General features: G+C 32.4%; 1 long non-coding RNA gene and 1 other non-coding gene across 3 annotated transcripts; both read left to right on the top strand.

Annotated features, from left to right (window-relative positions):
• Positions 1-17,105: 17,105 nt before the first annotated feature.
• Positions 17,106-26,157, top strand: LOC18043662. 2 transcript variants are annotated; one of them, XR_002906074.1, is made up of 5 exons: positions 17,106-17,174; positions 17,293-17,397; positions 25,503-25,676; positions 25,752-25,856; positions 26,126-26,157. It is a non-coding gene; the product is annotated as an uncharacterized LOC18043662 (long non-coding RNA). The 2 variants fall into 2 exon arrangements; XR_002906075.1 differs by lacking the exon at positions 26,126-26,157 and adding an exon at positions 25,939-25,967.
• Positions 26,158-34,946: 8,789 nt separating this feature from the next.
• LOC112099432 lies at positions 34,947-35,055 on the top strand. Its single transcript, XR_002906234.1, has one exon. It is a non-coding gene; the product is annotated as a small nucleolar RNA R71 (small nucleolar RNA).
• Positions 35,056-72,089: the final 37,034 nt, after the last annotated feature.

Here is a 72,089-nt window from a genome sequence, read left to right as displayed (position 1 = left end):
AGAAATCAAAAGGGAAAAGGAGAACAAAATCAGAATTCACGGGAAAGCAAGTCTGCACCAGTGAAGATAAACTAGCAGAACTATTGTGGATTCAATTTTCATCGTTCTTTACTTGTTCATTTACTTTCTCTTTGATTGAAACGATGTATTTCATGGCTGATATTTTGCTGTTTGTTTTTCTTTTTCAAAATATAAACTAAATTTGATTGTAGTTGAATGACAAATAATCTAAATGAGTTTTTGACTGTTCTTATGAGTTGCTGTACGATTGCTGTAGCATTTTACTCTAATAGCTATTATTATAATCATTATTTCGGTTGACTACCTATTTAATGGTTCAAGTTAAGATAGAGTCGCAAAAGGGTCTGTCTTAGAAGAAATTATTAGAGTAATACTTGATCTTAATTTAAGTTTCCTGGACTGAGATTACTTGAGTCCCAAAAGGCCTATATTTGAGTTAAGATTTGTGAAGAATTAGACATAGGAATTCACCTTGTAGGGTAGAAAGAGTGTATGCTCATAATGTCATACCGTAGGTAGGTTAACAACTGGTCATTGTTAGGGTGCTTAAGGGTATGAGAAATCTGACAAGCGACAACTGAGGATGCAAAATAATTCTGCCCAGTGCTGTAGGAATTGTTGTAGCAACTGGTGTTAATTTAGACAAAACAGTCAGTCCATGAAGAGAGTTTGATCACTCAGCTACCTCATTCCCATTAAATTCTTTTTACGCAATTCATTTAATTTGTTTTATTACTGCATTGATTTGTTTTATTTTTGTTTTTCTTTTATTGTTTATTTCGGTGGTAATTCACTTTTAATTAGAATCTTTTTGGAACAAAGGAAGTTTACACTATCGTGATTGCTGTAGCCTTTCTAGTAACATTAATCCATGTAGAGACGATCTCAAATATTCATCACTTTATTATTTGTTATGTCCACTTTCACATTGACATCAATAGCAATTGAGTTAAAAAAAAAACCAATAGGTAGCAATCAAAATTATAGAATCCATACCAAATCCAAATAGATTATACTACAGCTATCCTAATGATCATGGATGTGGTTTCTTTAGATGGTGGGAACCAACTAAAGAGGAGGCTGCACAAATTCGAGCAAGATCACATCAGTTTGAAGAACAAGCAAATCCACACATGTTCGAAGAAGCTATTCACAAAAGCCATAGTTTTAATGACAAATTAGATATCAACACCTTTCATCATAGATTTACCAACATTGAAACTATACTTCATCAACTAAAAAAATAACAATTCACTGCCATATCGTTGCTACTTGTAGTGTTGTTTATAATACATTGTAATGTAAGTTATAACATTGTAGAATAATTGATTGTAACAAAAAATGCTAGCCATATATTAACCATAATGTCTTATCTGATTTGAGTAGTCTAATGTAAATTACATTTTGATTCTCAAACTAACATTGGTAGCAGCCTATACATTCTAATCAGAACTTATATAGTTACATAGAAATGAATCTAAAAAAATAAAATGAATTGTTGGTTTAATTCCTAGTACTTGTAAATGAATCTTATGCCCAACAACTTAAAAAATAACACGAACCCTGCATAACTTATATACTAATTGTCATAAAATGCACACTACTGTAATTGGCAAGTTTAGAGTCAAAGCACAAACTGAAACTGCAGCTCCAATTTCATGTCATAAGTAGAGCAAGTCAACCTATAGGCTTGTTGATCTTCATGCCAGTCATGTGGTTCAAATGGCATTGTGGAAGGTGTCAAAAAATGGTTATACTACCTCCACAACTCAGTAGTAAATCAACTACTACCAATGCATCAAGCAAACATGCACAATCACTACATTCCAATTAACATTATTTAAATATCATATCAAGTCCCAATAATATATGTAAAATATCATGCAGTATGTATTTAATACTTGTGTATACTAAGTACATATGATGTGCATTCAAATTAATTTTTGGGCTAGGAAACATATAACTTACCCTCCATGGTAGGAAAATCGATGCCTTCCCTTTGTCCAATTTCTTCCTGTCTTTATGCTCATCTCTTCGATAGTCTCCCCTCAAGTCAACCCACGCAGCATCATTGCTTCCTTCCATCCTTTTCCTTTTAACCAAATTCTTTGAACTTGATGGCTTTGTTTGAATAGCAGCTTTATGCTTCTTGGCATTACACAGATTGTTTGTTCTTATGTTTTCAACTTCTACAATCACTTGGATGTTGTCACTTGCATGTCTTGGAGCAACAATTAATGCACAACTGGGTGATTCCTTATGAATAGAACTATCCATACCTCTTTTCTCTAATGTTGCAACTGTGTCTTTTAGTATGACATTAAACATCTTTCAATTGTATTTCACTTAATATTTATTAAGTATTTAACTACTCTAATAATTAATTATTTAATTACCTTAATAAGTAAGATAAATTAATTAATTTAGCAATTAACTTAATTCGGCAACAATAGAATAATAAAATTATATTAAAGTATTACCGACCTTGTTCTTTTCCTTCGCGACTTGTCAGATAGCTTCTCAGACGACGCTAAGACAAATCACAAACAAGCAAAATAATTATTAGTATTATATAGCCGTCTTCTCTTGTAAGGAGCATAAATTAAAGTCTTAAAACTTCTTTCAAAAGCTAGCCAACTGACGTGGTATAATCTTGTCCTCTTATTTGAATTTTCAGGGTTAACAAGGCAGCCTCTTCTATTGTGACTAAACTCTTTGCAACCTTTGCATTGCATCATGTATCTTTTACTTTTTGGTGGTACTTCATTAGCTTCCCTTCTTCTGTTAATCCTAGGTCTTTTAGGAGGCTTTCTCATTAAAGGAGGTAAAATTTCATCAACATTAGGATTTAGCCATGAATTCTTATCTGGAATTGGGTGAATCATTCTTGAATAACCTCTAATGTAAGTGTCCTTCTTTAACCATGAGCTGAGAAAATGAGCTTGGTCTTTACGATTATGGACTATACAAGGCATGACATGGATACAAGGAATCCTACATACCTGCCAATGTCCACAATCACAAACATGATGTTTAAGGTTAACAATATAAGTTTTATTGTTGTAATCCACTTTATACAACTATTCACTAGCTCTTACAATAGGATTTGCACTTCAAATTTGCAAATACTTTTGAAATACTATCTAAGCAACCCACAATGGAGGGGGTGAATTAGGTTTTTAAAAAATATGTAATGCTTGAACAAAACTTAATCCGAATCTTAAACGAATTTAAAACAATAATAAATAAATCAACTATAATGTAAAGAGATAAGCGAAGAGATATTCAAACACAGAGATTTTTACATGGTTCGGCCAACCTTACCTATGTTCACGCCTCTAAGCTCACCGGGTTTGATGATTCTACTAGTCAAGCCTCCAAGCCTTCAAGAACGCTTACAATTACACTAAGAGATTATCCCCAATCTCTTAACCCAAGTCTATCCCAACACTTAAAATCACTCAAAACAAATATTACAAATGTGTTTTTCTCACACACAAAATATATGATTATAAATCAATGCTCAATGTGTGAATAAATGAAAAATAATGAATTTAAGGCTCAATGAATGTTGTATTCTCGATCACAAGCTCAATGATGATGTTTTTATCAACCTTTGTTTGAATTTGATTGAGCTTATTTATAGTTAGAGCTAAAAACTAGGCATTATTGAATTTCTGTACACTGTCGGGTCGCTGTTTTGACTTTGGTAAGTTACCGTTGCGCCGAAATTCAAATTGTCGAATCACCATTTGCAGGAAGTCGGATTATTGTTATCGTTCTAGAAACTAGTTTAGAGATTTCGGTTATTTGTTTAACATAAACGGTTTACCGTTTGCAAGATGATTGTCCTTTGGAATGTTATCAGTGGACTGTTATTAATAAACGGTATACCATTATCTAAGCTTTACTCTCTGGAATGCAGTCGGATTACTGTTATCCATAAACGGTTTACCGTTATATGAGATTTGCTCTCTAGAATGCATTTAGTTTACTGTTATCCATAAACGGTTGTCTGTTATCTTTGATTTGCTCTTTGGAATGAAATCAGTTTACTGTTATCGATAAATGGTTGTCCGTTATCTTTGATTTTCTCTCTGGAATGAAATCGGTTTACTGTTATTCGTTAACGGTTTGCCAATAATTTACTTTCTGTAATGCTTTTGGTGTGCCGTTTAGCCATAAATGGTTAATGCAATCGGTTTACCATTTTCTTTAAACGATTTGCCGTTTTCTAGAAATTCACTCTCTGGAATGTAATTGGTTTGCCATTTTTTGTAAACGGTTTGTCGTTTATTTCCAGCAAGTTTTGCTTTGCTTTGAATAATATACGGCTTAAAAAATTGATCCAATTAACAACTAATTTTAAAACTTATCAATTGAAAATTTGTTTATTATCATCAAAATCATTATTATAAAAACAAAAGAGTTAACAACTTCATCATCTTGTCATAAATTCTTCTTAAAATCTCACACCCCTGGCCATTGCTTTCTCTCTTCTATTAATCAGCCTCTTATAAGTTTTTTTCTAATCCACTCTAGCATTGTCAGTATTGGCATCTTCTTTTAAACCTCAACCCATGCATTAAATGATTCAGCTACCTTGTTAGTACAATAATCATACTTGCAATTATTATTAAAAACATGTTTGGACCAGAACTTAGCTGGTAGTTTCCTTATTGTCTCATGTATGCCATCATATGTCTTTCTTAGCTCTTCTATAGCTCTATCAAATGCTCTTTGATTTGAAGCCCTTGTTGATACCCAAAAGTGTGGTTTGAAGCTAAAGAGTGGATGCTTTGCTTTTAGATTGGCTAGAATGTGCCTAGCACAATACCTCACATGTGCATTAGGGAACTCTAATGCCAAAGCATTCTGAATACCTTTTTACCTATCATATATAAAGGTGAACTGCCAGTTATCTCTTAAAAAAGTGTTCAAGTGCCCAAGAAACCATGTCCATGTGCTAGTGCTTTCAACAATACATTTGCAAAAAACAACTGGGAAAATTCCATCATTCACATCAATGGCCACAACTGATAGCAGCACACCCTTGAAGGGGTTCTTTAAATGGCATCCATCAATATTAAAAAAGGTCTACAATCTTGGTTGAAGCATTCTCTTAGTGCAGGGAAGGATACAACAAATCTGTCAAGTGAGTTTTGAGCTATTCTGTATGATATCTGACCATACTAACAAGTGCTAAAGCCTATGGCATCTTGTTAAGTATCATCTGTTCATAACTCCTCATTAGCCTATAACTTGACTCATGATTAGTACCCTGGCACTTTAAAACTTTTTTTTTTGCTCTGTATATCTTATGCTTATTCACTTTCACACCATACCTTTTTCTGAGTTTACTTATAAACCATTCAACCTAAGTGTCTAATTGTTCTATAATTGGTAATGTAACTTTACAACTATGAACTCCGCTGTACATTCAGGGTTTTTTAGATCTCTTTGACATGTGTGGACATTGTGAAGTCTCCTAATAAGAAATTGTGGTCCAAATCTTATCTTACATATAAAAACAAAGGGCATTGAAAGAATGCACAACCAACAGTAATTCTGGATCTCTCAAAGTTGTGCTTGTACATTTTGAGCCTATTTTCAATTGCATAAGTTCTTAAAGCCCAAGTTAACTATCTAAAGTTTCTGAAATAATGCCCAATTTTAATTACAACAGGGTCTTCACTAGGAACATACATGTTTTCTCTCATTATTACATCTATTTTTGACAAAACCTCATCAGTCTCATCATCATAATCTTCACCAAATTCATTATCATCACTATCACAATCAGATAGCATATAATCTATGTCACTCATTAGAATAAACATAACCCTCATTAGCTTGATCAATAGGAGGGACAAGGGCATTAATAACACTTGGAGCACCTTGTGGATGATGTGGATCTTTTTCTTTGGATTTAGTTAAGCCATAATCACTGTCATCAAAGTCATATATGAAAGTTGTTGGTTTAGTTCTTTTGGATTTCTTCCCATTATCATCAGAACTTTGAAAGGGGTTAGATGTTTGGAGAACCTATGAGTTAGGGTTCTGTATTGGCTGGGTTGAGAAGGCATTTGGGGTATTAAGTGTCAGTTTATGTAGGTACTGAAATACTAACTAGGCAACCCAATAGGGGGGTGAATTGGAATTTTAAAATTTAAGTTAAGCAAGCCACACAATAATTTAATCTAATGCCTTAATGAAATAAAAAACATTAAATTCAATAAAGCGCAATAATAAGAGAGTAAGGGAAGAGAAAACAAACACAATAATTATTACGTGGTTCAGCAATCCTCACCTGTGTCCACACTTCCAAGCTCACCCGGCTTGAGAATTTCACTATCCAAGCCTCCGAAGGCTTCAAGTTCTTTACAATTGACTTCAAATGTGTCAATGGACCTTTACAATCAAGAGATTATATTCTCAATCTCTTCATCCCAAGTGTTTCTCATATTTGTCCACTCACAATTTGATGAGAAATGAAAATTACAACGAACAATTCTCTTTTAGAGTGTATATACAATTGATAGCTCAATGAAGATTTAATCTATGATGATTTGCAAAATTGAAGCTCAATATATGTTGTGTGCACTTGTTTATGCTTGCCAAGATTACCAAAAATGAATTGGATTTGAGTTTATATAATTTGAGCCCAAAAACTAGCCATTATGAGTTTTCTGATGTAACCAGCTTGCCATTTTTGGAATCTGGTTAGCCGCTTTTATATTATCGTTACAGTAAATATTTAAATTTTAGAACATTCGGTATGCTGCTTTCGGAATCCGGTTAACCGCTTTCATTCCAGCAAGCTACTGCCCGAAATATGATTTACCGTTTGTCAAATCCGGTTAGCTGCTTGCTACAGTGACTGCTACAGTGAACTATTTTCTAAAATTATATTTTCTAAACTTTTCACAAAAGTCCAATTTTAGAATTTCTATATAATGCTTGTTATTCCCAAAACTTTTTGAAATTATGATATTTTCCAAAACTCTATGAACCTTTTCAAATAAGTCACTCTCCAGAATTCAAAGCAATACTTGATGATTTCAAAGTTTTCAAAACTCTTTCAAAAAGCAACCAATTTTATAAAATCATTTTTCCTTTAAATATAAAACCTTTATAATGTAAAAATAATTATTTATTTAAAATGTATAAAAAATAATTTGAGCTTTTAAAAGGTTAATCATTCTTAATTTTGTTTGTTATCATCAAAATCAACATTATGGATACATAAATATTAACAGGTACGCTATCTGTTGTTGCTGCTAAAGCTGAGGAGAGATTGAAGAATGTTAAGCAATTTTTTTCCTTTATGGGGTTTAATCAGAACCATCTAAAGCTGTTTTATCAACATTACTATCACTAATTGTATCAAAAGTGTATGTTTTATTGCTATGATTTGGTGACACTGTTTGTTGGTCTATTGATGATCTAAAATGGGTGTCCATAAAATCTTCAAACAAATCAGAGTTGGACCGAAATTCAGTATTAAGCTTTAATGTAGAAGGATATGGTAACTGGTATAGTTTGGCACTTATACTGGTAGGAGGGGCATCTGGGACAAGGTTATTCTGGTCAGTCATGATTGGAATATTGGTTTTAGGGGCTTCATAAATGATTACTTTAGAAGTTTGGAATAACGCTCTTTTAGTTGTTCACTTCGCAAGTGAAGGTATCTCATCAAACTAAAGTTGCATATAATAGTACTTGTTGTGGTGTTCATGTAACTGAACAATAAGATCATGATAATCCACAATCTGAACTTTCTTCCTTTCCCAAGATAGAAAAACACTTAGATTAAACTTCTCATCAGGAGTCATCCTTCTTGCATACACTCTTATTAGAACTTTTATGATAATACAGACTCTACTCAACTTGTCAAGATCAATGACACCAAGATAATGTGTTGTGTCTTTGAATGTGATATAAAAGGTTGTATTATTGTCATCATCCATTTTTGCCCGTACAAAGAATATTTTGTGCTTAATTAACTAATACTTAGAGTTGGTGTCATGTAATATAGATATTGTATTCCATAAAATGAAGGTGCATAAATTAACTTAAATCCCATTCTAACATTGTTGTCAAACAGTGAAACCATAAACCCAAAACATCCCCAATTGCACATACATAATGCAATAACATGCAATTAATAAATTTTAAAGTAAAATGTATGAGCAAAAGCAAGCATTCAAAGAATTCTACACTGACTATTATGAATAAAAATAAAATCTTCATCCAACAAAATTCAATCTTTAAAAAAATTAAATAAAAATTTACCATGGAGTACTATGATAGGAATCGAATGAGAAGCTGAGAAGAAAAACAAGACCAAGATGGTGAGGAAATAAATGGGTAGTGAGTGAAAATAGAACTACCATGAGTGTTTAAAAAAAAAAATTGAAGTCCCAACCATCATTGCATTTCAACAATAATGCAACATAAGTTAAACATCCACACAAAGTCAGTCATAAGTCCAGTACACATGCCAATAAAAAAAAATACAACAAATCCAACTACCTATTTGACATGCAAGTAACAGAGCAGATGCTTTATATTTATTATTACTATTATTATTGTTGTTATTTTGACACTATCATACACCCGTTGAAAAGAAATTTACATCGTGTGGGTAGAGATAGCCAACGGGTTAGGCCAGCAAAGAAGGTGCATGTGGGCTTGTGCTTGTGCGGTGTTGTGCCCACCATGTGCTTCTTGCTATATTGTACTGTGCTGGTTTTTTTTTTTTTTTTGGCTCAGGCTTGGCCCGACACGTGCCATGCCCACACATGCGTTGTCGTGCTGTGCCTAAGAACAAATCATGACAAGATTTTTTTTAAGAGGGATGCCAAGCCGTTGACATGTTTTTTTCAAGTCTATGTACTTTTTTTTTATTCATGTGCCTTTAGTCAGATTTAATAGAATCTGAAGTTCAAAACTCAAGTTTGTCTTCAATAATAATAAACTAATAATAGTAAGAGAATGTAATGCTAACTACTAAGTTAGAACTTATGGTAATATAATTCTTTTTTAATACTTACAACAACAACAATAACACTAATAAATATTTTTTAAGAGTTGACTTAATTGTTAACTCGAACTTACATAGAGTCATAAGTCATCGTCTATAATAATATTAATGCATACATATTATAAAATCATGATATTTATAATTTTATTTATTACAATCATAATATTATCTATTCATTTAATAAATTATGAGCATAAAACAATTAGAGTATTTTATTTGAAACTAAAAATGAAATGAATTTAAAAACTTACGCTAATAAAATATATTAAAAGATTCAATTTTAAGTTATTTTGTAAAATAAAAAATTTAAATTTATTTTCATTAAAAAGTGAAATGTGCTTATTGCGGAACCTTTCACATGCCATGCTTTAATCTATTTCTAATTGTGTTGTGCTTTTAGGGCCCACTTGCCTAAAATTCTCAACTCAGCCCAGCTTGTGTGCATATTCTGCCATGCCATGTCGTGCCATGTGCCCTACCAAAATGTATTCATGCTATGCTGTGCTGTACATACACGTGCCGTGTTCATGCTGTGCCACATGCCACTCTGCCCATTGGCCAGCTCTACATGTGATTATTTATTTCGTTTAAGGATTTCTCTACGATGCTATATGTATTTTTAGAGCATTGATAATGGGGTTATTGTGAACCCTTGATCTAAATTTTTTAATCTCAATCACCATTTAGTATAATGGATAAATAAATAATTAATTAAAATATAGCAAGTAACTTACAAGTTGTCGGTAAATATTGATTTTTAATTTTAAATTAGCATATAAGTGTTATATTATTCTATATCATGCATAGCACTTAAGATGCTGATCTTGTTGAAGTGTTCAAGTCATTCCAAAAGAGCTCAACATATATATACTTGCTTTAGACTTGACATATGAGCTTTAAATGGAATACCACAAAAGTAGATTCATTTCAATACTGAGAAATTTTATTTCCCTAAATAGAAGAAGAGATTGGAAACTTAGAAACTAAAAAAAATTAATGAGTAATCCATATAAAAACTTTACATTGAATATGAAGTTGAATTGAAGGAAAAAAAAAATTAAAGTAACAAGATACAAATTTCAATTAATAAAGTTCATGTTCTCGCAATTCAATGTTGGCTCTAATTAATAATTCACAGATGTTAGTTTTTAATTACTATGGCGGCATGGATAGTTGCAAGAGGATAAAGAAATATGTTTTTAGGTTTTATCAATGACTACGCATTTGAGACAAAAAGAGGATAAAAAAGTGTTATGCTATTAAAAATTAAATGATGCATTTATAATGTACCACAACATAAATGTAAAACGTAACCAATATATATATATAATGATATTTTTGAATAGTCAATTGTATCTTTCTTTTACAAAATGCTACTGGTAACAAAAAACTGCTAACTATGAGCATCTGAAAGAATGGTGCATTATGATTCATACCAGTTAATGTGGCTACTAACGTACCCTAAGTGCAGTATTACCCAGCAAAATAAGGCAACATAAATGATAAAAAATTAAAACTCCTTTAATAAGTGGGCAACATCATTAATTCATGTAAGGTAATAACTAAATATATAATAGCATCAAAGCCCGATTTGGTATGAATATAGTACAACAAGAACATCAAATCAATAATTCCTTATCTGGCGTGACCATCTAGTAGCACATTTAAAAGCCTACATGTCAAGCACTCAAGGCAATAAACTAACAATAAGATGAGCTAGAAGGACAAGTTAACCGTTCTTGTAAATGGTTTTCCTCGGTTAACATTATACACCCAGCTGGATTTGGAAGGAGACTGTTATGTTATAAACATAATCCAGTTTGACAATACAACTGAAATTTACAAGAATTTGTTGAAAAAATTCAAAATTAGAATTCAAATACATGCATTCAAATTTGGCTAATGTATCAATTGACCAACTTGCATACACATGCATGCATTCAACATTGGAGCAAATTTGAAGACAAATTGCTAAAGGTAGGCACCTAATTTTGTTGACAAATTTGTTGGGGTTGGTGCAGTAGTGCACCCCGTTTTTCCTTATAAATAGAAGGCAATTCCTTATTTGTTTGTGCATCCAAAAATTGTGAGATTTCCAAGTGAGTTTTGGTAAAGAAATTTTTTGAGAGTTTTTCCACTTTTGTAAAGTCTCATTATTAGTAAAATTATCTTACAGTTTTCGCCCGTGGATGTAGGCTTTACGCCGAACCACGTAAAAATTATCGTGTCCTACTTTCTTTACATTTTTTTACACCACATTTATATTCTCCAAAAGTTACAATCGCTGTAATATGAGTAATTGCTCAATCTCGTGCTTCCGCAACAATTGGTATCAAAGCCGAATGTTTGTGCTTGGGGCATACGACATTGTTCACGTATACGGAGTTGTTTATAGATATGGTATTGTTCACGTATATGATACTATTCATTAATACAGTGGAGACAACCCTTTATACTTGGAGGACAGTCTATTGCAAGTAGTGTATATTTTTGTATGTCTAGGAAAGTTTTGTCAACAAGGCGATAAGAGCCTAAGGAGTTTGGATTTTAAGTGGAACCGTTATGACCTCTCCATTCTCCTCGGAACTTTGTTAGTTCATTTATTCACGCGAAATAAACATTATAGAGACTATTTTCCAAGTGTAAATAGTTGTTGAAGGCACTGATCATTTGAATTAAGAAGGATGGTAGAGGCATCCTCGTCACCTTCATCAGTGAAGACTGCTGTGACTAATGCAAAGTTTGAAGTGGAGAAATTCGATGGTACCAATAATTTTGGTATATGGCAATGTGAGGTGTTGGATATCTTATGTTAAGAAGAGTTGGATGTTGCTCTTGAAGAAACATTTGACAAAATGGATGACAAAGAGTGAATAAAGATTAATAGACAAACATATGGTACAATTCACTTATGTCTGGCTAAAGATCAGAAGTATTCTATCATGAGGGAGACATCAACAAAGAAATTGTGGGAGGCACTGGAAGAAAAGTATATGAAGAAAAGCCTTGAAAATAGGCTTTATATGAAGAAGAAACTCTATCGATTCACATATATACCTAGAATGTCAATAAATGATCATGTGAACTCATTCAACAAGATATTGACGGATTTGCTAAATTTGGATGAGAAATTTGAAGATAAAGATACGATACTGTTGTTGTTAAATTCCTTTCCTGATGAATATGATCATCTCACTACTACTTTGCTTCATGGGAAGGATAATATCACATTTGATGTTGTATGCAGTGCGTTGCACAACTCTGAGACCAGAAAGAAAGACAGAAAGGATCACAGAGATGAGTGGATTTTGGATTCGATCTGTACTTATCATATGTGTCCCAACAGAGGCTGGTTTTTTTGCTTCAAAAAGTTAAAAGGTGGAATTATTTTTATGGGCAATGACAATACATGTAAAACCATGGGAATAGGTACAATCCAATTAAAAAATCTTGATAGCTCAATCAAAGTCTTGATGGATGTTTGCTATGTACCAAGCTTGAAGAAAAATGTCATTTCATTACGAGTCCTAGAATCTAAATGGCTCACAATCACTTTAAGAGATGGATTGTTGAAGGTAGTAGCTGGGGCGCTCATAATGATGAAAGACACAAGAAGAAATAACTTGTACTATTTCCAAGGAAGTACAGTTATTGGATCAGTATCAATAGTTTCTTGAAAAAATGTAGATTCAGAAGCAACCAAATTATGACATATGCGTTTAGGACATGTTAGTGAAAAAAATTTGCAGACTCTGATGAAGCAATGCTTATTGAAAGGTACAAATTCTTGCAAATTACAATTTTGTAAACATTATGTTCTGGGCAAGCAGACAAGGGTAAAGTTTGATTCAGCAATTCACGATACAAAAGGGGATTATAGACTATGTTCACAGTGATATGTGGGGACTTACCAAAACGACTTCTTTGAGAGGTATGCACTATTTTGTTCCTTTTGTTGATGATTATTTTAAAAAAGTGTGGGTGTATTTGATGAAGAACAAGAATGAAGTTTTGGGCATATTTCTGAAGTAGAAGAAAATTGTCGAGACTCAGACTAGTCGAAAGGTCAAAAGACTTGGGTAAGACAATGGTGGTGAATACAAGAATGATTAATTTTTACAAATATGTCAATATGAAGGTATTGTGCGACATTTCACTGTTTGAGATACACAACAACAGAACGGGGTGGCAGAACGCATGAACCGGATTATACTAGAGAAAGTTCGATGTATGTTGTCCAATGCTGGATTGAGCAAGGAGTTTTGGTCTGAGGTAGTTGTTTATGTGTGCCATCTGATCAACCATTTGTCATCAACTGCAATTGAGGGAAAAACTCTTATGGAAATATGAATTGGTAATCCTGCTACTGATTATAATTCTTTACATGTTTTTGTTCCACTGCTTATTATCATATAAAGGAATCTAAGTTAGACTCAAGAGCAAAGAAAATATTGTTCATGGGTATAACTGCTGAAGTAAAATGATATCGTCTATAGTATCCTATTACGAAGAAGACTATTTTCAGCAGAGATGTGATTTTTGATGAATCAGCCATGTTGAAACAAAAAAATTCTCAAAAGGATGACAAGATCGGTAGAACTTTGCCGCAGATGGAGTTTGAAAAGGTAAAAAATGATCCAGCTGGTGTTGATGAGATAGATAATGATTCTCCACCGACCGATGATGAAGAAGAGGTTCTGACCTAAGAACCTTCAGAGTAATAAGATTCAATTGCTTATAGAAGCCCACAAAGGGATATTCATAGACATGCTCACTTTGTTGATATGGTGGCCTATGCACTTCCAATTGTAAATAATGATATTCCTTCACTTACAGAGAAACAATATGTAGCCCTGAAAGTAAGCAGTGAAAGTTAGTAACAGATGAAGAAATGCTGCCTCTTTATAAAAATGGAACTTGAGAGTTAGTTACACTGCCTAAGGGTAAAAAAGTAATTAGGTGCAAATGGGTATATGCAAAAAAAGAAGGATTTTCTTATGAGAATGAAATTCGATACAAGACTAGATTAGTAGCAAAGGGTTATGCTTAGAATGAAGGAATAGACTACAATGAGGTATTTTCTCCAGTTTTGAAATACTCGTTTATTCAAAATTTTGCTAGCCATGGTTGCGCAATTTGATTTTGAACTAGTTCAGCTTGATGTAAAAACTACATTTTTACATAGTGATGTGGAAGAGGAAATCTACATGACTTAACCAGATGGATTCAAGGTTGCTGGAAAAGAAAATTGAGTTTGCAAATTGAGAAAGTCGTTTTATGGATTGAAACAATCTCTGAGGCAGTGGTATAAGCGATTTAATCGATTTATGAAAGGGCAAAGGTACACAAGAAATAAATTTGATCATTGTGTGTATTTTCGCAAGTTACAAGAGCGATCCTTCATATATTTGCTCTTGTATGTTGATGATATGCTAATAGCATCCACGAACAAAGATGAGATTGAGAAGTTAAAGATTCAACTCAATCAAGAATTTGAGATGAAAGATCTAGGTGAAGGTAAAAAGATTCTTGGCATGGAGATATGCAGAGATAGAGCTCGTGGCAAAGTCAGCTTGTCTCAGAAGCAATATATGAAGAATGTACTATAATAGTTTGGCATGACTAACCAGACAAAAAATGTGAGTACCCTGTTGGCTTATCATTTCAAGCTTTCTGCACAACTATATCCTTCAACAGACGCAGAACGAGAATACATGTTACAAGTTCTATACTCAAATGCAGTGGGTAGCTTGATGTATGCAATGGTGTGTATAAGGCCTGACATTTCACATACAATTGGTATAGTGAGAAGGTATATACATAATCCTGGTAAAGGACATTGGCAAGCTATGAAATGGATTCTACGGTACATTCAGAAGACCATGAAGTTGGTTTACTGTTTGAGATAGACGATACACTTAGTCAATGTGTGATCGGGTATGTCGATTTTGATTATGCTAGTGATTTGGACAAACGAAGGTCAACCACTAGATATATATTTACTTTTGCTAGAGGGCCAATCAATTGGAAGTCTACACTACAGTCTATAGTCGCACTAATGACCACCGAAGCCAAGTACATTGCAATTACAGAGGCTGTTAAAGAAACTATTTGGTTTCAAGGCTTGCTTGAAAACTTGGGATTCGTACAGGAGCAGATTAATGTGTATTGTGTCAGTCAAAGTGCTATTCACTTAACAAAGAACTAAGTTTATCATGCACGTACAAAGTATATTGATGTACGATTGCACTTTATGCGGGAAATTGTTGATGAGGGGGAAGATTTTTCTTCAGAAAATCAGGACTGCGGAGAATCCCGTAGATATATTGACCAAGGTGGAGACAACGATCAAGTTTGAGCATTGTCTAAACTTGATCAACATCTTACAAATTTGAAAGCAGTCAGAGAAGACAGAGACTTGAGGACGGGTTGTTGATAGTCAACTTAGATTTGGACAAAATCTTCGTCGAGATGGAGAATTATTGAAAAATTAAAAATTAGTATTCAAATACATGCATTCAAATTTAACTAATGCATTAATTGACCAACATGCATACACATGAATGCATTCAACATTGGAGAGGCAAATTTGAAAACAAATTGCTAAAGTAGGCACCTAATTTTTGTTGGGGTTGGTGCAATAGTACACCCGATTTTTCCCTATAAATTGAAGGCAATTTCTCATTTGTTTGTGTATCCAAAAATTGTGAGATTTTGAAGTGAGTTTTGGTAGAGAATTTCCTTAGGTGCTAAGGAAATTTGCACTATAAGAAAAGTGGCAATAAATGACAACGACTTTATGACAAAAATCATTTCATCATGTAACTATGATGGAGTCATGATAGAATTTTGATCTATCAAACTATTAATAATGTACTTGTGATTAGGGATGGCAAAATCCGGGTCTGGGTCCGAGTTTAGCCTTCCCGATTCCGGACCTGGATGCTATTTTCTTTCTCTCGGACCCGGATTAAAACTTGGTTTTTTTCCATCCGGGTCCGGTCCGGGTTCAACTTGGAAAAATTTGGGTTCCCAGATTCTGGGTTTTGAACTCGGATCAATAAATCAATTTCAACAATTCTAACCTAAGACAGCTGCCACTACTACAAAAATTTAAATTAATGACCCATAAGTTATGACGGTTCTTAAAAATAACCGTCATTAAAACTTTTTTATGACCATTATTATGTAAACCGTCATAATATTTAATACTTATAATGACGGTTTTTTTTAAAAACCGTCATTAAATATAAAATTAAAATATAATATTAATTTTAATGATGGTTCATTATAAAAACCGTCATTAAAAATATTAGTACTGACAATGACGGTTTTATTCGAAAACCGTCATTAAATGTAAAATTAAAATTTTTAATGACGGTTCGTTATAAAAACCGTCATTAAAAATATTAGTACTGACAATGACGGTTTTATCTAAAACCGTCATTAAATGTAAAATTAAAATTTTTAATGACTGTTATTTATAAAAACCGTCATTAAAAATATTTTATACTTACAATGACGGTTTTATTCGAAAACCGTCATTAAATGTAAAATTAAAATATAATGTTAGTTTTAATGACGGTTCGTTGTAAAAACCGTCATTAAAAATATTTTATAGTTACAATGACGGTTTTATTTGAAAACCGTCATTAAATGTTAATATTATTTTTAATGACGGTTTGTTATAAAAACCATCATTAAAAATACATACTTACAATGACGGTTTTTAAACTTAACTGTCATTATATATCCACTAAAATATAATCCCAGTATTAATGTTGGTTATTTTAGGAACCGTGGTTAAAGAGGAAATTATTAATCTTCATTCATGACCGTTTATTTTATAAACGGTCATGAATAATACAAAAAAAAAAAAGCAAAGCCGATTTCTAGACTTGGCATTTTATTTCATCACTTCAAAATATCTCTCCCAAATACCCAAATACCCAAATTCCTTCACTCGCTCATTTCTCTCCAGAATAGCCAAGATTAATTGTTGCCCACTTCCTAACCATCGCAACCTTGGGATTATTGTGCCGTCTCAGCAGCCACCGGGTTGAATCCCATTTTTAATGCTCCAATCCATCCTCAGTTCACTACCTAGGTCAGATTACTGGAAGGAATTTGAAATTTCTTATTTATGAGCCAAATCATTCTTGCTCTCTATCTCTCTCTGTATTTTCATTTTATTACTTATAAATCTCATTAATTGGACTGGGCAGGTTTTATGGTTTTGTAACCTAGCATTGGATGACTCTAAACATGGCTACTTCTCTCAGAGATTTTTGGTGTGCTTGATATCAGTATTGAGTTCAATCATCTGCAAGGTTTGTTTCAGTTCTTATAGTTTGTTTTAACACTTTTTCGTTGCCATGTAATTCTATGGTGTGGATTTTATGAAATTCATGTTTAATTCAAAAAACTCTGTTTCGTTAAGTATTTAGTTCTATGACTGGCAATAATAGGTAGAAAACCTTAAAAGGGCCATAACATCAATCTTTTTTGTTGTTTTTTAACTTTGTTTTGATGTAATAAAAGTATTCCTTCCTCCCAAACTCAATTGAGAGGATTTAATTATTCTTTTCTTATACTGAAGTTTTTAGAAGCTGTGATTGCCACTGATTTATAAAGAAAACAATAATTGGGAAATTATTCTGCGGTTGTCATGCTGCTATATGCTGTTAAAAATAGCACATGGAAAATCCAAGCATTGATTTTAGCAACTGGACAGCATCCATAAAATTTTCTCAGTGTGTCATGCTGCTATTTGTTGTAAAAAACAGTATTGAAAAGTTTTAGGTGCTATTTTAACACAATTACAGCAGCATGACGGCACCTAAAAATTTTTCTGGGTGCTGTCTTGCTGGTATTTGCTGTTAAAAACAGCACCTGGAAGTTCAAAATGCTGTTTTTATCAGATGGACAGCACCTAAAAAATTTTTTGGGTGCTGTCTTGCTGGTATTTGTTGTTAAAAACAGCATCTGAAAGTTCCAAATGCTGTTTTTATCATCTGGACAGCACCTAAATATTTTTCTGGGTGCTGTCTTGTTGGTATTTGCTGTTAAAAACAGCACCTGAAAGTTCAAAATGCTGTTTTTATCAGCTGACAGCACCTAAAAATTTTTCTGGGTGCTGTCTTGCTGGTATTTACTGTTAAAAACAGCACCTGAAAGTTCCAAATGCTGTTTTTATCAGCTGGACAACACCTAAATATTTTTCTGGGTGCTGTCTTGCTGGTATTTGCTGTTAAAAACAGCATCTGGAAGTTCTAAATGCTGTTTTTATCAGCTGGACAGCACCTAAATATTTTTTTGGGTGTTGTCTTGTTGGTATTTGCTGTTAAAAACAACACTTGGAAGTTCCAAATGCTGTTTTTATCAGCTGGATAGCACCAAAAAATTTTTAGGTTCTGTCATGCTGCTGTCCAGTTGCTTTTAACGCATTTTTAGCAGCTACGTAGCACTTATAAAATATTCTAGGTGCTGTAATTTGTTGTTTGCTGTCAAAAACAGCACCTGAAAATTTCAGTTGCTGTTTTTATTAGCTAGACAACACTCACAAATTTTTCGGGTGCTGTCATGCAGCTGTTTAAGGCTAAAAACAGCACTTGAAAAGTTTTTTAGGTGCATTCAAGCTGCTGTTTGTTGTAAAAACTGCAATGGAACTTTCAGTTACTGGTTTTATCAGTTAAACAACACCTAAATTACTTTGGGTGCTGTCCTACTGCTGTTTGCTGTTAAAATAAGCACCTAAAACTTTCAAGTGGTGTTTTTATTAGTTGGACAGCACTTAAATAAATTTGTAGGTGCTGTCATGATGTGTTTGATGTTAATTAAAAACAGCACTTGAAAGTTACAGGTGCTGTTTTAACACAATTACAGTAGCTATACAGCACCAAAATAATTACAGTGCTACCTTTTCTTTTTTCTTTTGTTTACTTATTTTCTTGTTTGCTCTTATGTCCAAACTAATTCCCTTTTATTTTTTGGAAATAAATAGGTTCAGTTTTCTCATTGGAACATCAAAGCACATTTGGTTACGAGGTAGTAATTAAAACTTCAAGCTTCAATTTATTGTTGTTGAGTTTACAATGGATAAGTCTTTGATTTCATTGGATAGAAGATCCAAAGAATATAGAGTCGGTGTTAAAAGCTTTTTGAATTTTGCCGTTCGTCACACAACAAATCCAAATCATATGCGTTGGCCTTGCTTGAAGTGTGGGAATGTGAAATACCAGAATCTTTCAGAGATAGAAACTCACTTGATTATCTTTGGAATCGATCAAAGTTATACAAATTGGTTTCTACATGGGGAAGAACTTGTTAGAGGGCCTTCTACTAGTAGAAATGCACAGCTTATAAGAGAAGTTGATTATGATCATGTTGATAATACTATTGAGCTAGTTCAAGGGGCACATGATAATTTTGAAAGTAATCCTGATGCATTCCCAAAATTGCTTGAGGATGCTGAAAAACCACTATATCCAGGCTGCAACAACTTTAAAAAGTTATCGGCTTTAGTAAAACTATACAACTTGAAAGTGAAGAGCGGATGGTCAGATAAAAGTTTCTCTGAGCTACTTAAATTACTAGGAGAGATGCTTCCAGACCAAAATGAAATCCCGACATCTATGTATGAGGCAAAAAAAACATTGAATGCATTGGGAATGGAATATGAGAAGATTCATGCCTGCCCAAATGACTGTATACTGTATTGGAAGGATTACAAAGTTTTGACTTCTTGCCCTACTTGTGGATTGTCTAGGTGGAAGGTAATAAAGAACTCGGAAAAGCTAAAATCGGGTGTGCCTGCAAAAGTTTTATGGTATTTTCCACCAATTCCTAGGTTTACAAGAATGTTCAGCATCAAGGAAACATCTAAAAATTTAACGTGGCATGCAGAACAAAGTCAAGTTGATGGTTATCTACGTCATCCAGCCGATACTCCATCATGGAAGCTCATAGACTACACATGGCCTGCTTTTGCATCTGAACCAAGAAACCTGAGACTTGCTCTTTCTGCGGATGGGATTAATCCACATAGTTCCTTAAGTAGCAGGTATAGTTGTTGGCCAGTTATACTAGTGACTTATAATCTTCCACCGTGGCTATGCGTGAAAAGAAAGTTTATGATGTTAACCTTGTTGATATCGGGTCCTAAGCAACCCGGCAATGATATTGATGTGTACTTAGCACCATTGATCGATGATCTGAGATTGTTATGGGAGGTGGGAGTTGATGTTTATGATGCATACCGACAACAATCTTTCAACTTAAAAGCTATTCTTTTATGGACAATTAGTGATTTTTCGGCTTATGGAAACTTAGCTGGTTGTACTGTAAAGGGCTATAAAGCTTGTCTGATATGTGGAGAAAAAACACGTTCTATTCGATTACAGCATAGTAAAAAGATTTCTTTCATGAGGCATAGAAGATTTTTATCACGATCACACCCGTATCGTGATATGGTAAAAGAATTTAATGGTCTTCCCAAATATAAAATAGCACCCGAACCATTAAATGGAGAGGAAGTTCTAGCAAAAATGGATAGGTTGAATGTTACATGGGGAAAGCAAAATGGAAAATGTCCAGTTTCACAAAGTTATTGGAAGAAAAAGTCTATATTTTTTGACCTTGAATACTGGAAGTATCTTTATGTTCGACATGTGCTTGATGTTATGCATATTGAGAAGAATGTATGTGAGAGTATTGTCGGTACATTGCTTGGGATAGAAGGAAAAACAAAAGATGGACTTGCAGCTCGTATGGATCTTAAACCATTGAATATGCGGACTGAATTGGAGCCTATAACTGAAAATGGGAGAACTAAGTTACCTGCAGCATCTTTTTCATTAAGTAAATAAGAGAAAATTAGATTTTGTAAAACATTATCTGAGATAAAGGCCCCTGATGGTTACTCTTCAAATATAAGAAATCGTGTGTCAATGCAAGATCTAAAGTTGTATGGTATGAAGTCTCATGATTGTCATGTTCTGATGCAACAGTTATTGCCCGTGGCTATAAAGGCATTGCTACCAGATCAGGTTAAAAAAGTTATAATGAGAGTGTGTTTTTTTTTCAATTCATTGTGCAGTAAGGTTGTAAATGTGGCTGCACTTGATCAACTACAAGCTGATGTAGTCGAAACGGTATGCTCGCTTGAGATGTATTTTCTTCCAGCCTTTTTTGATGTCATGGTTCATTTGATGGTACATCTTGTTCGAGAAGTTAAACTTTGTGGGCCGGTTTATTTACGATGGATGTACCCATTCAAAAGAGACATGAAAAAGTTAAAGGGGTATGTCAGGAACCGTAATAGACCAGAGGGTTGTATAGCTGAAGCATACATTGCTGAAGAAGCTGTTGAGTTTTGCTCAGAGTATTTATCTGGTGTAGATGCAGTTGGACTTCCATCTAGAAAAAATGCTACATATGACTATTCAGATATGGGCTATCCTCTTTTAAGAGGTAAACTTGAGACTGTGCCTTTTCACCAATGGCAGCAAGCACATCTTTATGTTCTAGCAAACACAAATGATGTTCAACCTTATATCGAGTAAGTGTTTTGTATTATGTTTTCAATTACTATCATTTATTTTATTTTATTCTTCTAAAATGAAGTAATATGTCTAAACTATTATATTAGTGAGCACTTTGAATATTTGAAGGAGTTACACCCCATAAAGTCTAAAAGAGAAAAATTGTTGCACGATGAGCATAGTAAAACATTTATTGGCTAGTTGCGCCTTAAGGTAATTACTTATTGATTAATGAATTAAGATTTCCATTATGTTTGTTTTTTCTTTGTTTGGTTAATTTTGATAGTATATGTTCTTTTATTGCACCAAGGTTGAACAACAATTGAATAGTTCAAGTCACGGCATTTCCGAATCACTGAGGTGGATAGCACAAGGGCCTCGTTTAGAAGTAATAAAGTATTCTGGATATGTCATAAATGATTGCTGATTTTACACAAAGGAATTGGATGATGCACGAGTTGTTCAAAATAGTGGGGTCACTTTAATGGCCAAGGCTTTACAAATCTCAAGTGCTAAAGCTAATAATCCAGTCTATTCGGATATGACTTTCTATGGCATTATTGAAGAGATATGGGAGCTGGACTACCATCAATTTAGAATTCCAGTGTTTCGATGTGATTGGGTTAAAAGTAGCAATGGTATCAAAGTAGATAAGTTTGGGTTTACTCTAGTTGATCTTCAAAGAACAGGGCATAAAAATGATCCATTCATTCTAGCATCGCAAGCAAAACATGTGTTCTATGTTGAAGACCAACTTGATCCTAGATGGTCAATTGTTTTAGAGCCTTCTATAAATATTGCAAAGGATGATGTCGATGAAGATGGCTTATATGACCATTTTATGAACCAACAAGCTTTGAGTAGCAGATTGCCTCTCATTTGATAGAAAAGAAGAGCCTAATTTAGCCTATTTTAAATATGATTGTGAGCACTTAGTTATAAAGAAAACTTTATGATATTTTGTTCATATTATTTTTTTGTGAAATCATTTTCTTGATTATTTCTTTTATGGTTTACTAATCATGTTTAAGTTACAGGCTTAAATGGATTCTTCAAATATTCCTCAAGATGATGATGCGCATGCTTTAGGAACGAATGAGAGGAAGAAAAGAGGTCCAACCATGATGCCTAAAATTGTAAAGGGTACAAGCAATGGGAAGAAGTTCCATGTTAACTTTAACTACAAAGGACAACCAATAGGTAAGATGCGACCAAAATTGAGTAGTATGGTTGGGGTTTGGTCTCGATCTTTGGTTCCGATTATGTATACAACTTGGAAAAAAGTACCAATAGAAGTTAAAAACAAGTTATGGGCATGTGTTACGGTACATATGCTAACATTTATAATTTTTTTCATAAATAATTCAGAAATTACTAATTTAATAATTAAATTTCTAATTTATTAATTATGATCATTTTCATGAAGGCAAAATTTGATGTTGGGGAAGATAGAAAAAGATTCATTATGCTGAAATTTAACAAGACTTGGAAGACATTTAAGTATAAGCTCACAGCATATGTAAAAGAGCATATAGATGAACCTGAACTCTTGAGACATCCCCCAACCGGCCAAGAATGGGGTTCAATTCCTCAAGAAGATTGGAACCAATTTGTTGAGTCCAAGAAATCAGTAGAGTTTAAGGTTATGAAATACTATTATGTGTCATATTTTCATATAACTACTTTATTGTATCATAACTTTTGTTCTTAATGTATGATGTTTTTTGGTTAACTTGATAATGCAGAATCTTAGTGAATCTCAGACAGAACGGCGTAACAAAGTCACTCTAAATCATGGTCTTTCTAGAGGAGGATATGTTGGCTTAGAAGAACGAATTGTAATTTACTTTTTAAATATTCTTACTTTCCTTATTTCTTATTCCAACTTTGTTGCATTAAGTGAACTAACTAACAACATAATTTATTGTAGCAACGAGCAACTGGTGTTTATGCTCCCGTACCACGAGAAGACTTATGGGTTGAAGCTCGAAAAACAAAGAATGGTGAATTTAGAAGTGAGGATGTTAAAGAAAAGGCTGAGAAAATAGTAAGTTTATATTTTTTACATAGTATTTGACTCATAAGATTATGGTAAATATAATCTTATCCCCCTGAATTTTTTGTCTTTGTAGACTGATTTAAAGAAACAAGTTGCTGATGGAGAAATTTCATTTCAACCGGGTGAGGATATTCTCACTATGGCTTTGGAGAAACCAGAACATCCAGGTCGAGTACAAGCTATTGGTGATGGAGTGACGATAACATCATAGTTTGGAAGGGCGAAACGTAAATCTATAGCAATTGATATAGAGAATATTGTCGAAGAGAAAGTGGATAAGATTGTCATGCAGAGAATGATAGAATTTAGAAAGGAATTCATGAAGGAATTCAATGATTCTCAATTTCCACCAAATCGACTACAATCTGACCGAGATAGTTGTTCAGATCTAGGCGAAAGACAAGATCAGAGTAGGCCTGTCGCAAAGGACCAATCCACACCAATTGCAAGGTTATCAAAGGTACATTTTACTGTTTATTATTTTTTAATATTTTTACAGTAAACTTTACAGGAGATACAATAGTAAAAATAGTTTATTTTATTGTCATTTCTGCAGCTGTTTTGTCAAGAGAAAAATAATGTTGTTTTTCTGCGAAACATCAGTGGAAGATATCTTTATGTTACTGCTATTTTGTTGTTATTTCGTAGTGAAAATCAAGCTACTTTTTGTAAAACAGCAGCAAAAATAGCTTTATATTACTACTGCTCTTACTGTTGGTCTGGAGTAGCAAAAATAGTTGTTTATTTTATTGTTGTTCTTACTACCATTTTGTAGTAAAAATCATGTCGTTTTGCTGTAAAACAACAACAAAAGCAACTTTATTTTACTGGTTTCTTGTAGTAAAAATCATGCTGCTGTTTTTTTTCAAAACAACAAAAAATATACCTTTATTTTACTGTTATTTTTGTTGTTGTTTTATACTTTGAGTAATGTTGCTTTTTACAAAAGAGCAGTAAAAAACAACACCATTCTATTGCTATTTTGGCTGCTGTTTTGTACTAAACGTTATGTTATTTTGCGTGCAAAACAAAAGCAAAATCCTTACTTTTTGTGACAACGTATAAGTAACAATAGTTATATTAACATAACTTTATTTTACTACAATGTTGTCTATTTTTTGCAGCTGTTTTATGAAAGATTAAGTTATTCAATAATTTATTTGTTGGTTTATTACCTTTTATTACAGGGGACTTTTTGTAAGTTGGCATTAGGCGATGACCTTAACATAGTGGCTCAAGGAACGGTGTTTATGGATAATGAACCAAATGCAACCGTGCATGGCATACCACTTGCATCTACTGATGTACGTGTGTCTATTGATGTTGCATTCCAAAAAAATGCTATCTTACCTCGACCGGTTCGTGATGAACTTATACTTGTAAGCCATGCTATTGGATCTATCGTGGCTTGGCCTAAACAATTTGTTATTACAAGTAACAACGAGGTAAATTATTTCATTATGCCATATATTCAAATAAGTAGATTATTATTTTGTGTTTAATTGATTTTTTTTTAATATTAGGTATCAAAGTTTGTTTCTCAAGATGTAGCAAGTTCGAGTATGCCTCCAATTGTGAAAAGTCTTTTTTCATTTGCTAAGAATGTGATGCACCCCTCCGGATCCATTATAATCAATTTTGATCCAAATATGTTTGCTTCTACAACTGAAATGATGTTTCTTGGTAGGGATGATATTCTACAATTTTGTAGAATGGAACAAATATCAGTTAGTGTCATAAAATTGTATATGAGGTGATGTGTTATTCCAAATTTCTAATATTGCTATGTATAGATGTAAGAGTGTATATTATTTCTGTATTATGTCTTGCACAGGCTGCTATTTGAGAATATAAAGAGATGCAATTTGGAAAAAAGGTTCAAGTTTGTTGATCCAGAATTTTTTGCAAATGGGAGTGCCCATGACAGTGAGGAAAAGGCCAAAAAGCTTGGAGATATAATGGAATCGATCGATCCAACGCAACTTATCATTTTTCCATATAATGAATCGTAAGTTATACATTCAAAGTGAATAAGATTGTTATGATATTTGGAATTTTACAATGATAAGTATATTGCACGCAGAGCACATTGGATGTTGACTGTTATTGATTCATATGAAGGCCAATGTTATTTTTTTGATTCAATTGGTCATGATCCGCGTCAAAACTTGAAAGAGCTTATTAATAGGTATGTTAAAAAATTGTACTTTTTAGCTTGTATTTTCTTTATATTATTTTTTAATATATGCTTTGTAATTTTTGAAATTAAGTTCATTGAGAATGTTTAGCACGGCACATGGAAAAATTAATCGGAAGCATTGCATATGGAAACCAATGAAAGTAAGGAACATTAGTCTTAAATTCAAATTCATAATATTTTGTATATGAGATTTATAATTTATTATTGCATGAATTTGATCATTGTGTAACTTAAATCTATTACTTTCTCTTTTGTAGTGTCCTCGTCAACCCAAATATGTTGAGCATTGTGGATATTATGTGATGAAATATATGTGGGATATTGTGGCTAATACTAATGTCTCTATTCCAGAAAAGGTATTGGCAATTTGTTATCAAATATTTATTTATTTTCCCCACAAAAAAATTTATATATTTTTCACTTTATAGTTTGTTAAGATACAAAGCTACACTCAAAGGGAGATTGACGAGGTGAGATGCGAGTGGGCTAGGTATACATGGCAACTTGTTGCTACATATGAAAATTAATTGATTGATAATTCAAGGTCAGTCTCTAATAGTACTAGATACTACAACTTATCATGATTAAACTACAACTTGTAATAAATGAGCTTGATATATTTATTTTTTCTTTCTTTGTAAATAATGTTGTAGGTCCCTTGCAGCTGCATAATTTTTTTGAAAATATTACATATGAAGACTTGATGAGAATTTAGATGTGGTAGCTAGATTACATGTGGAAGAGCTAGTATTTTGTTGAAGATGAAGGATTGTCAAAGTTCTCTACAAAAGAGCATGAGAATTTTCTTAGTTAGTAGTTGATTTTGTTATATTGGAAGAGTATTTGTAAGAATTTCAATGTATTACATTTTGTTGAGGATGTATGAAGGATTATACATCTAAGATTTTTGTAAAGCAATATTTTGTATATGATATAGTTTGTAAAAACGTAATTGTAAAAATATATTTGTTAAATAGAAAATTACAATTAAAGCATGCTTGTAATAATTTTTTTTTTAGATAACATCAAATATGACGGTTCTATAAAAGCCATCGTTATAAATTGATAAATAGTCATAAAAAGTAGCAAAACATGATATAAGATGACTGTTTTATATAAAACCGTCATGTAAAAATAGTAATTTAATGACAAGTATTTAAAAAAATCATCATAAAAAAATTTTAAAAATAAACATTTAATGACGGTTTTTAGGAAAAAACCGACATTAAATGTTCATTTTTAATGACGGTTTTTTCTTAAAAACCGTCATTAAAAAGTACATGTAATGACGGTTTTTCCTAAAAACCGTTATTAAATGTTTATTTTTAATGACGGTTCTTTCCTAAAAACGGTCATTAAATATCTAGTATAAATAACAAATAATGACTGTTTAGTAAAATAACCGTCATTATAAATACACATTTAATGACGGTTGTTAGGAAAAAACCGTCATTAAATATTATGTATCCATGGCATATAATGACGGTTTTTTAAAATAACCGTCATTATAAGTGGTCATTTAATGACGGTTTTTGAACCGTCATAAAAAATATACCCCCTTTAATGTCGCTGCCTAAGATGACGGTTTTAAAACCGTCATCTTATGTCTTTTAAAACCGTCATTAAAGACCAATTTTGTAGTAGTGTGCACAATAGACCGGGGCCTTAGAACACACAAAATAACCATTAGACCTCTAAGAATTTGTTATGTAAAAATAAAATTAAAATCCAAATGAATTCTAAATTTCTAATCACACCGCTGAAAGAGCATATATAACTAAGCATAACTTTCAATGATATCAAAAAGAAGAAACATAAACAAATAATAAATCTCACTCATCAAACTCCCAACTCTTCCATCAATATTATATCTTAAGTTACATTCTTGGAAATGCTTTACCTGATTCCTTTTGTCCATCTCTTACATTAAAAAAGATTGTTGGAATAAAGCAAATCAAACTCAAAACTATGAAAGAATTCTTAGCCATTTTAACCCAAACACGCCATGTTAATTCTTTCTAAGAAAGCCCATAAAGCTCATAATTAATCAGCTCTCAACTTTGCAAAGTGCATGCTGAAATAGGATCTTCATACTCATTTCCAAGCAATAAAGGAGCTGACGAGTTGCAAGCCTTCGACGGTGGTGAACCAAACGAATTGCGACGGTGGGGAACCCAAGCTTGTGACGGTGGCGAACCCGACCTTGTCACGGTGGCGAACCCAGCCCAGCCGATGGTTGTTTGACTTTGGCACTTTGCCTGCGGCAGGCGGCACAACTTCAATGTGTTTGTGTCTGTGTCTGTGACTGTGAGTGAGAGCTGATAGAATTATGGTTTTCTTTTTTAAGTTTGTATTTATATTAACTAATAAATTTAATTAAAAATAATATAAAAAAGATATTCGGGTCCGGGTTCCGAATTTATGGGTTACCCCAAACCTGGATCCGGACCCGAATCTATCCGGGTTATTAAAATTCATTCCGGAACTAAATTTTTCTAAACTTTGGTACCGGTTCAACCCGATCCAGATTATCTGGATTCGTCCGGGTCCGGGTTATTTTGCTATCCCTACTTGTGATAGAATATTTATCTATCAATAGTTTATGATATGCATGTGATGGAAATAAATTCAGTCACAAACATTGTGATAGAATTTTAATATTGACCGTGTTTGACCAAATTTAAAAGTAATATTTTAATTTTTTATAATCCAAACGCGGCGTTTAGATAATTGATTTAAAAAAAATAAACGAACGAAACGCTGCGTTTAAGAAAGTGTGTTAACAAAAACATAAATTTTCCAAGTCTCCCAATACTCTCTACTGATCGACATCATCACTCTCACTCACACCACTCAACCCTAGCCTAGATACTCATCATCACTCTTAATCAATTAGCCACTACATACATTACCCAAACACCAGCCGGCGGACCGTTCCTTACCCTTGTTCAAACTACCAGCGTTCAAATTGTCATTGAAGCAATTGTTTGGATTGCGAACTAAATCCTAGAAACTGAGATTCATCGCTACTGTATCTGGACTCTCCCTATTAAAGATTTTGGTCCTTTCAGCGAACTATCTGCAAGGTAAATGCTTAGTTTCTGTATTTGATTCTAGAATACATGCTTTCGGGGAGAAAGCTGTTTGTTTGTGAGAAGAACTTGATTCGATCTGCACTAGAAATTGATTGGGTCTTCCTCATGAGCTTTGATTTTCATTATGTTGCCATTTTTGGTTAGTAATTGGTCATCACAATTAAGAAATTGTTTGATTTTCTTTGCCACATAGCCCATTGTTTGAATTTGGAGAAGATGTTATATTGTTAATTTTGATTAAGTGGTGTGACTTCACTGATTTGGGAAGTGCCGCGGAGACATTATATGGGCAAGCATACAGTGCAAGCAAATATGAAATATTAGGGATGTATAATTAAAGGAAGACTAGAACTGAAAGGTTGTGTTAGTTTGTTTCTTTTGTGTGTGTTAATTTGTTTCTTCACCTTCTGCAATCAATCTTCGTGCATTTGAAGTTAGTTTTTTTTGTTTTTATTGTTGTGTGTGAGAGTGTGTGTGTGTGTGTTAGTTTGTTTGCTTTAGAGTTCTTTCTCAGAGAAGCAGCAAAAGTAAAACAGGACTGGAGCTGAGAATATATATATATTACTTTTTTTCTCACTTTCCTCGCTTTATACATTTATGCGTTCTAAATCTATGTTACTCTTTAGCCACGCGTCCATAACGGTGCCCAAGTGTTATTTATTAAGCAAAGGCCACAGACAAGTTATGGAGGCAATAATTGTGAACGTGACGGCTGCGATGCAACGCTTGAACATCATAATTCCTTTTTGTTCAATCGATTGCAAGGTTAGTTAATTAAGTAATTAATTTCATTTTAGTTAAATTATTTTATTCTAACTCTAATATTTATCTGTCTTTAATTATAGGTTCATATCATGTCAGTTCCATCCAATTATCGCAACGCCAAATGGCTTTTGAACAGAGTGAATCTGCCATAGCTTGCACTGCACGCGTCATCAAATTCTTCAATTGTTTTTTTTTCTCTTCATTAGACATTTAAATTTCTAGTGAAGCGCGCTTTTTTTTTTATTGGGTTTTCAGAACTTATTATTATTAGTAATGAGTATTTATTTGAGTTATCAATCTTTGGTCAATTATGTGGTTTGACTTAATTACTAAAAATTGGATCCTGTAAACCCTAAGCTTTGTTAAATTCAAAAATAAAAAGATGAATAAGTGGTGAGAGTTATTCCATCAAAAGACCCACAAGGATATAAAGAAAACAAAAAGAAAAGCAAACAAAGAGGTTATATGAATCTTCATTGAGGAAATCCAAAACAGTGCATCTTGAATGCGGTAGGAGTTCCTTAAATCTCTTATCAAAATATCAACATGGCTAACCTTATACGAAAATGATAGTCCATCTCATTATGTTTAGATCGCGCATGCAAGACTGGATTTACTGTCATATGTGTGTAACGCACTTATATTATCACAAAACACGAAGAATAGGAAGGTTAGCCATGTGAGCTCAACTGTTGTGAAAGCAAGTGATCAACACTTCGTACAGTGGGCCGCTTCTTAGAACACCATGAGATACGATTTGCATTGAGAAAGATACAAAATCCCGTAGTACTTCATCAAGTCTGATAAAAAAAAAGGGGCCCCAATCAGCATCACAAAATTAAACCATTCAAGTTAAGTGTACAACTTGAACTTAGAAACCGAAGACCATGGTCCAAAGTATGTCTACTTGGTTGGCTAAGTGAGTTAGGATGGTTGCGTGAGATGAATAAGGTACCTTCCGGAGGTCATAACTTAGGCTACCGATGTTCGATTTGGGCATATAATATATTGTTTCAAAATTTGTGACTAAACAAACAAAACCCAAAATAGATTGCACATTTTTGGTTTGTGTTTGTACTTTATCGAGTTTGATCAAAGCACCCACCCTAATTAGCATCATAAAATTAAACCATTCAAGTTAAGTGTACAACTTTGTCTTAGAAACTGAAGACGATGATCCAAAGTATGGGTACTTGGTTGGCAAAACGATGTAAGATGGTTGCATGAGATGAGTAGGGTACATTCTAGAGGTCATAACGTGAGTTACAAGTGTTTGTTTTGGGCATATAATATACTGTTTCGAAGTTTGTGACTAGACAAACAAAGCCCAAAATAGATTGCACCCTTTTGGTCCGTGCTCAAGCTAAAAATTCTATTTTTTCTTGGTCTTTTTTTAGTTTTAAGATATTTCCTATTTCTCTTTTTTTGGATTTTATTTTTTTAGAAATCAAATTTGGGTTCCATTTATTTATTTTTCTTATTTAGAATAGAAGAATATTAATATAAAATAATATTTTATATTTGTCTATTTTCGTAAATTTGTGATGTTTAGGGCTACTATGTTAGGGGCGCAAAACCCTAATTTTATTAATTCAAACTTTTTCAATAAAACATTCATTATTGAGAAGCTTTGTTTCTCTTATCAATCAAATTCTTATGTTTTCACATTGTCATTAAGGTAAATCCCTCCATGGAAAAGTTATATGGGGAAAACTCATTTTAGCACTGAACAAGTTTTTTCTTTTAATTTATCTATGTATATAAGTTTCGATTTTAGATGGGTAAAATGATGATTTTTATATCTTCTCAAGATTTAAACTTGGGTAACCAATCAAATAAAATTATGTAAAAACTACATAACAATGAAGCCCTTGGGGCTAGAAAAAAAATTACAAGTTTATGACTATGAAACACAAATAGATTAACCAAAAGAATTAATGAAGAGAATACGAAGCATTGGTCTGAATCATGAATTATCTATGTATTTCTTTTTGTTGCTTTAGAATAAAAAGTTATTATCTTATGCTTTTATCTAAATTAGTAATTTTTCAAATAGGCACAAGTTGGGATCAGAGAATTTTATTATTTAATTAAGGTTATTAATTTATCATTTATTGTATTACAACATTATTACTATTACTATTACTATTATTATTATTTTTTCTAAAGTCCCCATATTTGATACACCTAATGAAAAGAGTTTTTATTGTTGTGAGTACGTTACACACACACACACACAGATCCCGAAAGTACTCATCACCTCTTAAAGGTTCACATGAATAAATAAATATTAATTGAATTAAATTTATTACATCATGAAATTTTTAAAACCATCTGCATGATTTATTTACTTATGCATTTGTTTTGTAAATCTTTAATATTTCAGATCCGCACATCTGGCCGAAAGAGCGTTGTACGGTTGGTTGACGCTGACGAGTTTATTGATTGTAATCTTATTTATTTCTTCTTCATTGAATATTTTCTTCAAAAATTCTGGTATTTGCCAACGAAGTACTATTCTGAACTACATAATAATGCTCATGTACAAACATCCGAATTTTGCAAAATCCGAATTGGACTATGGCATACAATTTTGATCTTAGCTCAAGTTCGGTATCCACACATGAGCGTATGACTGATGAAACCACATTTATATCTGCCCACTTTCTTGCCAACAAGATGGTGAAAAAGTGCTACATATAAACCAAAGGCCAGAAGCATATTTTAGAGAATCCACCTCCAATAAATGCAACGGCTGTTCAGATAGGCTGCAAGGGAATAATTATTTCTGTTCACTCTATTGCAAGGTTCATTCAAAATCTCCTTATAATTTGTATATATGTATATATGTGTGCGTGTATATGTATATATATATACATATTACCGGGTAAATTTTTTTAATCGCTTAGTATCAATTATACATCTATGTATACATATATAAAAGTTTACATTATTCTTTTTCTAATTATTAATCGTCCCTCCTCTTAGGTTTCTTATCTCTGTCAAAATTCATGGAATTCAAGCAATTTTCCTCGTCTATTGAACAAGTTGGGTCTTTGAAGAAGCTCGCTGGTTTAATTTGACGAAGAAATAATTAATAAATGACAAAGAAAACTCTGAAGCTCGGAGTTTTTTCAAATTATTTGCAGTGACAGACTATTTTATTAATTTATGTTTTATTTGAAGTTCCTTATTATTATTATGAATTAGAATTTTTATTTTTGAAAGTCCTATCATTAATATCTCTTATTGTGCATAGATTTTAGCTACAAATAGAATCATTAATTTTATTATCTTGTCAGTTGAAGCTGTAAGTTGTCATACAAGTTATTTGTTAGGCTGATCACCAATTAGTACATATTATTAATTAGTACAGTTTTGATGGATAAATGTTGGCCTATCTTCGTCACTCCAAAACACTGGAATGATTCTTTTGCTGGTTGCAAGTAAATCTGCTGCCAAATGACTTGAGTTGTACAATTAATTTGAAATATAAAAGAAAAAAAGAAGGACACGAGCAATTAAAATTCCAAATCCCTAGTCTCCGAAATTAAAGCATTAAAGGATCCGTTGAACGTTCTCCTTATTTTACTTGGAATAATACTTCTATATACAAAAGGGAATGTAGAGACTAAGGAGCTATGAACAGACTAAGCAACCTTAGATTCTTCCCCAAGATCACCAACCAACTAATCAAGATGCTGCAAGATTGATGACTGAAAAGCTGCGACTAAGATGAACCTATGAACTAGATAATTAACTGATTGGAATTAAGAATCAAAACAGAAGTAAATGAATCAGAGAACAAAAGAATCTTAACGTGGTTCAGCTAGATTTCTCTAGCCTTCTGAATAGGCATGAGATATGTCAACAGGTTGTAAAGTCATTGTTGTTAATTTAACTTCTCCAACTCCCAATTGCTTGAACACTAATAGAGGTATGGGATTGATGCTAACTTCCAAATCATAAAACGCCTTGTCATTGTATTTAGTTCATATAGAGCATGGGATTGTAAAGCTTCCTGAATCCTTCAACTTCTGAGGTATCTCGTTATGAAGCATATAGCTGCATTCTTGTATTAAAGCAACTGTTTCAAACTCTCTAAGCATTCTTTTCCTTGCCAAAATATCCTTCAAGAACTTCACATAATTTGGCATTTGTTTTAAGGTTTCCACAAAAGGAATATTGATATGTAGCTGCTTGAACACTTCTAAGAATTTATTGAATTAATTATCTTGTTTTTGTTTCTAGATTCTGTGAGAAAAATATGGCGGGTGTCTAAACTGTTGTGCTATAGCAGGTTGTACAGATTGCTTCTCTTTTGCCATGTTTTGGACTAATGTGGGTGGTGTTGTAGCATCCTCACCAACACATGCTGGAGCATCATTTTTTACCGATGTTGTAGCTTGGCTATTTACACTAATGTGCTGGAAAGTAGGAGGTTGTGGCTCCGTTTTAACTTGAGTTTCTTCTTGGGTTACAATGGGTTAACTCTTCTTTTTAGTATACTAATTGGAATATGAACATCTTTTCTAAATCTTAAATTAATCACTTTGCAATGTTCTTTTCCTTTTCTTCTTGGATCCTCTGTATTGCTAGGTAAAATGCCCTGAGGTTTGTTGCTTAGTGCTGTGGTAAGCTGTCCAATCTGATTTTTTAAGTTTCTTAAGGATACAACTTGGCTTTGGACAACCGCTCCATTCTCCATCCCCTGATTTTACTGGTGAAATCTAGGTGGTTGAGCAGGCATGTTTTGTCCACTGGGTACGACAGTATGTTGATTATGATTGCTCTATGAGAAGTTTTGGTGATGTCTCTATCCAATGTTTTAAGTGTTTGAATAAGGATTATTGTAGTTCTGTCTATTGTAGATGCCCACATAGTTGACTGAAGCAGGATTTCCAAGACCATTGTCGAATAAATGCCCTCTCTGTAATAAACACAAGATACCTCAGTAATTTGGTTAAAGTTGCTGAAGTAGTAATTATAGTCTTCACTATATTTGATAATGAGGTTACTTGAGTTGATAATACTGTCAAGGCATCTACATTGTGGACTCCTGCCCAATGATGGTTGCTATTAGCTATTCTTTCCAAAATTTCATAAGCCTCATTATAAGACTTAAATAACAAGGTCCCATTTACCGAAGCATCCATTATCAATCTAAGTACTTGGGTTGAGACTATTGTAGAAAGTTTCTAACTGTATATAATAAGGAATATCATTATGAGGACATCTCTTGAGTAACTCCATGAATCTTTCTCATGCATCATACAAACTTTCATCTTCAAGTTGATGGAAAAATTTGTGATCTCATTTCTCAATTTTGCATTCATGCCAGGTGGGAAGTACTTTATTAAAAATTTGTCCGCCAAGTCATTCCATATAATAATGAAATCAGGCGGTAGAGAGTTCAACCATACTCTTGTTCGATCCCTTAGAGAAAATGGGAAGAGTATGAATCTTAATGCTTTCTGCGATACTCTAGCAATCTTGAAAGCATCACTTACTTCCAGAAATAGTTTAAAGTGAAGGCGAGGATCTTCTGATGGCAGTCGATTGAATTGCCACATTGTTTGAAGTATATAAACATCACTAGTTTACGCTCAAAATTAGCAACTTGCAATTTAGGTCTAACTATTCCAGGATTTATGGCTTGAGGGGCCAACAAGGCATAATCTCTAATGGCTCTATCTCTATCATCTGCCATGTAGATAATATTATTGTTCTCTAGTTGCCCATAAATATTTTGTCCATTTTAACCTTCTTTACCTCCATGTGCATTGACGGGTTCTATTTCTCATCGAGGTTTCAAGTTCCTTATATCTTACAAATCATCTATGTCTGCAACATATCTTAAATTTCTATGATCTTTTCTCAATCTCCTTGCAGTTCTTTAAATTTCTAAATCAAACTAGAATTCAACAGATTTGTACCTACGCATACAAGGGTTGCTAGAGCACTTCTGTCAACACAGTAAACAAATTATAAAAAAAAACTAAAATTGGCACCGACTAAAATTGACTTCACAAATCACAATAAGCATTCAATTCTTGGAAACAATGTCAAAAATTTATTGATATGTATTGCTATAGGTGTCAATGTGTAAGTGTACACAACAAGTGATATAATAATGAGTATCCAGATTGTCTCTATAAGGATTAATATTATAGTACTTGCTACAACAATCTTAACAGTACAAATTCAATCTAATTAAAATAAAATCATGAATGAAATTAATGACCTAACAAAATTAAAAATAAAATAAACAGAATGCAATAAGGAAAAAATCTCATGGTAAACACAAAGATATACTCAATATAAAAGAAATAGTTGAGTGCTTAAACTCATTCAATTCAATCTATTGATTGTTTTTCAATTACAGTATTGTTGCTATAACACATGTTAAAGCACTGGACAGAATCCCTCATGCATCCTCAGTTGTCGCATGTTGGATATCTTATATCTATATGCAACGTAACAGTGACCAATTGCTGTGCTAACATTAGACATAGTATTATATGTTCTAAAATTCAATTACTCTACAAGGTAAATCTCTATGTCTGGTTCTTCACTAATCTTAGATTAAGTATGACCATATTCAAATCGAGATTAACTCAACTTGGGAAACTCAAACTAAAACCATGTATTGTCTTAATTTGTTCCACTCAGTCAGATCATTTTTAGGCTTCTCCTTAGCTAGTATCCATTAAATGGGTGGTCAACTGAAATAGAGATTTGCAATAAGTAAAGTTAAGACAAAATGATGCAGCAGCAACACACATATATAAGTCAAATAATCATTAACCTTGCTTTCACCCAACTACATCAAAGTTTAGTTCATGATAGCGATAAAACAGTAATAATACTCGTTTTTGCCATCAGATACATTCTCATAGAGAGATGAAAACAAGCAAATAAAGATAAGGAATTGAGTTATGCTAATATAAGACGTCCATCTCTTAGGTTTTTGCGACCTCTCTTTCTTTTTCTCAAAAATCTCTTGCTGCAACCCTCAACTCTCTCTTGTTCTCTTCTTTTTCTTTTTCTCTCTGTTTTTTCTTTGTGTGACGGCCACCTTGTTTCTTTCACATGTACGCTTTTTATATCTTGGAATTAGGACAACCAAAAGCATGTGACCATGTGTCTCTTTTTTGGAAACCTTGGATCGCATATCATTTTGTGTCGCCTGTCGCTACTTTGTCAATTAACACGCAAGTAGTCTTGCTTGTAATTTGCTTCTGGATTGCTACAACAATTGCTACAACATTTTCTCTGATTTAGACTTCTTTTAGTTCATCTGCAGACAAGTTTGTTGTTATTTATGCAAGTCTGCTGATGCATCCCATAAATAAAGTTTGAGCTTTTTGGTCATCTATAATTATACTCATATTCAGAGCACAAAGTGATCTAAAACACAATCAATTTATTAAAATTAAACTTAAATAGATACTCATGCAAAAATGTAACTAAAAATGCAATAAAAACAAATCATTCACTCTGTAAGTAATATTAGTTTAAGTCTAGAAATGTCATGATAAGTCTCATTTCATAAAATTATCACTAACCCTAATTATTGGAAATTTACCAAAGTAGGCAAATCTGACATATTAGTTTATAATATAATTCTCTTAATCTAAATAAGGAAAACAAAACAAGTGGCGCCCAAATCTAAAATCGAGAAAAAAAAAGATAAAAATCTTAAAAGTAACAAGAAAAATAGGAAAATAACTTAAAATTGTAAAATGACTAGGAAAGAAACTAAATTTCTAGCTAGACAATGTGGGTTGGTTTGTCTTGTCGCAAGATTCGTAATGGTATAGTATATCCCCAAAACGGTTGGGCCGGATTTATACTAACCATAAATATTGTAAATTTATCAAAACAGGCACATTTTATAGTAAAATTCTCCTATTGCAAATAAGAAAAACAAAAAAAATGGCATCTAAATTTGATATTTAAAAAAAAGAGATAAAACTCTTGAAATTAACTAGTGAAACAAAAAAATAACTTAATATTATAAAATAGAAAGGAAAGAAATAGAATTTTGGCACGATCATGTGGCAGAATGGCATAAACATGGCCTTAGATTTGGTTCATCTCATCGCAAACTTTGAAATTATATTATATGGCCAAAATGGGTACCTATAGCCCAAGTTATGACATCTAGAAAGTTCCTTCCTCACCCCATGAAACCATCTTACAATATTTAGTTTATTTAACATTTTTCTTTCTCCTTAATTAAAGTAAATAGTTCTTTGGCCTAATTGGCGAACACTTGCTTTTACACTGTGTGAGTGCAGGTGTTCAAAATCCCGTAAACCTAATTTTAGGGGTATAATTTCCTTCGTCAATTATGATATTTGAAGGCTACTCTTCACCAAAACTCCATTGATTACAGCACTTGTCCTTTGTACCACTCATCAATTCCATTTAGAAAAAAAATTAAAACTCTTCTTATTTTCCTTTTCTTTTAAAAAATTGGAAAAAATAAATTATTTTTATTTGAGAAAAATGAAAAGAAAAGGAGGTATATTAGGAAAAAAATAATCAGATGATAGTGTTCTAACCTGCAATGAAATTATCATGTACTAAATGGGTGTTAAAAATAATCTATAATTGTTGATCAATTATATAATGGTCTATAGTAGTATATAGCGGGTATTTTAATATGCAATGTAACTTTTATTAAAACATGGGTGATCTAGTAATTTTAGATTACAAACAATTTCATCCATGAGCTTATTGATGCAATTTATGACATTCACTGAAATATACGTACTTAGTTGTGTCATTTATTAGTGTTACACCATATATAAGTTTTATAATTACAACTTATTTATTTGATTTTTGTTAGATAACTATTAGATGATATATTTTGAAACATTTATATTCAAAAAAGTTATCACATTATAAATTTAAAGGAGGGTTAATTAAAGGAGGGTTCTTTAATACAAATATTGTTTACCGTTAATTAAATCTAATGGTACACAGTTGAAACATTATTGATGCCATAAGTTTTTTACTACATCATTTAGGGACCTCATTGAAATATAGTAAATAAAAAATAGCTTAAAATGTTTAATGAGTACAAAAAGTATAATACAAATAATTTAAACTATCTAGTAGACTAGTGATATTGACAATGTTAATATTTAAAATAATTTTAAAATGTAATATTTATGTTTTTTGAATAATACATTTGTATTTAGCATAAAGATTTTAAATAAATATTTGGGCTAAATAAATTTCAAAATTAATAAAATATGTCTCATGTATTAATAATATTAAAATTATTTTTTTATAATATTAAAAAATTTAATTTATTATATGCTTATTTTAATAGACAATAATGTTTCTATTTGTTATAAAATTTAATTTAATATAATAAAATATGTCTAATAGATTTAAAATATTAAACAATTTTTTAATGTTGAAATTATTTTAAAATATATGTATTATTCCATTATCTTAATATTGCATTTCTATTTTTATAAAACATTTAGTCAATTTTTGGGATTAATAGAGCCAAGTACTATGGTCAAAAAGTGATCTTGTTATCTCTTGTTGAAACCTTAAGGTAGGGGTGGGCAAAATCGGATTCGGATCGGGTTCGGGTCAACCCGATCGGATTTCGGGTTGGTCGGATTAAGAAAAATGTCATCCGAACTCAACCCGAATATGTGATCCAATCCGAATATGTTCGGTTCGGATCGGATCGGATCAAAAAATCGGGTTAAGAACGGATCGGATCGGATTTGGGTGGTATTGCTTAGGTTGCAGAGAGAATTGTAATTTTCTTTTTTAAATCACATCTTGGATTTGATAACTGAAGTTAGAATCAATCGCTGCAAATTTCATTACAATCACGAGAACTTTATATCTTCAATTTGAACACACGAAATTGAACAATCATTTCAACAAATTAAGAGAACAATAAAAATCACAATTCAACTTCCCATCCTTTTCACCAATTCAAACGACTTTACAGCATCCCTCATGTCAATAAAACAAATCCCAAGCCTAAAAAAAATTGGTTAACTTTCACAACTCAATATTATTAACATCACCTGTAAATGGCTTCATCGGAAAATGCCATTTCAGCAGTAGAGAGAGGTTGCGGACATGGCTGCTTGGCGCGACCACGGACTGTGTGCTTGGTGGTGGCTGGCGCGACCATGGATCTATTGTGCTTGGTGGCGGCCGACGCAATCAAAACGAAGGCTAAGGCTCATGACTTGGTGCGATTTGCTGGGTTAATTTTGCGGCGGACAATGGCGGTTCAACAGTGGTGACTGGTGCCGATGAGATTGGTCCTTTGGAATTGGAGTTTTGGACAGTGGTGGGCTGGTGGTGGCTTGTGCTCGTGTGGTGTTGAGAAATGATAAATTAGGGTTTTGTAATTCTTTATTTTTTTTATTTGCAATCCGATCGGATTTTCGGATCGGATTGGGTTTGATCCGATCCGAACATAATCTGATCGGGTTTGAAAATCAATTTGATGGGGTTTCACTGTCAATCCGCATCCAATCCGAACTTGAAATATTTGGATCGGATGAGATCGAATCGGGTCGGGTCGGTTTATTTGCCCAGCCTAACCTTAAGTTCTGCGTGACAATTCTCCCAAACTTTAGAGATGTATTCTCTTATTTATATATACTATTTAGGGAGAATACCCTCATCCATTTCTACTAAGAAATTGAAAGTGAAAGAAACCTCATAAATGAATGAAAAAGTTGTAGAAATAGAAAAGCCTTTGAAAGGGAAAATTAAAGAGGAGCAAGAGGTGTCTGCCAAAGAAGATCCTTCTTATACCCTTTTCTCAAAAGAAAAAGAAGATCCAGACAAAATTAAGGAAATGGAAGGGATCTGAGCGAATGGAAAGGTTAAAAAAAAGAAGCATGAATTCCACTTGCGCTTCAAAAGACACATGATAAGGGTGAGAGTACTAAAACCCACCAATTTTATTTATACACCTATTTTTTATTTAAATTTCTTATTATTAAAGTTTTTTTATGGAATTACATATTGTACCCTGTTTTCTCTTTCGCTTTTTGCCTCAGTTTCGCACCCAGGGCTTCGCATTTTTTCTTCTCTCAATGTTCAGTTGTAAGTGAATGGTAATGTTTGTCTGTCAAAAATTGATAAATTCAGATTTTCTACATGCCATCAACAATTAAAAACAAAACAAAACTTACTATCCAAATATAAACTTCAAACGAAATTTACAAGACATCAAAGTCATTAATTTTTTTTCATAAAATCTTTGAAAATGAAAATCATGATTCCAATGACCTCGGCATCCTTCGTCCATATTGAAGAACATGGATTATAGTGACATGAATTGTAAGCCCTGCCAAAAAGACTTTGATTGCCCAGCGGAGATATGCATATGGTTGAGCTCCATGATATTTTTACTTCAATAATACAAGAAATGCAGTAAGGGTTTATTAATAATGCAATCATGATCTAATAAGAAAGATTAAGAATCAATATCCATGTTAGAGTATACGTGAGAATTTAGTTTACAGGATGTTATGGCAGAGAGAAAATATACACCTATTAAAAAAATGAAGAGTAATTCTAACATTTTGAAATTTAAAAATTTAAAAATAAATATAATTTTTGTTCACGTTTAAAGAGAGATTTAGTAGGTTCAAGCGACCTCACCCTATAATTGATTACAGATGTTGAAAATTAATTAATCCAAATCAACTTGTGGATGTATCTTTTGTTTCCCATTAAAATTAATCCGAATCAGCTTGCGCATGTACCTTCTGTTTCCCATTAACTCATTACAATTTATTTTTTCCACTTTTATTCTTTGTTAAGTTTCCTGATCTAACTCTAGAGTAGGCAACAAAATAGTTTTTGCGTTAATTAAAACACAAACACAACCCAAATAAGACACAAACGTTTCCTATTATCGTTGCTAAAATAGAAATTAATCTTCCCGCGTGCTAATTTTTTTTTTTTTTTTTATGTTGACGAAACCTATTACATTAATTAACTAAACAGTGCTAGAATTTTTCGGACAGCAATACGACACAAATACGATACACACATATATAAAAAGCTCAATTCTCTTTGACTCTTGTGTAATTCTCTTTACCAACACTCCCCTCTCTCTCAAAGAAAAATATACACTCTCCAGCATCAATAGACAATTATGGTAGGTCTTTTCTTTAATTTTCACCTTTTGATTTAGAATTAAGATTTAGCTTTTATCATATAGTTGCGTTGAACTTTTAATAATCTCGTACAAAGGGTGATTAGCATATTGAATCCAACTTCGTTGGTTCATTAGGACTCGAAATCGTTGTTACTTTTTTTAATTAGTTAATAACATCAATTGTATTCAATCGTGTTTTCAGGCCGGGAATCAACCCCAGTGGCTCCAAGGTCTTTTGACTCTTTTCCTAGAGAGAAGCTTTCAAAATTGCAATCACGGAACGGCAGTTAGACAAAGGAACATATATTGTTTGAATTGTTGCACCAGTATATGCGAAAAATGCTTGTCCAATCACGAAAGTACTCATCACCTCTTAAAGGTTCACATGAATAAATAAATATTATTTGAATTAAATTTATTACATCATAAATTTTTAATACTATCTGCATGATTTATTTATTTACTTATGTATTTGTTTTGTAAATTTTTAATATTTCAGATCCGCACATATGGCGAAAACGGCGTTGTACGGTTCGTTGAGGCTCACGAGTTCATTGACTGTGGACATATCCAAGTAATAAGTCAAAGCTTGAATTCAAATCTTTTTTATTTCTTCTTCATTGAATATTTTCTTAAAAATTCTGCTATTTGCCAATGAAGTACTACTCTGAACTGCATAATAATGCTCACGCACGAACATCCGAATTTTAATCCGAATTGAGCTGTGCCACACAATTTTGTTCTTGGTTCAAATTCGGTATCCAGGCATGAGCATATGACTTGTGAAACTACATTTATATCTGACCACTTTCTTACAAACGTGCTCCATATATTTTCTCTTCAGACATATCAACATAATGGTGAAAAAGTGCTACATATAAACCAAAGGCCAGGAACATATTTTAGAGAATCCACCACCAACAAATGCAGTGGGTGTCCGGCTAGGCTGCAAGGGAATAATTATTTCTGTTCACTCTATTGTAAGGTTGTTTCAAAATCTCCCGTATGTATACATGTTTATACACACACACACACACACAAACACACACACACATACATACATACATACATACATACATACATACATACATATATATATATATATATAGACACACACACGAATAAAAGTTTGCACTATTCCTTTTCTAATTATTAATCCTCCCTCCTTGTAGGTTTCTTATCTCTGTCAAAATTCTTCGAATTCAAGCAATTTTCCTCGTCTATTGAACAAGTTGGGTCTCTGAACAAGCTCGCTGGATTAATTTGACGAAGAAATCATTAATAAATGACAAACTCTAAAGCTTGGTGTTTCTTCATATTATTTGTAGTGACAGACTATTTTATTAGCTGCTGTTTTATTTGAACTCCCTTATTATTATTATGAATTAGAGTTTTTAGCTATACATAGAGTCATTAATTTTATTATTTTGTCAGTTGAAGCTGTAAATTGTGATACAAGTTATTTGTTAGGCTGCTCACTAATTATCCATAACATTAATTAGTACATTAAATATAATAGCCTTGGTACAATTGGTCTATCTCTGCCACTCCAAAACTGGATGCACGTAAATCTGCTGCCATGTGACTTGACTTGTGCAATTTAGTTGAAATAGAAACGAAAACGGAAGCATATATAACACATGCAATTTAATCCCCAAATTCCTCCGAAATTAAAGAACTAAGGGTTCCTTTGAATATTCTCCTCATTTTAATTCCATAAAAACGCAATAGCAGTTTCCTATATTTGTTCCTTTAGTTATCATATATTGTTGTATTTGTCCTTTATCAGTTGCAGAAGAAATTGATGTTGGTCATTCGGTAAATGTGTTCGGAAAGCTATATAGCTTTTGGATTTGAGAGGGGCTCGAGTCTAGCTCGCGTTAGAATTACAGATTTGATGTACCGTTAACTATATCGACTTACATCCCTGAGTGATTATATTTCAAACATTCTAAAAGCTTGTCTCTGGATATCTATGTTTTAGGAGAAACTCTAACAGAAATGCTTCGAGCTATAGTATTTGTAGTTCTTAATCACATATATATGCTTGTTTGGTGCGGTGGATAGGATAGGATAGGATGAGATGAGATATAATTGAATATGACTTGAGCTATATGACTTAAAATAAGATGTGATAGGATAAGATTATATTTCATGACCTCTCATGTTTGGCGTAATACAAGATTGGACTAAATTGTAATGTATATATAATTTTAACATTAAATTAGGTTAAAGATAATAAAAATGACCAGATATTATTTTAAGTTTAATGGAAAGATATAAACTTTACTTTTATAATAATAAAATTATATATTTAAATTTAAAATTGTATTATATTTTAATGTTTAAAACAAGCGAAAATTATTTACACTATTAATCAAAAAAATTACTTAATAATAAATTTACATTAATAATGTTACTAAAATATTTAAACAAATATAATTACTTTTTAATATTTTATTTTCATGATAAATAAATAACTTTTTTGTTTTATTTGTTATTTATAATGTTTAATTATTATAATACTTGTATTATGCTTAGTACATATTTATATAATTTTAATATTGAGAAACTATTAAGTATAAATAATTGCTTTTTAAAATTATTCTCAACTAGTCCCAAGGCCACCCGTGAGATAACTTTCTTCATAAAGTTGGGATTATCTTGTGGGCTCAGGATAAGATAATCCCAATACTCTTTGAGAGCATCAATAAGGGATTTGGATGAAGTTTGAAAGAATATTACATTCCCGCATTTTGATCCTTCAACCAAACTCATCCTATACGTAAATATGGTGTTAATTTATCCTACATCTTACTATATTATTGCTTATATTGCAGGCTATCATTTGATAAAGATGTATTTGAAACTTTCGGAATGATGCTGAACTTTATAATGTAGACCTACATTGATTTGTATATACTTTGTATTTTCGTGAAAGATATCATGACATTTAATTTTAGGTTTTAATTTAGTCTAGATTCAAATTAATGGTTAATTATTTCTTACAACCATTTTATATCTAATCTTTCCTTACAATATGTTGGCGGCTGATTTTGGGTTAACGAGATAAAATCACAAAACCAAGCCCAGAACAATAAATTTATTTTTGTTGGGGAGCGGGGTGCCTCGCTTGTTCGGCGCGTGTGGGTTGTTTAGGCTTTTTGTGGAGTGGAGGAGGATTGAGAAGGTGGTGGATATGGCGGGGGTCTGACTTCAGGTGTAGAAGGCTGGTGAAAATCATCTTAAACCTACGAAACAACTAAAAAAGAGGTCAGAGGTGGAGCCGGGGGTGGTCGGCGACCACACTCTGACGCTCAAGTTAGAGTTGGGTTATCTCAGGTTAGAGAGCTTGCAAGCTCTCAGTAATAAAGGTTTTGAGGTTGAAGAAACCTTAGCTTTTTTGGTGGTGTGTTTGTGAACTTAATTGATAAAAATTAAACCTGAGTATTTATATGGTGTACTATACCCCGGTTGCCGTGGCACCTGACGTTATTTTAGTAGCGTTCCCTGCTGTCATGTCAGGAATATTCTTATTTTCATGCATATATATATATCCACATCCATCCATTATTGTTTCTTTTCTGATCTTAGGTACGTACGTAAGGTTTGCTTTTCTTATAGGATGATTATCTATGGTCAGCGAAAGACTGTATATTTTGTAATATTAGATTCTACACGGCATGAACAATTAATTATTTGTTCTCTTGCAGAAAAAAAATCCAACTGGGACAATGTTGTGTTGGCTTATGAGCTAGTTTGGGCCATTGGTACTGGAAAGGTTGCAACCCCTGCTTAGGCTCAAGAAGGAAGTTTGAGTTTATGTCTTATTTAATTTGATGTTTCAATGACAATGATCTTCGTGCTTAGAAGAATGATATGACTATCCTTATTCTTGCTATCAACATAAATATTGTTGGATTGATTATGAGCCTTTTTTTTTTTAACAAGAATTGATTATGAGCTTGTTTGGTGTTTTTGTCAGCACATTTCCATATATTTTCACCACGTGTATTTTTTCCTAGGCAGAGCATTTCAGAATTTGTCTATAGCTCTAGAAGTTTTGAAACAAGTAATAATACAGTAGAGCTGTTTCTGATTGTCATCATCATTTTTTCACCTTATAGATTCATACATACAACAAAGAATTATATTTGTTTCCCAATCCATCTTCAGACTCCCATGCTTGTGGATGCTTTCTTTTATACATCTGCCTAAATATTCGTACAAACCCACAAATAATTTTGCCCGTGTCATTTCCATTTCAGATGGGTACATGCACAGAAATAATTTTGTACTTTGTGTTTGTAACACCCTAGGCAAATCCCACATCGGCAAAGTACGGGAGAAATGCTGGGTTTATAAGGAGTGATCCACACCTTAATTGGCAAGACGCGTTTTGGGGTGTATGAGCGCCCCAAGAACAAATCTGTGCGGGCCTTGTTAAGGCCCAAAGCGGACAATATCTTGCCAGGTCTGGGTTGGGTCATGACATTATGGTATCAGAGCGGCTCCGCGTGTCCTCTTGAGCGATGGTGGGGCAAACCTCAGCGAGGACGCTGAGTCCTCAAGGGGGGGTGTATGTAACACCCTAGGCAAATCCCACATCGGCAAAGTACGGGAGAGATGCTGGGTTTATAAGGAGTGATCCACACCTTAATTGGCAAGACGCGTTTTGGGGTGTATGAGCGCCCCAAGAACAAATCCGTGCGGGCCTTGTTAAGGCCCAAAGCGGACAATATCTTGCCAGGTCTGGGTTGGGTCATGACAGTGTTTACATATTGAATACAAGTAAATAGATGTTTTAAGTCTATTTCAATTATTACTTTATCTCTTTTTGCCAGCAAAACTTGCTGACATAATTGCTCTTTGTTGTGCTTCTAAAGTTGATATTCTGTGAATTTTGATGTAATCATTTTTCTCAGACCATGTTTTAAATATATGTGACAGGTCCATGCTGAACTGAGGAAATGGCTTAAAGACAATGTCAATGCTGAAGTTGCAACATCAACTCGAATCATCTATAGAGGTATCCTTTCACTACTTTGTTAGCCATTAATTGTGACCACTATTTAAAATTAATTGTGTATGTTGTAATCGTTATTAATATATATGGAGCCAAGCATGGGCTTATTGAAGCTAATGATTGGTCTTTTTAGAACTTTTTCTTGTTCAAACAAAGTAATAAATAGCACCTTACAACTAAACATACAATATTATTTTTATTGAACTTACTTTGGCCTTTTCTATTCGATATCAAGGAGACGTATTCTCACATATATGCATTCTTTCGCTCTGCTATGTGCTTAATATTTTTCCTTTTGCAACAATAATTTTAGTTGGATTGGTTCTTAAACAGTTCCAAATATTTAGAAAAACGGAAGTTGCTTAAGGATATAATATACAATGCGAACTGTTGAAAACGGATCCAAGAACAGAATTCTCTGCCACTGATATTTTCTTCAGCTTAATTAATTAGAGGGGTAATGAATAATAATGCAGTGAACCAGGCCTGTTTTTGTATTCCTCGTTTATAGGTACTAACAGATTCATCAATATTATCAAGTTTCCACTCATCAACATTTTATAATTAGATGTCGTTCGTGGTTTATCCTACAGTTTCATTTTGTAGTATACTACTTGGTTTAATGCTGAAGCTGTGAAAAACTTTTGTACACTCTCAACAATGGCAACATACTCAAAAAGAAATTCAATTGTAGGTTGTTGTGCACTGAACGACCGACAAATGTTTGTTATTATTTAGGCATTTCTTCCATTTTTATTTTTGGGGTTAGAATAACAGAATGAGATATATTTTCACAGCTACTTTCAAAATATTTAATGACAACTGCATCATCCAAAAAGAACCAGTGATTTTGAATTAAATTTTTATTGAGATCCGCTTTCTGGCTGTATTAAAGCCTGATGACCTTCGGAGAAATCTTATATATATCTCCAGTATAGGGAATATATTTATTTGTTGTGCTTCTCTATGCGTGGTTTGGGGTGGCAGGGGAAATGAGGAGAATATGGTACTGCATTCTATTGTCTGTTTGATATACTTTTTTTAAAAATAATTAATTCATATAAATGTTTGGTGTACTTATTTGTGCTATTTTCTCGTCGGTTCTTGCTTTTGGAATTTCCTTTTGCATTTGAAGGAAAGAGGAAGTTCGTTATATTATGGGCTAGTTTAGTTATGGCCACTTTTTAGGTTGTGTGGTTGGAGAGAAACAAAAGAATATTTGAGGACAATACGTGAGGATATTTTTGTATATTTGGGAGAAAGTGAGGATTTGGGCTTTTCATTGGGCTTCCATTCCATTTCTTCAAAGTTTAATGAGTCTCCTTTTAATTCTTAGCAACAGGCAAGAAATGGCAGCAGCCTGAGAAGGAGAGTTTTGGCCTTTTCATAGATTTTGTGGAGACTTTCGTGTTTATACTCTTAGCTATAGTTTGTGTGTAGTCATATTCATAATAGAGTTTTAGAACATTTGTGCATGATTTTCACAGGATATGTGCCCAGATAGAAATAACCATAATGTTTTGCATGCCTAACTCCCATATATGATCTTGCTTACCTATTCCTATAGGAACGTTCTGCTGAAAAATAAGTATTGAGACAATCATTAGTTCATATTATCTTCATTGTCATGGTGATATGTATTATGCTTGAAATTTATATTACAAGATACCTTTTTTATTTACTATATATTTTATTGTGGCAAGGAATTAATTTAAGTTGTATAAAAAGTTAAAGTTTTACTTTAATAGATAACTCTTTATAATATAGGGTTGGCTATATTAATTAGTGTTGCACATACAGATTGAGTTTGAATTAGTAATGATTCTGTTGCATCTAAAACTTAGGGGTTTTACTGTAGGTTTTTATTCTTTATAACGATAGTGCTTGGTATATTCAATTGGTGTTGCATATGCAGGTTGAGAGAAATTGCTGGTCTTGGGAGTTTTGCTGGGTATTTGTTGAGAATGGTAGTTTATCTACTGGAATTTTACTGAGAATATGGGAGTTCTGCGTTACAAGATTTGACGGCTTGTTAGTTTGTAAAATTTGAAACGTTTGCTGGAATCAACTTCTTAATTACTTTGGATGTGTTAACTGTTGGATAAAAGTGTTTTTAGATGATGTTATTAATACAAAGTGTTTTTGGACTTAATAGAATGTATAATTTAATTTTTGGTTCATATTGAATTTGTGATTGAATTTCATATACAAGAATGCATAAATTTAAATGAAATAATTCATAATTATGTTCAGTATAAATTTAGAATTTGTGATAGAAAAAATTAATCATAAAATAAGTCATAAAAAGAATTAATGACATAAAATATCAATCATAAATTTTATCACAAACGTAATATTTTACCCGCCAAAATTGTCCATATGAAAATTAATTTTCCAGCCAAAATTTCAAAATAAAAAAAAAATTTACATGTCCCACCAAAAAATTAAATTATTTATTTATTTTTTTCCATGACTGACATATGACATTTAAACGCTATCATACGTTAATGACATACTTTTTTTCTATCATAAAAGAGTGACAGGTACATAAATGATAGATAATTTCACTGTCATCCACCCCCCTTTATGATAGATTTTTGCAGTCATCTATTGCCAGTTTTGTTGTAGTGTTGGGTGTATTGAGTATTTTTTTTTTTTTAGAGTTTTTTCACTTTTGTAAAGTCTCATTATTAGTAAAATTATCTTCCAGTCTTTGCCCATGGACGTAGATTTTACGCCGAAACACGTAAAAATTATTGTGTCCTATTTTCTCTGCATTTGTTTACACCACATTTATATTTCTCCAGAAGTTACAGTCACTAAAATATTGGTAATTGCTCAATCTCACGCTTCCGTAACAGTATTCACTATCAAATCAATTAGAATAACAAAAGCAATTCAAATTATTTGGCACTAAAGTGCTATGGAATAAGAATAGCTTATCGAATCTCTTTTGTCTAATCATTCAGGAGTAGAGACAATCTTTAAGAATCATATTTCAAATGTGAGATATAAAACCGACAATAAATTCAATGAGATAAATAAAGAGATTGTATTTTATCATATCTTTATTTTCTTTACTTTTTAAATTTAAAATCACCTTTTCAATTGGTTTGTTAACCAGTTATAATATTTTAAAAATAAATAAATTTTTTAATTAATAAAAATAATGTGTACTGTTGATAAGATCTAATGATACATAGTTCTTACATTATTAATGCGGTAAAAAAATTACGGCATCATAGAGGGATGTTTTCTTTCGATATCTTTCTGGCACAAACAATTCCACATGGTCTATAACACAAGTTAATTAAAAGATTTATATCTGCTTTATCTTCTTAGTTTTTTTTAATAGGCTGAGTAATGTGTAAAAGCCATTTAATTAATTACATATAGATCTCGAAAATTAGTTAATCCAAACCAACTTGTGCTTATATATATATTTTTTCCCCAATAACTTATATTTTCTATTTTCTACTTTTGTTCCTTTTCTTTTCTTTCTCGTTTCCTGATCTAACACTAGATCAGAGTAGGCAACAAAATAGTGTTGCGTTAATTAAGACACAAGCACAACTTGAATAAGGACTTTTCCATTTTATAGTTGCTAAAACTAGAAACTATTTTTGTTAACAAAACCTATTTCATTAATTATAACATCCCCAAAGCAAAATCTATTTCTAATATAATTATTGTACTTTTCAAACTTAAAAGGGATTAAATGCCATTATTACTCCTATATTTAATTAACATGCAAAATATATAAGAATTTAACCATAAGGGGCGTCACCTTCTGAACGTGCAATCTTTTTCCCCCCTTTTCCTTGTTTTCCCGTTTTTGCAATATATATTTGTCCCCTTTTCGTTCTTTCCCTTTTTGCAACATAATACGACCTATTAAGTCACACAAACACGACATAAATACGGCACATTCATCTCTTTAAATAGTTCGAATTTCTTCTCTATTTGATTCATTGCAATTATCCTCTTTCTAGCCAGCTAGCTAGCACGCCTCTCCTCTTGCAAAAGTTATTCTCTTGCTAGAATCCCTTATTCTCTTGCTAGAATCCCTACCAAGAAAACAATGGTTGGCTTTTATTTTTATATCTTTAGTTGTTTCTTATAATTTAGATTAATTTTAACTGTATTAATATATTCCATGTTTTTCAGGACAATGTTCTTATTGTACCTCGTTGGCTAACCGCTCTTCTTAAAGGAAGATTCGACGAGCATTGTGAAGAGCAAGGTCATAATCGAAAACATAAGAACCTTTTTTGTTTGGAATGTCGAGCTTGTATTTGTAAAGATTGCGATGATCATGCGAATCATCGACTCTTAAAGGTTACTATCTATACTTATTGATTCTGTACTATCATGATCTTTTAGAAAAAGTTAGTAAGGATACAAGAACACAACTATTATTTATTGCACAATTATCAATTATTCCCCCCTCTTAACATCAATGAGACATTATCTGCAATATCTTGAAGGAAAAAGTAGAGTTTAGAAGACATCACCTGAACACAGTAATAGAAAATATTTAAAAACGGAGAGTTAGATCTAATTTGTACTTCTTACTACTACTACCATCATCAATTGACCAATCCAACACAAAAGTCTTGAGATTTGGCTCTGGACTATAAGCTTTTAAAAGATTAAGTAACTCATTAGTCGTAAGAGCACAGATAATAAAAAATATCAATGAATATTAGAGAGTGGTAATCTCATATAGTTTAATTAATTGAAATATAGCAAGTAACTTACAGCTTGTTGGTAAATATTGATTTTTAATTTTAAATTAGCATATAATTGCTATATTATTCTATATCATGGATAGCACTAAAGATGCTGGTCTTGTTGAAGTGTTCAAGTCATTCCAAAAGAGCTCAACATATATATATTTGCTTTAGACGTTGACACATGAGCTCTAAATGGAATACCACAAAAGTATATTCATTTTACTACTGAGAAATTTTATTTCCCCAAATACGAGAAGAGATTGGAAACTTAGAAACTAAAAAACTTAATGAGTAATCAATATAAAAACTCTACATCGAATATGTAGTTCAATTGAAAGGAAAAAAAAAATTAAAGTAACAAGATACAAATTTCATCTGATTGATAAAGTTCGTGTTCTCACAATTCAAAGTTGGCTCTAATTAATAATTCACATATGTTAGTTTTTAATTACTATGGCGGCATGGATAGTTGCAAGATGATAAAAGAAATACGTAATAAAAACAACTAAAATTGAAAATAAAACTAAATTTATTTATAAAATAATTATACAAAATATTAAAAACACACCTGAAAATCAAGATTACAGGAAGATGGAGAGAATTTGAGAAGAAGAGAGATGTAGAGAGATCATTAAAAACATAAAAATGAGCCTCAATTTATAGAAAAATAAATTCATAATCCAGTGTTTTACCATCCATCATAAGTTTCATGCATGCGCTCCTCACAACCAATAGATCAAGATCCAACGGCTAGTCAAACTTCAAAAGTCAACATCACACGTGGCATTGTTTGACTTGATCAATTTGGCCAAAGAATAGTTGAGATTTGGCGGGTTAATGGATGGATTGGGTCGACCCGAATACAAAGATTCGGATCCTACAACTTGCTTCACCAACCATTGCCACGTGGCACAATCATGGCCATTGAATCATGAACGGTTGAGATTTCGTCAAAATTGTCTGCTATCCCATGCACTCAAATCTATTGTAAGCTCATTTCATCATCCAATCAGTGCTCGGTCAAGCAAAAAAGTCAACTCTTTTTACACAAGCTCAATTTTAAGTCGATCTTGACTGATCTTAAAGTTTTCGGACCTCCAGAATCCAAATTTGACCTCCGTTTATTTGTTTGGAGCCTCGAATTGCGTGAAATTAATATTTTACCTATAAACACTTAAAAATATATAAAATTAGATATATTTAATACATAATTAATAATTCCTAATATATTTCATAAACACAAATAAAATTATAACATAAGCACAAAATAACATTATTACCGCTTGATAATTAGACAATTTTTAACACTAATCAACTATGCATTTGAGACAAAAAGAGAATAAAAAAAGTGTTGTGCTATTAAAAATTAAATGTTGCATTTATAATGTTTCACAACATTAATGTCAAACGTAACAAATATATATATATAATGATATTTTCGAGTAGTCAATTGTATCTTTCTTTTACAAAATGCTACTGGAAACAAACTGCTAACTATGAGCATCTGAAAGAATGGTGCATCATGATTTATACCAGGTAATGTGGCTACCAACGCACCATAAGTGCGGTATGACCCAGCAAAATAAGGCAACATAAATGACAAAAAATTAAAACTCCTTTAATAAGTGGGCAAGATCATTAATTCATGTAAGGTAATAACTAAATATATAACATCATCAAAGCGTGATTTGATATGAATATTGTTCAACAAGAACATCAAATCAATGATTCCTTGTCTGGTTTGACCGTCCAGCAGCACATTTAGAAGCCTCCCTGTCAAACATTGAAGGCAATAAACTGAAAATAAGTTGAGCTAGAAGGACAAGTTAACCGTTCCTATAAATGGTTTTGCTAGGTTAACATTATATGTCCACTTGGATTTGGAAGGAGACTGCTATGTTATAAACATAATCCAGTTTGACAATACAACTGAAATTTACAAGAATTCACTGTCAAATCAATTCGAATAACAAAAACAATTAAGATTATTTGGCACTAAAGTGCTATGGAATAAGAACAGCTTGTCGAATCTTTTTCGTATAATCATTCAGGAGTAGAGACAATCTTCAAGAATCCAATTTCAAATGTGAGAGATAAAACCGACAGTGAATTCAATGAGATAAATACAAAGATTGTATTTTATCATATCTCTATTTTCTTTACTTTTTAAATTTAAAATCACCCTTTCAACTGGTTTGTTAGCCACATTATTAATGTTGTAACAAAATTACGGCTTCATAGAGGGACGCTTTTCTTTCGATATCTTTCTGGCACAAACAATTCCACATGGTCTATAACACAAGTTAATTAAAAGACTTATCTCTGCTTTATCTTCTTAGTTTTTTTTAATAGGCTGAGTAATGTGTAAAAGCCATTTAATTAATTACATATAGATCTCGAAAATTAGTTAATCCAAACCAACTTGTGCTTATATATTTTTTTTCCCCAATAACTTATATTTTCTATTTTCTACTTTTGTTCCTTTCTTTTTCTTTCTCGTTTCCTGATCTAACACTAGATCAGAGTAGGCAACAAAATAGTGTTGCGTTAATTAAGACACAAGCACAACTTGAATAAGGACTTTTCCATTTTATAGTTGCTAAAAATAGAAACTATTTTTGTTAACAAAACCTATTTCATTAATTATAACATCCCCAAAGCAAAATCTATTTCTAATATAATTATTGTACTTTTCAAACTTAAAAGGGATTACATGCCGTTATTACTCCTATATTTAATTAACATGCAAAATATATAAGAATTTAACCATACGGGGCGTCACCTTCTGAACGTGCAATCTTTTTCCCCCCTTTTCCTTGCTTTCCCGTTTTTGCAATATATATTTGTCCCCTTTTCGTTCTTTCCCTTTTTGCAACATAATACGACCTATTAAGTCACACAAACACGACATAAATACGGCACATTCATCTCTTTAAATAGTTCGAATTTCTTCTCTATTTGATTCATTGCAATTATCCTCTTTCTAGCCAGCTAGCTAGCACGCCTCTCCTCTTGCAAAAGTTATTCTCTTGCTAGAATCCCTTATTCTCTTGCTAGAATCCCTACCAAGAAAACAATGGTTGGCTTTTATTTTTATATCCTTAGTTGTTTCTTATAATTTAGATTAATTTTAACTGTATTAATATATTCCATGTTTTTCAGGACAATGTTCTTATTGTACCTCGTTGGCTAACCGCTCTTCTTAAAGGAAGATTCGACGAGCATTGTGAAGAGCAAGGTCATAATCGAAAACATAAGAACCTTTTTTGTTTGGAATGTCGAGCTTGTATTTGTAAAGATTGCGATGATCATGCGAATCATCGACTCTTAAAGGTTACTATCTATACTTATTGATTCTGTACTATCATGATCTTTTATTTTGCTTTGATATTGCTTTACATCAATTTTTCATATTTCAGATTTTCACACATGGCACTGGTAGAAATCAAAGTTGTGCAGTTGTAAAGTTGGACAATACCAACGAGTTGCTTGATTGTAGCCATATCCAAGTAAGTTGTCATCTTATTTTTATGTATGTGATATTCATAAACCATGACTTTTTATTATTCTTTTCTCTTTATTACAATACTTTAAAAAAAGAAAAAAAAGAGTATTATTTTAATGAATTAGTGTTTTCATACGGTCCAAAAATAATGTTTATATTAATTTCATTTTTAATAATTTGTCATTAAATATTTACTCACTTTAAAAAAAAAAAACTTTTTTTCCTCACTTTCCTCGCTTTATACATTTATGTGTTCTAAATCTATGTTACTCTTTAGCCACGCGTCCATAATGGTGCCCAAGTGTTATTTATTAAGCAAAGGCCACAGACAAGTTATGGAGGCAATAATTGTGAACGTGACGGCTGCGATGCAACGCTTGAACATCATAATTCCTTTTGTTCAATCGATTGCAAGGTTAGTTAATTAAGTAATTAATTTCACTTTAGTTAAATTATTTTATTCTAACTCTAATATTTATCTGTCTTTAATTATAGGTTAATCATATCATGTCAGTTCCATCCAATTATCGCAACGCCAAATGGCTTTTGAACAGAGTGAATCTGCCATAGCTTGCACTGCATGCTTCATCAAATTCTTCAATTGTTTTTTTTTCTCTTCATTCGACATTTAAATTTCTAGTGAAGGGCGCTTTTTTTTTTTGGGTTTTCGGAACTTATTATTATTAGTAATGCGTATTTATTTGAGTTATCAATCTTTGGTCAGTTATGTGGTTTGACTTAATTACTAAAAATTGGATCCTGTAAACCCTAAGCTTTGTTAAATTCAAAAATAAAAAGATGAATAAGTGGTGAGAGTTATTCCATCAAAAGACCCACAAGGATATAGACAAAACAAAAAGTAAAGCAAACAAAGAGATTATATGAATCTTCATTGAGGAAATCCAAAACAGTGCATCTTGAATGCGGTAGGAGTTCCTTAAATCTCTTATCAAAATATCAACATGGCTAACCTTATACGAAAATGATAGTCCATCTCATTATGTTTCGACCGCGCATGCAAGACTGGATTTACCGTCATATGTGTGTAACGCACTTATATTATCACAAAACACGAAGAATAGGAAGGTTAGCCATGTGAGCTCAACTGTTGTGAAAGCAAGTGATCAACACTTCATACAGTGGGCCGCTTCTTATAACACCATGAGATACGATTTGCATTGAGAAAGATACAAAATCCCGTAGTACTTCATCAAGTCTGATAAAAAAAAAAGGGGCCCCAGTCAGCATCACAAAATTAAACCATTCAAGTTAAGTGTACAACTTGAACTTAGAAACCGAAGACCATGGTCCAAAGTATGTCTACTTGGTTGGCTAAGTGAGTTAGGATGGTTGCGTGAGATGAATAAGGTACCTTCCGGAGGTCATAACTTAGGCTACCGATGTTCGATTTGGGCATATAATATATTGTTTCAAAATTTGTGACTAAACAAACAAAACCCAAAATAGATTGCACATTTTTGGTTTGTGTTTGTACTTTATCGAGTTTGATCAAAGCACGCACCCTAATTAGCATCATAAAATTAAACCATTCAAGTTAAGTGTACAACTTTGTCTTAGAAACTGAAGACCATGATCCAAAGTATGGGTACTTGGTTGGCAAAACGATGTAAGATGGTTGCATGAGATGAGTAGGGTACATTCTAGAGGTCATAACGTGAGTTACAAGTGTTTGTTTTGGGCATATAATATACTGTTTCGAAGTTTGTGATTAGACAAACAAAGCCCAAAATAGATTGCACCCTTTTGGTCCGTGCTCAAGCTAAAAATTCTATTTTTTCTTGGTCTTTTTTTAGTTTTAAGATATTTCCTATTTCTCTTTTTTTGGATTTTATTTTTTTAGAAATCAAATTTGGGTTCCATTTATTTATTTTTCTTATTTAGAATAGAAGAATATTAATATAAAATAATATTTTATATTTGTCTATTTTCGTAAATTTGTGATGTTTAGGGCTACTATGTTAGGGGCGCAAAACCCTAATTTTATTAATTCAAACTTTTTCAATAAAACATTCATTATTGAGAAGCTTTGTTTCTCTTATCAATCAAATTCTTATGTTTTCACATTGTCATTAAGGTAAATCCCTCCATGGAAAAGTTATATGGGGAAAACTCATTTTAGCACTGAACAAGTTTTTTCTTTTAATTTATATATGTATATAAGTTTCGATTTTAGATGGGTAAAATGATGATTTTTATATCTTCTCAAGATTTAAACTTGGGTAACCAATCAAATAAAATTATGTAAAAACTACATAACAATGAAGCCCTTGGGGCTAGAAAAAAAATTACAAGTTTATGACTATGAAACACAAATAGATTAACCAAAAGAATTAATGAAGAGAATACGAAGCATTGGTCTGAATCATGAATTATCTATGTATTTCTTTTTGTTGCTTTAGAATAAAAAGTTATTATCTTATGCTTTTATCTAAATTAGTAATTTTTCAAATAGGCACAAGTTGGGATCAGAGAATTTTATTATTTAATTAAGGTTATTAATTTATCATTTATTGTATTACAACATTATTACTATTACTATTACTATTATTATTATTTTTTCTAAAGTCCCCATATTTGATACACCTAATGAAAAGAGTTTTTATTGTTGTGAGTACGTTACACACACACACACACACACACACACAAATAGAAACATAATAGAATCTTTCGGTGTATATAATTTTGGTAAAATCAGTTCCATAATCTGTAATGCAAGTTGAGGGAAAAAGATAGCTAAGCCTCCGAGATTTGGGAAAATGGTCATGAAGAACCCCAATTTCAATAATGGACATCAAAACCTAATTTTATCTAGTTAATATTCTTCACATATAGTTAGTAAAAAAATAGCTTCAAAATTTTTAATAAATATAAAAGTGTGCTACAAATAATTTACTCTATCTAGTAGACTAATAATAGTAAAAAAATAATATTTGAAATAATTTTTAAAATATAAATTATTATATTTATTTCATTAATATATTTGTATTTATTATAAAGATTTTAAATAAATCTTTGGTTTAAATAAATTTTACAATGAATAAAATATATCTCATGCATTATTTTAAAGTTAAAATTATTTTATGTAAAATTCAAAATAATTCAAGCTATTATATAATATTTTAATATTATGTTTCCATTTGTATAAAATTTACTTTAATATAATAGAATATGTCTAATAGATTGTAAAATATTAAATAATTTTTTAATGTTGAAATTATTTTAAAATGTATATATTATTACATTCATTTTAATATTATTTTTCTATTTTTATAAAACATTGAGTCATTTTTTTGTGGTTAATTAGCGCCAAAGAATATTATAGCAAAGGAGGATTCCTTTATTGAAATTGGGAGTTTCTTTGACCATTTTTTAAAACTTTATGGGTGTAGTTATGCTTTCTCCTATAATTAAGAGTGAGACTATTTGAACCCACAAATTTCATTTCTAGAACCATTTTTTTTTTAAATTTTTATTATTTATGAAATTTTTGTGGAATTACCGAATGTAATGTGTTCTCTTTCTCTTCCTATTCCTCACATATTTTCTTCTTTCAAAGTTCAACTGCATGTGAATGTTTAATGTTTCTGTCGAAAGTTGATAAATTCGTCTGTCAAAATTGATAAATTCAAATTTTCTATTGGCCATCATCAATTAAAAACAAAACAAAATCCACGATAAAAAATAAATTAAAAAAAAACGTTTACAGGCCATGAAATACGTAAAATCTTTGATAATGAAAATCCTGATTCGAATGACATCGGCATACATTGACCTTATTGAAGAACATGGATTATAATACATGACGGTCCCAGCGTAGATATACATATGGCTGAGCTCCAGGAGAGTTTTAGTTCAATAATTCAAATGCAGTAATGATTTATTGAAAAATGCAATTATGATCTAATAAGAAAGATTAAGAATCAATATCCATGTTAGAGTGTAAGTGAGAATTTAGTTTACAAGATGTTATATTAGAGAGAGAATATGCATCTGTAAAAGAAAGAAAAAAATAAATAGTAATTCTGACATTCTAAAATTTTAAAAATTTAAAAATAAATATATCTTTTATACATGTGTAGAGAAGAATTTTGTGGGTTCAACTAACCCTACCCTATAATTAATTATAGATGTCGAAAATTAATTAATCCAAATCAACTTGGTGCATTTATTATTTGTTTCCCATTAACTCATTGCAATTTATTTTTTCCACTTTTATTCTTTTTGAAGTTTCCTCATCTAACACTAGAGTAGGCAACAAAATAGTGATTGCGTTAATTAAGATACAAACACTACCCAAATAAGACTCAAACGTTTCCTATTATAGTTGCTAAAACAGAAATTAATCTACCCGCGTGCTTTTTTTTTTCTTGTTCATTAAACCTATCACATTAATTAATTAAAACAGTGCTACAATTTTTCGGACAGCAATACGACACAAATAAGACACATACATATATAAAATGCTCAATTCTCTTTGATTCTTGTGTAATTCTCTTTACTAACACTCCTCTCTCTCTCTAAAAAATATACACTCTCCAGCATCAAAAGATAATTATGGTCGGTCTTTTCTTTAATTTTCACTTTTTGTTTAGAATTTAGATTCAGCTTTGATCATATAGTTGTGCTGATCTTTTAATAATCTCGTGTCAAGGGTGATTAGCATATTGAATCCAACTTCGTTTGTTTATTAGGACTCGAAATTTTTGTTATTGAATTTTATCAGTTAATAACATCAATTGTATTTCAATCGTGTTTTCAGGCAGGGAATCAACCCCAGTGGCTCCAAGGTCTTTTGACTCTCTTCCAAGAGAGAAGCTTTGAAAATTGCAATTATGGAAAGGCTGTTAAACAAAGGAACATATATTGTTTGAATTGTTGCGCCAGAATATGCGAAAAATGCTTGTCCGATCCCGAAAGTACTCATCACCTCTTAAAGGTTCACATGAATAAATAAATATTAATTGAATTAAATTTATTACATCATGAAATTTTTAAAACCATCTGCATGATTTATTTACTTATGCATTTGTTTTGTAAATCTTTAATATTTCAGATCCGCACATCTGGCCGAAAGAGCGTTGTACGGTTGGTTGACGCTGACGAGTTTATTGATTGTAATCTTATTTATTTCTTCTTCATTGAATATTTTCTTCAAAAATTCTGGTATTTGCCAACGAACTACTATTCTGAACTACATAATAATGCTCATGTACAAACATCCGAATTTTGCAAAATCCGAATTGGACTATGGCATACAATTTTGATCTTAGCTCAAGTTCGGTATCCACACATGAGCGTATGACTGATGAAACCACATTTATATCTGCCCACTTTCTTGCCAACAAGATGGTGAAAAAGTGCTACATATAAACCAAAGGCCAGAAGCATATTTTAGAGAATCCACCTCCAATAAATGCAACGGCTGTTCAGATAGGCTGCAAGGGAATAATTATTTCCGTTCACTCTATTGCAAGGTTCATTCAAAATCTCCTTATAATTTGTATATATGTATATATGTGTGCGTGTATATGTATATATATATACATATTACCGGGTAAATTTTTTTAATCGCTTAGTATCAATTATACATCTATGTATACATATATAAAAGTTTACATTATTCTTTTTCTAATTATTAATCGTCCCTCCTCTTAGGTTTCTTATCTCTGTCAAAATTCATGGAATTCAAGCAATTTTCCTCGTCTATTGAACAAGTTGGGTCTTTGAAGAAGCTCGCTGGTTTAATTTGACGAAGAAATAATTAATAAATGACAAAGAAAACTCTGAAGCTCGGAGTTTTTTCAAATTATTTGCAGTGACAGACTATTTTATTAATTTATGTTTTATTTGAAGTTCCTTATTATTATTATGAATTAGAATTTTTATTTTTGAAAGTCCTATCATTAATATCTCTTATTGTGCATAGATTTTAGCTACAAATAGAATCATTAATTTTATTATCTTGTCAGTTGAAGTTGTAAGTTGTCATACAAGTTATTTGTTAGGCTGATCACCAATTAGTACATATTATTAATTAGTACAGTTTTGATGGATAAATGTTGGCCTATCTTCGCCACTCCAAAACACTGGAATGATTCTTTTGCTGGTTGCAAGTAAATCTGCTGCCAAATGACTTGAGTTGTACAATTAATTTGAAATATAAAAGAAAAAAAGGACACGAGCAATTAAAATTCCAAATCCCTAGTCTCCGAAATTAAAGCATTAAAGGATCCGTTGAACGTTCTCCTTATTTTACTTGGAATAATACTTCTATATACAAAAGGGAATGTAGAGACTAAGGAGCTATGAACAGACTAAGCAACCTTAGATTCTTCCCCAAGATCACCAACCAACTAATCAAGATGCTGCAAGATTGATGACTGAAAAGCTGCGACTAAGATGAACCTATGAACTAGATAATTAACTGATTGGAATTAAGAATCAAAACAGAAGTAAATGAATCAGAGAACAAAAGAATCTTAACGTGGTTCAGCTAGATTTCTCTAGCTTACATCCACGGGAGGGCAAAATACAGCTTTATTGATTTACCAAGATGAATTACAGAGTAATGCTTATGCACTAGAAAGAACGTAACTGACTATATATATAAACCAGTCCCCTTCTCTCTCTTCAGCTCTCTCTGCATACCAATCTGTTGCTTCCACATCAGCTGCTGATAACAGCTTCAATAACGAACCCAGAAATTCCCCAGCAACTCACGTGAGTTCCTCATGCGTTTAACAGCTTCCAACGACCCTTGCAAGCTGAACCCAAGCACGTGATACAAGCGTGCTTCACTTAAACTTAAACGACAAATCCACATGTCGTTCAGAAGAGTATTTCTTTTACTCCTCAAAACGCAAGACTCTATGTCGTTGAGCTTAAGTGATTTCAGCTCTAAACGCAAAATCTTCTGCCGTTTTGGTTTTCTGGATTTTCTTTCACAAACAACAGGGAATAATACCAATTTCCAATGATTGAATCTTTTATGGAATGGTCCACTGAAGTGGCGATCTTGGAATTTCTTGAAAGGGCATTTATTCGTTTAGTTATTATACAATGTTGTGGTTATCTTTTGTCGATTGCAGAAGAAATTGGGCTCGAAACTAGCTAGCATTAGTATTAGAGACTTGATGCTTCATTAATTATCTCAACTTAATAGTTCATTTAGAGAAACGGACTGTCCCTCAGTAATTATTTTTCCAACATTATAAACGCTTATCCTAAGTAATTATTCTATAAAGAGCATGGGATACCTTTTCACTATTTTGGGGATTAATGGGTGGGTCCCACATGAGATACTTAACTTTTATACTCACTCCATGATTTAGAATGACATTGAGTACCACCCGCAGCAGGTTTGTCATTACTAATCCGGCACCAACAAAATGTTTAAATTGCCTAACCCACCCGCAACTAGCTGTGGTTTTTAGTTTTTTTCAAAAACCTATCCGCTGTGGATTTTAACAATTATCAAAACCACCGATAACCTGCAATAGGTTTTGCCCATAACCCATAGTTACGATAATAGCAATAAATTTATTTCAAATCAGTAGTTTTGCCTGTAACTCGCGACAGTGGCAACAGTGACATATTTATTCCAAATCATAATACCACATCCAAATCATAATACACCTAAAAATTCATCTAAACATTTCTGTAAAAATATACCCTTACTATTGCATATAAATATACAATTAACGTTAGGCTAGGAGTTATGCTTATGCTTGAGCTTTTAACTAGATTAGTAGGCACGTTTTGGTGGATTTTTGGCCAAAATCGAGAAATCTAAGATAGACCAATTTCAACTAACATGGCTGCCTTTTCATTGATAGCTACAAAAGTTTCTTTAAAAATATATACATACATACATACTGTGAAGAGAAAGATGTGAATCAAGCTAGTGTTAGCAATTATGTATTTTTATAATTAAAAAGACTAGGTTAGGTCTTGGGCAACAAGTGGTTGTTAATAACAAAGTTTATGTATTTTTATAATTAAATATTTTTAATGATTTTAATAATTAAAATTTATAAAAAAAATAAAATTGTGGGTTGACGGATACTGCTGTGCAAATTTTATTGTAATCGAAAGCACACGAATATATTGTAGTACATATTTATGGTGACGAGTGTCGATTGACGAGGAGGTTAATTTAGTTATATGTAGAGTTAATTTTCTAAGTGTGCATGTAAATTGGTTAGAGATGATTTTTTTTATCAACACTTGAGTTTCTGAATTCAACTCAATAATTCACCAAGGGCTTAATATTCCTTTTTACTTCTAATTATTTTATGAGAGGGTATTTCCAAAACTTAAGCCTCACTTTAATAAATATTGTATCAAGCACTTAGTGTCCCCAGAGAGTAATCATCTTCTGCTAAGTGTGGTGTCAAGTACACGTTGTGCTAGACAATAATAAGCTTTCTGTCGACAATGTGGCAAGACCATTTACTAAATAACTTAGATGCACTCTCAGTCAACACTGAGTCTAGAAAATCCACAATTACTGGAGGAGATTTTCTTTTTAATAAATATAGTGTAAAGTGCTTATTATGCCGGACAGTAATGATCTATCACTAGAGAGCCAATATACCATGCAAAATCTAGATAGGATACATTGTCTGTTGACAATAAGTCAAAACAACCACATAAATCGGAGAGGAAAATAAAATAAACTTATCAAATTAAACCTATGAATCATGTTGAGGCTTCACCTTCAACCAAAACTTGAAATTAAATTAGCCACTCATGATTGAACTAGAGTTATTAAAATATGTAGAAAATACAAGATGAAGAGAGAATTATGAAAAATGGAGCTCAAATTTAGATTCAACGCTATCAAATTAGGGGAGCCCCTTATTTATAGTTGCAATGAGTTAAACATGGGCATTAGATGAAAACAATTCGAATACTCAGGATTGTGTCGTGGCAAGATCTTATTAGTTGAAACAAATCATCAGGTCCAATAACATGTTGCCACATCATCAATCAACACCACTTCAACATTTTTCGGTATAATAGGATACTGGCATACTGCCACATCATCGGTCAATGTCACGTCATTGGTCCATGCCACATTAGCATTTTTCAGTCCAATAAGCTACTGCCACATCATCTGGTCACTGCCATGTTAGCTAGTCAATGGCACGCTAGTTGGGCCTCATTAAAATCTCAAAATTATAGTTTTACCCTTTATGCCCTTCCTACGGTGTTCATTTTGCTGTCTGACTACTCATTAATCTTGAAATATCCAGAATACCCTTGAAATACATAGCATTATAACAATACACACAAAATTAAAGTTTAAAAGACTTAAATAAATAAAAGTATAAATGTTAGTGAGGCTTGGAGTGCAAAATGATGATTTAACCTTCTGTAAATATGTATTCTCTAGTCCCTAGCAATAAGCTATAAAATCCAAATCAAATTAAAATCTATTTACCAAATAAATGAACACTTTGAAGTTCTATTCTTCTCCTTCGCCACTCAACCATCAATCAACAATTCAGCAAAACTTCTTTTGTGTGCAGTGATCTTTAACATAATGATTATAGGGTTTGGTTAAAATAAAGTGGTATTTTTGTTCTCACCACTTCATTGAAGTTATTTTTCTTAGGTAGCAAGTTTATTTATAATATATTTCTAACCAACTCTAATTGTTTTACGTGAACACTCTCTACTTGCCTAGGAAAGAGGCTCGGTTATTAAAAAAGTATTGGGTTGGACAAATCGAACTCTCACCATTTTTCGCAAACACCTTTTGCTTGCTTAGGCAGGAGGCCCAGTTACTAAGTAAGAGTTTACATAAGCTTGATCAACTCTCACCATTTTACACGAATACCCTTTGCTTGCTCAGGAAGGAGACCTGGTTAGTGAGTGAGAGTGTCTCTTTTCTTTTTTTCTTTTTTTTGGTAAATTCTACTACCTTTGATTGTTGCTTACGAATAAAATGAAAAGATTAGGTATTACAAAATCTTAACTTACCACCACCACCTGTCATGTGTGTCTAGACTAATCTATTGAATTTGTCAAGATGGCCAAGGTAGACAAAAATGGGCACTCAATAATATCATAATGGAGAATTCAAATTTTTTTTTATTTAGACTCAAAAGTCTAAGAAGATGCACATCAAGATGTATGTCTAAAGTAACTAAACTCTATATTCGACTATTTTCGACACAAAAATTTAGAAAAGGTTAGCACGAATACAAGAACACAACTATTATTTATTGCACAATTGTCAATTATTCCCTCCTCTTAACCTCAATGAGACATTGTCATCAATGTCTTGAAGGAAAAAAAGTAGAGTTTAGAAGACATCACTTGAACACATCAATAGAAAATATTTAGAAATGGAGAGTTAGATCTAATTTTTACTTTTTACTACTACTACTACCATCATCAATCGACCAATCCAACGCAAGAGTCTTGGGATTTGGCTCTGGACTATAAGCTTCTAAAAGATTGAGTAACTCATTAGTAGTAAGAGCACAAATAAAGAGTTTTTTGGCTATAAACGAAATGATTTTTAATTGCATGGTTAATAAATTCTATAAAGGCATCATAAAAGTTATTATCATTTAACAAGATGGGCTTTTGATGAATGTTCGAATGGGCCCAAGAAGCAAATGTAAATAGTGCATCTAGAGTTGCAAGATCTTCTAGCAAGAAAATAAAATTGTTAGCATGTTTTGGCATTCTGCTTATTCTCTCTTGTATACTTGAAACAACTAACTCCTCTCAAATTAGTGGGCCTAACAAGCTTCCCTAAGGTTTTAGGGCTTTTTTTATGATGCCTAGCACTTAACTTCCTCTAGTAAAAGCAGCTTCTAAGACTAGTTTTGATAACCCTTGATCACCTTCTCTATATATCAGGTGTAGTTTTCTTTTGGCTATGACGCGACTATGACATAACTGTTCTTTTTGAGTTGTCTGCTCAAAGTTATCTCTATTAAAATAATTGTTAAAATTATTTGTGAGTTGTTTGAAAAAAAAACTCGCATTTAAAGATATGGTGACAGACATAATGATATACAATTGTATATAGGGTGGTGTATTTGTCAAATGATGTGTAAAACTCATGGCTTAATAGTCAAAAGCAAACAATAAAAAGAAACAAACAATGATTAGATATAAAATCATATTATTAAAAGTAATAATGCAAATGATAAAAGAACTATAAACTAAAAGGATATATACTGGTAGTTGTGATTGTGACTTATATTTTTCTTTGGTTTTATGTTCAGAAACGACTTGAACGCCCTCTATGGGTCGATGATAGGATTCCCATCCAGTTTTCTTGTAAACTAACAAACTGGGATATTTATAGTCAGATTCTCGAGACATTAAAGCTTAAAGGATTTAACTATATAAAAGTAGAAATGTTAGCGAGGCTTGGAGTGTAAGATGATGGTTTTACTCTTTGCAAATATGCATTCTGCAGCACTTAACAAATACCCTCTTGATTTTTTTATTAATACCAAATCCACCCGCAACTGGCAGCAGATTTAAATTTATAGTACTAAATCCACTAGTAACTCACAAAATTATCCACAGCAAATAGTTTTTAGTGGGCGAGTTTGGGCGAATTTGTGGGTTTATGGTACCATAACATCATTATCCACGATCTTACCAAACATGGGATAAGCTTGGGATTAAACAAAAACTGTCTGGTCCATATAACTATACCACATACCAAACAAGACCCTTTATGTTATGTTTTTTTAAGGACTAAAGAAGTGTATTTTACCAACTGTAATGCGTTATATTTTCTCATGCTCACAAACTTCTTGCAGAAAAACAAAAAAGGTTTTATTTTTCTCTTTTATGAATTTTCAACTCCCAGCTATGTAAAACTATATTGTTTTTTCTTGTTAACACCATGCTTGCAAACTCTTATTGTTGGTATTATTATTTATCATGTACATATCTTTTGATTTTAGAAATGAAAGTATGTGTTTGACTAAGGATCAATAATTATTGGTCACCAATTTAATGCCATAGGGGCTTAAATACACAATATTATGCCACACAAGCATAAATACACGATGGCTAAGCTTAAGTACAATATATCGGATAAGGCTTATGACTCAATCCTAGGTTAGGACAATTCCTACAATTCTAAAAATAACTATGATTACAAGCCAAAAGGAGAAAAAGAATTTCACCAATTAAAACTACTTAAAATCATGATGAATTTTATGGACAGTTGTCAATGTCAACTAATGCAGATGAAACCCTTTTTCCAAATCGGAGAAGGAAAATAATAATACAAGAATAACACAATACACCATAACACAATATTAACTACAAAAACAATAAAAAAACCGCAAAACTCAATAACATAATCACCCCATCTAGAGAATCCCTAAGAAGCCTTGATGAGTCCTTAAACCATGCCTTCGATTACTCGCACAGGTCATCAAAATATCAATGTGCCACTATTAGAGTCATTTATCAACTCTAATATAGGCATCCTTTGATTCGAACATTAACACAATTCTAATTTGAACTTTGCATTGACACCATTTACGACCATATAAGATCTCAAGAGGAGTAGATAAATAACACCCAATAAATAATAAGAAAAACAACCGCCATAAAGAAAAGAAGATAAAATAGGAAAACTAGAAAAATTAAAGCATAAAAATAAATAGGAGATTAAATTAAAAAAAAAGCCGAAGAGGGATTTTTCCCTCTCTGACCAGAGAAACACCTCTTTTTTGTTGGCGACTATGAGCTGTTGGGTTGGTGGTTTGATAAAGAGGGATTGATGGTGGCTCTAGTAGTGCTGCTAGTGGTGAACTCTCACGGTAACGACCATAGCTTTGTGACATCACGTTGCTAATGTAAACAACAGGATGGAGTTAACGAGCGATCGACTACTTGAAAAGTTGGTCCGTGATTTTTTGTAGGCTTTTGAGTCAAAGCTTGAAAGGATAGATCAAGATGTAGATCTAAACAAATCAACAAAGTAACTATGGAAGATTTGTCAGCACTACTCTTTTCTAATGATGAGGAGAATGGATAGGTTGATGTGGTTGTTGTTTGTTAGAAATTTGGCGGGTGGCAGCCTGCAGTTATTAAGCGAAGCAGATTATTTGTGCGGCTCGGGTTGGATAAATTTGTACTTTGATGTAAAGGAATAAGAGTTTTGGTCCACCTTTTTCTATTTATCATGTATATTAAACTATGCTTGATTGGTTATTTTGTCATTGAACACTGATATTTGGAGAAAAAACTTAAACAGAATGGTAAAAAATGAACTATAGCAGTATGCAATGTTGGAGAAAAAGTCAAAATAAGTAATTAACACTATTAGACCACATACACCACACCACACAATATTATAGTCCATTTTGTCAATATTTTACATCTATATGCAATCTAACAGTGACCAGTTAGATATCTCTCATACATCCTCAGCTGTCGCATGTTAGATATCTTACATCTATATGCAATCTAATAGTGACCAGTTCTAACATTAGATATAGCATTATATGTTCTAAAATTTAATTGCCCTACAAGGTGAATTCTTATGTGTTGTTCATCACTAATCTTAGATTAAGCATGACCCTATTCAAATAGAGATTAACTCAACTTGGGAAACTCAATCTAAAACTATGTATTGCCTTGATTTGTTCTACTAAGTCAGGCCTTTTTGAGGCTCCTCCTTAGCTAGTATCTACTAAATGGGTGGTCAACCGAAATAAAGATTTGCAATAAGTAAAATCAAGACAAAATGCTACGACATATTCTAAGCAACACGCATTTATAAGTCAAATAACCATTAAGCTTGTTTAACACCCAATTACATCAAAGTTTAGTTTATGATAGGCAATAAAACAGTAACAATACTCATTTTTACCATCAAATACATTTCCATAGAAAGATGAAAACAAGCAAATAAAGGTGAGAAATTGAGTTCCGATAATACAAGACGTCCCTCTTTTAGGTTTTTGCGATCTCTGTTTCTTTTTCTTAGAAATCCCTTTCTGCAGCCCTGAACTCTCTCTTGTTCTATTTTTTTTCTTTTTCTCTCTATTGTTTCTTTGTGTGATGGCCACCTTTTGTTTCTTTCATGTGTGCTTTTTTTATATCTTGGAATTAAGGCAACCAAAAGCATGTGGCCACGTGTCTCTTTTTTGGAAACCTCAGATCGCATATCTTTTTGTGCCGCTTGTCATTACTTTGTCAGTTAACACATAGGTAGTCTTGCCCTCATTTGCTCCTATATTGCTACAGCAATTGCTACAACAACAATTGCTACAATCAATTTATTAAAATTAAACTTAAATAGATATTCATGCAAAAATGACAATAAAAATACAATTAAAACACATCATTCACTCTCTAAATAATATTAGTTTTAAGTCTAAAAATGCCATGATAACTCTCATTTCATAGAGTTATCATGCCCTCAAACTTAAATCATTACTTGTCCTTATGCAATTATGCAACAAACAACTTAGCTCTGTCATCTAGCTTGCTCGGATTCATCAACCCTCAGATCTCATTCTTAAACATACAAAATCACCATCAGCAGTTCTAGTTCTAGACTTACGTTTTATTTTATCCAGAGTGTGTGTGTAGCACTTTGATCAAGTTCTAAAATTGCTGTAACATTACTCAAGCATCAAGTATAACTCAAAGATAACAACAGACATTTCTATTTGTAGGGGAACAACGGTAAAAAATGGCTTCAAACTGTGCCACAGAAATTTCCATAAGTACCTTTCAGTGTAACATTGATTTTTTATGTGAATGCCTATCACTTGTAATGATGATACCTAATTACTCGATCAATGTATAGCTCAGAGTTGTTGCAACAAAAACATCTAAGACGCTATAACATACTCTTATCTTTAGACACCTTTAACTAAAAGCTAAACATGGGGCTCATGAACAAACCTGACTACTCAGTATCTTAGACAAAGGACCTCTCTTGCTTCTTGGGTTGCTGCAGCAATACTAATAACTTTTGTTGCCTTTTTACTCAAGTCTGCATATGGGGTATATACTTAGCCCTAGTTACTCAGCAACTGAATCATTAGAGCATAATTTTATCTCATATCTAGCATAGTTTGTGATAATTCTGAAAAAAATTTCAGGTTCCCCCCAAACTTAAGATATTTTTTAACTTTAGATTGCTAATAGTTTCTACATTGCTTTACGTAGTTTTGCTACAGCATACTCACAAAACTCAACCAAAGCCTAAGTGTTAAGACAAAGTTCCAACCCTCATATATAAACTATCTCTACTTGGAAGTTATTCATCCTACATTTATCACTTAATTCCTCTTTATTGGGTTTTCTAATCCAAATATGAATGGTAGATAAATAGAGTTTCACACACAATACAAACACATACATTCATAGACATATTACACCATAATATAGCCCTCTAAACTTGAGAGGTGCTGCGTCCTCACATGTACTTAAAATAAATTAAAAACAATCATGCATAAACTTAAAATCAAGAAATGCAAAATAAACAAGCTAAAATAAATAAAAGAAAAGTTTTAGAAATTACAAAGCTAGACTGGGCAGGTATGGGATACTCCCCTATTGTTGAAAGCAATGCTGCAACATATGTTGTGCAGGGCTATTACTTCTTCGATCCACTTCTCAAATGCTCCTTTGGTGAACCCAGTGGTGTAGCAACTGTTTGTTTCTTTTTCTGTCTTTTAATTTAACTGGTTGGAGGGTTCCAGCCACTTCTGTAACTTTAAGTAGAGTTGGCTTTGTTTTCTTAGGTTCTATTTCTTTTGGTACTTACAATGCTACAACACCTCTAGAAGGTTGTGCCCATTTTCTTTTGCTGGATGGCTTTTAAGTTTGGACATGAAACTTTATGGGAGTTTTCTTTATGACAACTGGTGAAAAAGTTGTTGCTACCGATTTTTCAGCAGTGATGCTCGCAATGAGTTCTGTCATACTCCTCTTTGTTTTTTTTTTTTTATCTTGTAACTCTGTTGATGGCCTCTTCGATAGCTGCATCAACATCTTCTTGCTCCTTAGTCTCAGACTCCTCTTCGATTAAGATTTTTTCTTTTCCCTTTCTTTTAGGAGTCACAAATTGGAGGTTCTTTTTTTTTTCCTCATCTTCACTTTCTTCTTCTTCTTCTTCTTCATCATCTTCAACTTTTTCTTTTTTCTTACTGTTGATCTTCTCCTGACTCTCATTCAGTCTTGGCTTCTTCATTTTCTTCTACTGGAGTAGTCTCCTCAGCTCTTTGGAAATTAAATTATTGTAGCAGAGATTCAGGAAATCTGCATGTTTACTCTTCATATACATGGTAAATTGATGTTTCTATGCTTCAAGATGCAGTAAGTGGGTCCAAAACCTCTAACTCTCCTCCTTTTACACTTGGACACATACATTCAAGCTTTTATTGAGTTCTTGCAGCATCTTTCCAATCCATGTAGCTTGCCCTAATTTAGTTGCAGTAGGATGTACTAGAGTTGCTGTAGCAGTAGATTCACCAACAATCTTTTCGATTGTCCTAGCTGTGAGAGCCCCTTCATTCTTTATTCTCCCATCATTTGTAATAAATTTTACTCTTGAGGCCTCACAAACACCTGTGATAAGTGAAAGAAATAGTAAGGCAACAAACTTTTGCTTCTTTGTGGCACACTCTCTAATTTCTTGTTCAATGATTTTTTCAACATTTGTGGCTAAACCTTTTACAATAGCATAAACAAGTAGCAATTTATCCTGGGACACTATGGTTGTGTGTATGGTTGGCATCATGTAGACTTCAATAATTTCACCCACACCTTAGCAATAAGCTTTAAGTCTATCCTATTAACCACCATACCTTCCTCATTCATCCATTCACTGCCTTATGTAGTTAGGGTTTTAAAACTTCCCCCCACTTCTTTACAGTCATATTTTT

This window comes from Citrus clementina, unplaced genomic scaffold (genome assembly GCF_000493195.1).
Source record: "Citrus clementina cultivar Clemenules unplaced genomic scaffold, Citrus_clementina_v1.0 scaffold_4, whole genome shotgun sequence".
Classification (NCBI taxonomy): Eukaryota; Viridiplantae; Streptophyta; class Magnoliopsida; order Sapindales; family Rutaceae; genus Citrus; species Citrus x clementina.
The sequence above is the reverse complement of the archived record's forward strand: the minus strand, read 5'-3'. Positions and strand labels throughout refer to the sequence as shown.